Genomic DNA, 72089 nt, shown 5'->3' on the forward strand with positions numbered 1-72089 from the left:
AGTCTGTATGGTTCTGCCTGGGACATCAAGGTTTGTTCATAAGTTAACTACCTCTCTATGTAGTGCACTAAAGTTCATCTTATTTTAATCTAGTTTAGCAAATTGGTATTTTAGGTGCATCAGGCAGAGTCTTTCAGTTTTGGTTCAACTGGGGAACGCACCGCTGCTGGAAGGGGATATGATATCTGATGAGGGCACAGCATGAATAGCATGTAGAAAAACATCTGGTTTTGTGTTTTGTTTTGCTGTTTGTTTTCTTATTGCCTGCCTGTGGCTGCAGCCTATCTCCTGCTAAGCTTCTGGTGCTTTTAGGGAACTCAGCTGAGCTGGATTACCAATCAAGGCCAAGGAAACAAAAGGAGGCAGGTGGAAGCAAGAGTCTGTGCCTTGGTGAGTGGAGTGATGGAGGGAGCAGTTAAAGCCAGTGCTTCAGGAGGGGTGAGTGGTCTTGGGAATTATTTCACAAAGTGGTTATCTGGGGCTGCTGTAAGTATGAAGCTTTGTGTTCCTGTTGGTGGTCTGCAGGTATATTTTTCCTTAAATTGCCTGCTATCTTTCAGGCTTCAGTCTTTCCCAGCTGGCATTAGCAGGTGCTGTTACCTTAATCAGATTTTTCTTTTTTCTCTTCAGTGCAATAAAGCAAGCTTTAAAGTAAAATAACATCAGGTAATTCTTTTCTTCTTAATGCGTTTACCCATTGATGTGGTCATCTGCTAAATAAGATGTATTGGCTAGTTGGCTAGCACTATCAGAGGGCAAATTTGTGGCTTTGCTTTGGACTATGGGGCAGCATGCGATTCCCAAGCCTTTCTTCCTCCATTCTGGAGGCAGTCTGCTAATGATCAGCACTACTAGTGTAGTAGGTCAGCACTACAGCCCACTGTACCTCTAAGATCTGCTGATTAGTAAAGCAAGGGCATGAAGCCAAGAGACATCTAGGAGCACATACTGGAATGGGGAAAACACCTCTAGCACATCCTAACATGAGGAGGATACCAGCCTCTGGACTTTCCCATTGATCTTTCCCATGAGTAAGTTCAAGAATGAAGCCCTGATCTTGATTTGGAACCATGTGTCTTGGGTGTGAGTGAAGAGGATCCCCCTGCCTCTCTAATAATCTGTTTGGGCACACAGAGTAAGTGACCATCTCATGTTTGCATTCCTGTTGGTAGCTCTGTGGGGCTGTCAGGGAGCTTGGTCTTAGGGTCAGGCTGGATATAAGAACCTGAATATCTACTGGGTTGGGAGGGTTGAGATGACTTGTGGTCAGGAAGCTACTGAGACAAGTCAGGAGCTGGGTTGAAGGTCAGGAGAGCCTGGAAATTGGACAGCAGGTACAAGATAAGGAGCAGGAAGGCTCAGGCACCAAGTCCAAGGGCTACCAAGGCTGGTAAAGCTTCCCAGGACAGCCTTGTTGCTGACAGTGGGCATATGTGAGTTTGGTGCAGGAGAGCTTTTTTGCTTGTGCTGTCATCTGGGTTGTGTGTGAGCTGCTCCTAATAAAGAATGGTGCCATTTTTCCACAGCAAGGGAAGAAATGGGGATTTGTGTCCAGATGGTTGAATTTCAGCTCTACCTCACTGCTTACGTAGCTTGATGCTCTGGCCCATCCCCTTTCAGTGCAAGTGCAGTGTTCACAGGCAAGTTACCTCCTCCTGGTTCAGACATTTGCTTTCAAGACTTGGAGTTGATGGGAAAACAAAAATTATTGGTAACTCCTGACTGTTGTTCAACCTTTTCTTCAAAAAAGCTTTTAACCACAGAGTTTGTGTATGTAGAGCCATGGGGTCTATGTAATAAAGCCTGATTTGGGTAGTTTCAGAAGTTAGTTGTTTATTATTTCACTTTCTGAGGTCTTGGGCTCAGGAAGAAAAATGTAAATATTTCTTCTTATCTAAACTGTGCTTTCATATTGAATTCCAGTACATGGCCAACAGTGTTTCATTTCTGTTGTGCTGTGTGTTGGACCAGCCTTACCCCTATAATTGCTAGCATTATGTAAACAAGGACATAATAAGTTCTTAATGGAATATTTTGACATTAATAAGTTATTACATACATCTCATTTCAATAGCTTCAATGAAATCAAGTCCTTTACATCAACTCTTCATTTTCTTTTTTTGGCCATTGAATTGAAATGTCTTTCCTCTATTTTCTTGGAAGTATTTGAATGTTAGTGGAAATTTCACACTGCATTACTACAATCACAAGCCAAGATTGCTTTGGATCTAACAGACTTTTTAATTTGATATTACAAATTAACACTAAGCACTTTTTTTGCATGTTGTACCTTTGCTTTTATTTGATGATACAATCAAGAATTCAGGAGTGGTTACTGTAGTATATCCTGCCATTTCTTCATTGGTTTTGTGCAAGAATTAATAGCTTATCTGCTGATGAAATCTGTGTAGATGTTTATTTTCCCCATTTTTGTCTGTTTGCCTCGCTGAGCAGCAACAATGGTGAGTGTATGTGATAATGTATACAGGTAAATAAATGAAGCATGGTTTTGGGTGAGTAAACATACCAGCTATTTTTTGTTACAATGGTTTACAGCCTTCTGATGTAAAGCCTGAATGCAGCAGGGCTAACTGTAAGTCAGGCCTGATTGCACATTTTCAATCAAGGTAATATTTCTATTGTTAGTCCTAATGGAAAAATGGATTTTTCTTCCTGAAAACATCTATCCATGATTCTGGAAGTCCCACGGGCAACATGTGCTTTGCTTGGCCCCTGTGGTGATGCTGCCTAGGGTCCTCTTCCTGCTCTCACTCTCTTTCCTCCCTCTAAAGATTCATGTGCTGACCCAATTTATTGGTGCTTTGCCTTGTAAACACAAATCACACTGGTAATCTAGCGAGTACTGCATATTAAGCTCCCACACTGTGAAATCACCTTTATTGCTAAGGAATATGCTTGGTACTAAACAGAAGGAAATTCCGTAAGCTTGATTATTTCATAGTAAACTTCTTGTTGGTGCATGAAGGAGCAGTGAGACCTCTTTGAAGTGGTGTGCTAATATATTATGAGGAGGAAAAAAAAAAGGCAAACTAATGTTGCCTGGTTGCCTTCCAGCCCAGGATTTTGTTAGCTATATGATGTTTTTTAATAAGTCTTGACCAAATGACTTCCCTTAGATCAACCAGGCGTTATGGCCAGCATTCCTTCCTGTGATGGTTTGCTAAGGTTGACTGGAGGGGCATTAAGCTGCAGGCTTGAGCTAAATAGTGATGAAAGGAGGGACATGTGATTGGCTTCCCATGTTACCAGCAGAGCTGGCTGGTGCTGTCAGATCATCAGAGCTGGGTAGCTCATCCTGGAAATGCATCACCACTCCCAACTGGTTTCAGAAAGCCAAAGCTTCCAGATTCAGCCTTTTGCTTTGAGTGTCCCCATTCTTTAATTTGGGATCCGGTATTCTAAGTCATCCAAACCCCCACTGATTGCTTGATAAATCTATTGAAAGCAGAGAACTCATTACTACATTAAAGCAATGAAACAGAAGGCTTTTCCCTGCCTGTTTTGCAGGGCCTCAGCTGTTGTTGCTGTAGATCAAGGGTTAGCTCCTCAGCTGGTGTCAGCTGGCCTTGATTTCAATGAAATGCCATCTAATTATATCAGCTGAGGATCTGGTCCACAATGTTTAATTATTCTATTGGCTGGAACAAAAAGCTGCCTGGCAATGCAAGAACAAAACCCGTTATTGTTGTTGCTGAAGCAATGTGATTGGCCTTTGGAGGGATCACATTTGCTCTAGTCATTGAGTAGTAATCTAGCATATAGCTACATTATGGAGAGGCTGATAAATCTCATTCTGAAGTGCTAGGATGTTGTAAAGAAAACCAGCTGTTAAATTGTGTTCTTACCTACATTATTATTTAAATTAAGTCAGAACAAATTATCTTGGTGTGCATGACATAAGAGCATGCACTACTTGACTTACCATAACTTCATCTTTCTAGAACAACTGTTTACTGTATTCAAATAACTGTATTCCTTGTGGACTTTCTGAGTTCAAGTAATAGTGCATGAATCTTCTCAAAGTGTGTAAAACATGGCTTGCTAAATTACACAATTATTTTGAAAATTCATTGAAATTGATGGAGCTGCATGATTTATGCCTGGAGAAAATGTGTCCTGATGTTAAAACAAGATGTAGTTACACATGAACAGAGGCAGCTTCTGCATGCTGCAGTGTGCTGTCACACACAGACCCATTTGAGTGCATGTGGATATATAAATGCATGCACACATGAACAGTTTAATAGGATATTTAGGAAGCTGTTCTGGGGACTATTTTTTTTTGTTGCTGTCTAATTTTGATTTGTATGGATGTTTTGACTTCTTAAATTGAGCTTTTTTCCCCCTCTTTGTTGGCTAAATTTTCAATCAGATAACTTTAAACCTTGAAGTAAGAGAGCAAGCCACAAAGAAATTTTAAGCATGCCACAGCCTGAAATAGAAATTAAAATACTAATAAAATACCCTCATGGGAGAGCCTTACAACTGGGCAGTGTAACCTAACAGGCTGTGAATTCCTCTGTGCCCAGGAGACACCAGGACTATTATTCGGCTTGGATGCTCCTTGGCTGTATGTGATGCTGAAAAGTTGCTTCAGTTCTGTTTCCTCATGTGATAGGAAGGATACCATGAAGCATTTTGAGATCAATTAATAAAAGCCACTATAAGAGAAAGTTATGATATTTGAAGTCTCACTTATTTGGAAAATAATTCATACTACTGACTTTAACCCAGAAGAAACTGAAACTCTTAAGAATATTCTGTATAGGAAGGCCTGAAACACTGGGACTTCTGGTGAGTCCTTGAGTCCTGAAACCCCTTAAATGTACTAGTGTCCTTATGTGCATATAACCAATCATGTATCCCAAAGAACAGTGTGACATGACTGGAATTGCAAAGCACAGTGAGTCTCTCCAGTGATACAGGAGCTTGTGAGAAACCCCTTGCACCTCCTCTTTCCCCCAGTCCCTTCTATTTTCCTGCTATCCCATGTTTTGTTTGCATCCTGTCCTTACAGTGTTTTCCTGAACACTGTTCAAACACAATCACAAATCTGCTTTTGGTGATTTTATATTAAAGACACTGAAAACTTTGACCATAGAAGATTCCTGTGTAATAGTTTTCATTTAAAAAATAAAAAAAATAAGGAATGGTCCATCTTTTCCCACCAGTGGGTGATATTTGTCTGATCAAACCTTGCCACACAACCCACTGTAAGCTTAGAGAAACATGCAAAAGGCAGGTGCTTGCAAGGGGTACTTGAGTTTACAGCAGCCCTTTTTCTTTCCCACCTTATGAATTGTTACTTAGTAGGTTTTGTAGTGGAAGCATAATTTTGTAAATATTAAAATTAAAAAATGTACTTTCTATATTCCTAGTCCCTAACAATTATTAGCTAGGTGCTATATTCCTTTCTAATGAATTGCCCCTTACCCTGTGGCTCAGGCTTCTCCTTGTTCAGTTCTCCAGTTCTGCCAGAGCATCCTGATGCTGCTGGTACCCTGCCAAGGCAGCAGCTCTAATGATGACAATTCCTGCTACACACCCTTGATCTGAACTGAACTGCTCTAGCCTGAGTTAGGTGGGCCCAGAGCTGGCTTTCCATTCCCTTAATGAAGTGGGGAATCTGCTGTTGGCTTGCCAAGGGAGGTGATGAGCATTTCTGGTGTTTCTCTCCCTCACTTTCCATCAGCAGGATGGGGTTTCCTGGAAGAATTTTGTTGTCAGTGATTTACACTTTTTGAGTCCTAAGTTTGTCTGCTTCCCTAAGGGCTTTTTCACTCTGTCTCACTTCCTTGGGTTGTCCTATTGATATGCTGCAATAGTAAACTCTAGTAATGAAATATGGTTATTTTGCATTTGCTGTTGAAGGTGGGAGGATGTGTGTAGACCTCATGGTAAAACAGCTGTGCTGTTACGAGAGAGGGATGATCTATGAGTATGGGAATGTGTCAGGGTGCTAGGAGCAGGTTTGTTTTCTGGCTCTCTTACTTTCTGTCAAGTCTTGGGCTTCTCCAAGGGATGTGTTCAAATACTTGAGACAGTTCAGGTGCCTGAGCTAGAAGCATAATTGCTATATACTCCCTTGTAAGTCAGACCTAATTGCCTTTAGGGTTGTCATTTAGTTGAGTGACACCAACAGTGTTCCATATATAGGTTGGAATAATAAGACTTGATTTATCTGCTCTATTTCTTCAGAATGGAAATGCTTTGAGGCAGGGCCAATCCTTTTTGTCCTGTTTGTACAGTGCCTACAGGAGGAGAAGAGTGTCCTCAGGTGGAATACAGGTTAGAAGAAGGATGGAGATAATATATATGTACAATGCCTGTAATCCAGTAGTGAAAGCAGTCGCTCACTTACCTTCTCTGCTGGAAGATAAAACTTTGGGCAGTTGCCAAGAAATGTGTCAAGGTTATAACTCTCAGGTGGGCTGCAAACAGGAATGTCAGACATGCAAAGTGGAAGTGGTTTTGAGTGCAGCCTTTTTCCTTCTCTGTCTCTTTGAAGATTGAGGTAACTTAAAAAGAAGGTTTCCATGGAAATTTTTGAAGCCAAAGGAGTGAATATTAGTGGGTGCTTTGTTCTGTGTTCTTCACACCTGATAGAAGTCACAGTGTAAATGGACCTAACTGCTGAGTGACCTTTGACAAAACCAGATAGGAAGTCTTTGTTGTTGTTGTCGTCAATGGTGGCGATTTCTTTTCTTCCAGGTAAGAAGTCTCTTTCAGTAAAGCAATTCACTAGTTGTAGCTGAAGCTTTGAGACAGGAACATGGTGACAAGGTAGAGATTGCAGAGAGTAACAAGGCTTAGTCAATTATTGACTAGTCCATCTCAGCACCTTTGTTTTCCTTGCTGACAAAATATCATGACCTTTGTATACAGACTTGAGCCTGCAGGAACCAAGCTTTGACCATTCTGGGTGTCACTGTGGAAAATGAGTATTTTCTTGTTGTAAAGTGAATTGAATTCTCTCCTTGCAAGGCTTTTTCCTATTATCTTTTAGATTAGCATTCTATACATGGCTGTCTGCTCTGATTTCTGCCCTTTCTCATGGAAAAACATGCACAATAAGTACAAGGCAGTATAGTAGCTGTTGTCTCTCAAAATATTTCAGAGACTCAGAGTTAACTAGAGCAGGGCTCATGTGGCCCAGATCTCAGCTGGGACCCTTTAGACATGACTGCTGTACATGCAAATGCTGATATGGTGATGCATATAAATATGAATCCTTCAAATGGCATATCTGATATTTCTAATGGAGCTAATAGTTTCAAGAGCACAAGGGTTTTGTAGTAACAGTGACCACAAAGCTCTGCTATGCTCTCATTTTGCTGTGTGAGGGTGTGTATATATATATATATATAGATATATATGTCCTCTTCAGCTGTCTTCCAACATAGATCATGCCCTTCTGTCAGGTTAGTCAGTGCACAGGAACAGGACATCTCTGTGCCTCTTAGGTGTTACTCCTTTCAGCACCGTTGTAGCCAGAAAAATCTGAAAAAGCACTTATGCTTGAGGTCCCCAAAGGGGTAGTGCCATGGATCCCCATAGCTCCTTGCCTTGATGCAATGGGGAAGAGGCTGTTGCAGTTGAGTCAGTTTTCCTCAGCCTGAGGTGACAGCAAAACCTGGCTGGCCTCTTTGTTTGCTCACTGAAGTCAACAGAAGCTCTGATCATGGATCTCCATCTCAGCAGTTTGATATTCGAAGACTGAACAAACTGAGTTGAAAGGCTATTGAAGCCTTTGCACATAATGCACTCACCAGGAGTAGAGATCCAGCTCAGCTCATGGTGGAGACCTTCTGCATAACACCATTGATGTGAGTAGAAGTTCTAGTCAACTCACAAATGGTCAACACTTTGCTGGACTGAGTTTTGCAAGATGCACATTCATGAGAGTGGAGACCTTCATGGAATTTAAAGCCACAGATATTTTGCTTATTAATAATAAGGTCCACTTTGGAATTCAGGTCTACAAATGGAAATGTGATAGGTTAGTCAAGTGCGAGAGGTAACAACTAAATGCAAATACTAAGTTTAAGTTTAACTTTCACTTTAAGATGTGGAATGATGCCGTAAGGTTCCTGGTATCTGACTGCTTCTGTGCCACAGATAACAAATAAGCCAGCAAGAAAAATAGAAATTGCATGAAGAGCAAAGTAGCAGCAAATCCAAAAAATTGCTTCAAAGGCAGCACACTGAAACTGAGAGGGTTTGGGAAAAAAAAAAAAAAAAAGCTTTTGGAAAGAAACATTAAAAGGATAAACATCAAAAGAAGAACAAAAGGAAATAGGGACAAATAAATTAAAGAACAAAATTATGGAGTAAGAGAACAAAACGTCTTGTTCAGAAGGACTGAAAATGAAGTACATGCAGGAATAATGAAACAAGGGAATATCAAGGGCTATGGGGGCAGTTTGGGTTATGAGGGTGCTTTGAGCTATATTTGTAGGTGATTGCAGTCCCATGTGAAAACTTGCTTTATTTTTCCTATTTTTTTTCATATATCTTATTGTTCCTTAACCCAGAGAAGATAATTATAGGTGATTTCTATTAATAATTACAGGTAAGCTGTGGCCTGTACCTCTAGTTCCTAGGGATAACACAAACAGCACTGTGAGTAGTCAAGAGCTGTTTGGGTTCTTTGCCTTGTACCACTAATAGTGGCAGATGTGGTCAGGGAGCTTAGAGATTGCAAAGGGCACAGCACTAGTATGTATTTAAGTTTGGGCAGGACTTGGGAGCATGCTTAATGGCAGGGTGAAGGTTGCGTGGGGATAGGAAGGAGGTTGCTTTCCCTAGGAAGTCTTTGATGAAGGTCTGACAATGTGTGACTTGTCCCATCTGCCAGATGCAGAGAGATGCAGAAGAACATAGGAGGTACCATTGCCAATAAAGTCCATAGGGCTACTTTATGCACTAAGGAAGATTCTATTTCCTAGACTCTCACCATGTAGCTGTTACTTGAAAACTCATGGAGATCAGCATATAAATTGGGGCCGAAAGGTTCTGCTGTGCAGCTGCTCCAAATGTGCTCCCCCTGCCCTGATGCTCAGAGCAGAGTGACAGCAGCACTGGCGTAAGGGACAAGGCTTGCTGTGGATGTACAGTGTGTAACAGATGCCCAAGCACACTCCAGGGTGAACCTGTTACAGAGGCAGCACAAAAGTTGCAGAGCTTAATCACCGTATTTTTCACCTGTTTCAGTGTTATAAACCTGTGGCAAAATGGGACTGAAATGGACAATGGATCTCATGACTCTATCTAGACCCAAACTGTTTTCCTTGTAAAGGACTGCATAGAAAATAGTTGAACCTCCCTCTCCATACTTTGTTTGGTGTTTTGGTTTATTCTTGGAAGGGTGACATCGGCATTGCTGTAAAACAGGTCAGGAGAGGTAAGGATGCTGAAAGGCACAGAAGTACAAATAACCTGAGATGAATTGACTGTGGCTGGATGCTGGGTGCCCACCAAAGCTGCTTTATCACTTCTTTGCTGAGCTGGATAGGGGAGAGAAAATAGAATGAAAGGCTCATGGGTTGAGGTAAGGATGCAGAGATGACTCACCAGTTACTATCATGGGTGAAACAGACTTGACTTGGGGAAATTAGTTTAACTTTTTGCCAAATCTGCTCTGACCTGGGTCAGAGCAATCCCAGGCCCAGCTACAGGTTGGGCAGAGAAGAGATTCAGAGCAGCCTTGCAGAGAAGAACTTATGGGTGTTGGTTGATGAGAAAATGAACATGAGCTGGCTTCAGTGTGCGCTTGCAGCCCAGAAAGCCAACCGTATCTTGGGCTGCATCAAAAGGAGTGTGACCAGGAGGTCAAAGGAGATGATCCTGCCCCTTTATTCTGCTCTTGTGAGACCTAATCTGGCGTATTGTGTGCAGTTCTGGTGTCCTCAACATAAAAAGGACATGGAACTGTTGGAACAAGTCCAGATGAGGCCATGAGGATAATCAGGGGACTGGAGCACCTCCAGTATGAAGATAGGCTGAGAAAGTTGGGCTGTTCAGCCTGGAGAAGAGAAGGCTGCATGGAGACCTCATAGCAGCCTTCCAGTATCTGAAGGGAGCCTATAGGGATGCTGGGTAAGGACTCGTCATTAGGGATGGCAGTGATAGGACCATGGGTAATGGGTTAAAAGTTAAACAGGGCAAGTTTAGATTGGATATAAGGAAGAAGTCCTTTACTGTAAGGGTGGTGAGGCACTGAAATGGGTTGCCCAGGGAGGTTGTGAATACTCCATCCCTGGCAATGTTTAAGGCCAGGTTGGACGAAGTGTCGGGTGAGATGGTTTAGTGTGAGGTGTCCCTGCCCATGTCAGGGAGGTTGGAACTGGGTGATCTTATGGTCCTTTCCAACCCTAACTGTTCTATGATTCTAAATCAGACTAGTATAATGAGAAATAAACCCAAATCTTAGAAACACCTTCCCCTCACCCCTCTCCTCTTCCCAGGCTCAATTTCACTCCCATTTTTTTTCTACCTCCTCCCTTCCCAGTGGCATGGGAGATAATGAAGGGGGTTTGCAGTCAATTCATCAAATGTTGTCTCTGCTGTTCCTTCCTCTTCATGGGAGGACTTCTCACACAGTTCCCTGTACTAACATGGGGTCCATCCCACAGGAAGCAGTCCTCCATAAACTTCTCCAAAATGAGTCCTTCCCATGGGCTGTAGTTCAAATCCTGCAGCAAACCTGCTCCAGCATGGGGCCCCAGGTCCTGCTAGGAGCCTGCTCCAGCATGGGCTTTCCATGGGGTCACAAATTCCTTTGGGCATCCCCCTGGCCTGGCATGGGGTCCTCCCTGTGCTGTAGGTGGATATCTGCTCCACTGTGATCCTTAATCGGCTGTGGGGCACAGCCAGCCTCACCATTGCCTGCACCTCGGGCTGAGGGGGCATCTCTGCTCCAGCACCTGGAGCACCTCCTCCATCCTCCTTCACCCTCCTTGATGTAAGCAGAGCAGATTCTCACCTATTTTGAGTTCTTTCTCTGACTGTGATTGTGCAGTTCCCTGCCCCCACTTAAATACATTATCCCAGAGGGACTGCCGTTATTGCTGATGGCCTTGGCCAGCAGTGGATCTGTGTTGGAGCCAGCTGGCATCGGCTTTGTTGGACATGGGGGAAGCTTCTAGCAGCTTCTTGCAGAAGTCACCCCTGTAGCACCCTGCTACCAAAACCTTGTCTTGCAAACCCAACACATAGCCTTACCCCAGAGGAAAATACTGGCAGTTTGTATGCCCCTGTGCCTCTCCCTGCCATTAAATTTATAGAGGCTGTGTTCTTATGCAGCAATTCACCTGCTTCTCCATTGCAGTGGCAGCAAGAAATGGGCAAAGACTGCAAATGCATTCTTGTTTATACCCCACAGTAAGTGCCATCTAATGGACTTTAGTTCTTTGCTTACTAGTACCTGACAGCCAGAAGGGCTGAGAAACAGGCAGCACACAAGGAGTGTGTGGAGGGGAAACCCTGAGGCTCAAAGAGGTGAGAGAGACAGCAGTGGCAATTGCTTCTGAAGCCTTCTAGTGGAAGGTCTGTAGAGAATTTTCTCCTTCTCTTTGCTCTCCAGACCCCAGTGTCCAAAGGGCAAGCAGAGACCCCAATCACTGCCAGCCCCATCCTCTGGAAGTGCTACCCTTTTCATTGTCAGGCTAATGCCAGTGATGGGAAAGCTTGTCCTGAGTGCTGAATATGCACATTTGCATTCTTGAAACTCAAGCTGAACTTTTATTTAGTCTGAGTCATGATTAAAAAAAAATAAAAATGCAGGAATCACAGTTGTGGAGAAAAGCAGCAGAAACAGCTTCCTGGCACAAACATATGCAAGCCATATTTCTCCAACAATAATTTCCCATGGAAGTTAAACTTCTGAAGGAAAGTTAAATTGAACTGCAGGTTTTGTAACCTAAGATGGTATTGTCAGCTTGACAGCTGTAGAGTGCTAACACAATATGAAAGAAATGGTACACCCATATTTAGAGCAAAAGAACAAGGAGCTCTTCCCAGAGTCAGTGTTAGTGCTGCCATCCCTGTGTGACTATGGCCGTGTCATTTAATTTTGTTGCATCATCTGAAAAAGGGTGTGAAATTAGTACCATATGCAGCAGGCTTATAAAGGCCAGGGAGATAAATCATAAGGAGAGAAGATCACATTGTCCTTTAAAGAGGGGGGGAAATTTGAAACTGTGCACATCTGGAACAACTGTACTTTCTCATTTGTCCAGTGGATGGGTGGGCATATGGTGAGTGCTCGTCCTGCTTGGGGTGAAGGAACCCAATAGGATCTCTGTATTATGATCTTCCATAGAAGGTAGACAAGCTTTGTAACTCACCCTGCTGAGGACTGTCTTGTAATGGTAATGGGCTGGGACCTGCACGTGCTAAGGACTGGCTGTGGCTGTGATTGGCCTGGCCAGCCACATGTGCCTTTGCTAATAACAGGAATTGCCTTATGAGCAAAGCTCCATCTGGGTTGCTTGCATAAGCCACAGGGTATAGGCTCATCTTCTCCAGGACAGTTATGCAATCACATCAGAAACCAGATACACAATTTGGATTTCACCTTTTTCTGAACATCTGGCTGTTCACGTTTTAGGCCTGCTGATTTCATAAGGGTCGTGTTTAGAAATGGGACTTTGCATGCAGGCATAGGAAGCAAATGCTGAAAGGCTGCCAAGACAATGACCTTGGAATTCATTTTCAAATTAAGTATCTTTATATTTTCTTTCCTCAGCTCAGATTTGCTTTAAGAGCAGTGTTGTGGTGTGTTGACCTCTCTAGCCCCAATTCATCTCTTATTTGAAAGAGTCCTTTTCTCTAATGCTGCACTGCCACCTCTATAATCAGCAGAGAGGATGGTGCTGGAGCCCTGCAACAAGCTAGGATGTGACCTGAAGCTGGTGGCATCTATAGAAAGAGTCAAGCTGACTTCAACAGGCTTTGGAGCAAGCTTGTAAAAGGCTGCTGGCAAGGCACTCTGCAGTGCCCTTGCAGAACCTCCTTTTGCTGGTCTTTGATAGTCTGAACCTACTGACCTCTGGTGCACACTGATTATCTTCTGGTTTTCACCACGGAAGAAAAACTCAGGACAAGTTTTGCTGGAGAATTGTCAGAGAAGTGATTGCAGCTTTTAATTCGCTTGACTTACTGGCTGAGGTCCATGTTGGCAGATATTTTGGTAGCTCATTACTGTTGGAGACTTTTCTTGATGTGTGTTCTTTAAAGCTATGTTCAAGGTATCTGGCACACCCTGATCTGTGTCCCTTTTAGAGCCAGTCTCAGGATCCCCTTTTCAAGTAAGCAGAGTCAATGGGATTGTATGTCACAGCAGCAGCATGTAAACATAAAGAAAGGTTTCATGGTCTTGTTCTTAATGTTTTTAAGCCCAGGGACTTCGAGGAAATGAGAATTTAAGTATGATAGTCTGTTCCTTCAAAGCCCCCCCATCATTTTTAACTGTGTTTCTAATAATTGAAGCAGATAATAAATACAATACATGCACCCATGCACATAAAACAACATTATTTGGGCTTAGTTCATGTGTTTTGTGTAGAAATCTGGATGACAGCCAGATCGGTAAATGACTCTGATTTTTAATGGAAATCAAAACCACAACAGATGTACTGTATACTGAAAAGAGTTAAAAATAACTGTTTGCAATCTCTGTGCTTTAAACAAAATATGTAATATGCAGAGCAGTGGTTGTTTAGCATATGGAGGCTTTAACATTAATTGCCTCCACTATTTCTGAAAGTTTGCCAGCCTTATGCAGGGGGGCCTTGAAGTTAATGACAAATTTCATAGACAGGATTTTTGCTAACATTTTAAGCACTCTCTCCATGTTCAAACCCTCTGACTGCTATGAGCTGAGAAAACCTTTATGACCACTTGCATGTTACAGTAACTTTTGTGAAAAGATGTGCAAATGCTTAATAGAAGTTCTCATCCCCAACCTACTGGAGAGCTGGGTGTTTTATTTTGGTTTTTATCCGGGTAAATTGAGAAGTTAATTCCAGCTCACACAGCAAGCTTTTAACACTGGTGCCTCTTATGACTGGTATCAAGTCTTTCTCATCACAAATCAGAATAAGTAGTTCAGCATTACATAGAGGATTGGTTGCATCTGGAAAAACTGTATTAATTCAGTGTGCTGCATAACTCCAGACACTGCAATCCTTGTGAGTAAAAGGATTTGTCTTTTAGAGTTAATTTAAGTTCTATCCCAATGTGTATGTCTTTCAGTGTGCTTGGCCTCATTGTACCTGTCAAATGACTAGGAAGCTTTTATGTAAATCATTTTGTCTATACACATGTGTAAGCTGTTGTAAATAAAATATTTTCTTCCTTTATGAATGTTATATAGTGGAAGAGCTTCATCTCCACATTGCATTTATGCTTTAATACACAACAGTGTTAAATAGTCTCCATGTAAGATACTCCGTGTAGACTCAGAAGACTTTAGGGAACAGTTAACCAAACTACCTGCAAGGCTGATTTTTTAAGAGGATTTTTACCTATTTCTGTCAACTTTTGTACAGTACATTTTTGATTCAATATGTTGCTCTCATTTAAAAAAGAACTTGTTTTCTTAGAGTGCTAAAAAAAGACCTTTGAAAACACCATGAAACTATAGTGATGAGTTATGCTGGGGAAACCAATATTATATATTTCATCATTTGTCTGGTGTCCTTGCCAGACTTCTAATTTAGCAGTGCACAGTAGTGCACCAAAGTGAGTCATGAATTCTTCAGTGTAATTACCCCGCAGTGCAAAACCCAGGCTATAGGAGTCTGAACCTTTTCCTGTCTGCTGTTTTTCCCTTCTACTTGCTTTTCAAGTACCATATGCTTTGCAGGAAGGCTGTGCAATTGCATCACAGCTTCAACTCTGTTCTGAGCAGATATGATTAAAAGCTAAATTTTCAGTTAATAACTGAAAGTCATTTTCTGGGGGACAGGCACAAAAGAGAAAAATATGTTCAGATTATTTTTGCAGCTAGCATGTGGTTTTTAGGAGAAAAAGCTCTGGTAGAAGCAGCCACTTTAGAGTTGTAAGACTTGATATGAGATCTGAGTAAATGCTGAGAGAGCCTTGTTGACATTTTAAAAATAGTTTTTCCTCGAATTGATTTTTATGCAGTACATTTGTCTTGCACATGTGTTTTAGAAAGTTATTCTTACACATGAGGTAGTTGCAAAGGGCAATTGGAGAGTTCATGCATTCATCCAGGGTCTGGCCCCATGAATAATGTAATCTTAGAAGGGTCCCAATGACTCACTGTATTATCAGTGAAATGTGAAGGTACACTTAGAGCTTCAAAATCGCCACTGTATCCAAATTCACATGCATTTGACTGTGCTCATCTAGGATCACTAATTTTTTACCTGGTTTAGAAGCACATAAAGTGCTCAAACTCCAAAAGGTTATTACAAAAGACATTCTTTATGAGGTTGCTAACAAGTGAGGTCTTTTTTTTCCCCCGAAAAAAAACTGTTTAAAGTTGCCTTTGGAATTTCATGTATTCCAAGTTGCTTCACATGACTTTCAACAGGAGTATGGAGTATCAAAGAACTTTAAAATTCAACACAACTTCTTCAGTACAGAGGAGAGACTGAAGTTTCTTCACACTGTGCAGAAAGGCAAATGTATTTATGTTAAATGTTATGTCCTGCCTCCATCCCTGTGTCACGAGGTGTTTGCAGCACAGGTTCTACCAGAGCACAAAGAGTAGAGATGCTGTAGATCTAAGGGACTTCACTTCCTTCAGCTGCTGCAAGGATGGTCAATGTTCAGTGGCATGTTGTTTCTAGGCGTTGTGAAAAACTGCTTCCTGAGCTTGTAACTGCATAAATCCACTTCCTGCAGAAGGCACAGGAAAATGTGGTTGTGTTTCTGAAGGCATAGTTACATTTCAGAGAGCTACTACAGAAACACTGCTATTGCAAGGTCCAACTACATGATCCTCCCTACCTCCTTCTTGGTATTTTCCTATTTGATAGGGAAATGTGCCTTTCAGTCAGAGGTCTATTCAGCAGCTGTAGATGAAAGATGATTATTTTCTAAGTATGATCATGGAAAAATGCAGTGACAAAAGGTGCTGCAAATACCCATTGTGTTTCAGGAAACCCTCCATTCCCAGTTACTCTTTTGGTTGCTATGTCTTGAATGTTTCTTGTGGCTTAACCTTACACTTGCTTCATGCATGCTTGGGTAAAAGCAATTAAAGCACGGGGCTTGCTTATGTGAGTAGGGTTGTGCATGTGCAGGAGCGCTCACACTTTGCTGTCACCGTGCTCTAGCCACACTACTAACAAAGCTCTCAACCCTCCTTTTTCAGTAATTGCATTAACTGAATTTCATAGCCTGACAAATTCCCAGACATGTTATTCCTTTTTCATAATTGTTTACAAGAATACACTGGGTGAGAAGTTAGTTCTACATCTGTGCTCTATTAGTTGCCTTAGGTTTGGGGTATTTTTTACTGAAATCAACTGTTTCAGAACTGCAATGTTGCTGTTGTAGGAGCTTATATAGAGGTGAGCCTATCTAAGCTTATGGGTCACATGCACACTATTCATTTGCTTGGAAGTTGAATAGTAAGATATCTAGAGAGTTTTGTTCTTCAGGTTTTGGTGATGTTAGGCCTATGTGCCTAACATCTCCATAATTAGATGTTAGTCCGCTATGTGGTGAGCTGCATTCAGTTGCTGCAGCATTAATAGCATTTCTCTCAATTTATCTTTTTTTTTTTTTTTTGTAGTTCCACAGATGCATGAAAAGTTTCAAAGCACAAGTGAAAACTCTTTTGGAAAAGAGTCCACAGCCTAAACATTGAGCATACATCAAGAGCAGATAACAGCAAATGGTAGAACACACTTGGTATGAAAGATGTTATATGAGAAGTTAGTGTAATCATCTCAGGTGGGTGAACAAGTCAATTTTTTTGATGAGAGTGTACTGGATGGAAGGCTTAGACAAGACTTGCTGAGAAAGGACTTATCCCAGAGATGAGGCATGGTGGATCAAGTCCAACAGGACACTTCAGGCACTGGGACAGCACAAACAAACCATGTTCTACTCACTATGATTATAATAGCTGCCTTAGAGAGATGGGCTCAGTCTGAATGCTGCATTACTTTGATTTTTGTCAATTAAAGTCTGATGCACTTAAATGAAGCCCTTGCTTCATGTACTTGACATTGCAAGATGCTGAGGAGGCTGGCCCTCATCCAACAAAGCACTTATGTGATTCCATTAGCTTAAATGGCACTACCTGTATGCTTAAAACGAAGCATGCACTGAAGTGCTTTGCTGGGTTGATGCCAGTGTGTGTGCAATGGGCAGCAAGATTGGATTTGTCGTGATCACCAGAGTCTTGCTTTGGTTTTGCATGCAGGAGATCTGTATGGGTTCATTTATTGACTCTTAAGGTCTGCTCTTCAAGTTGCGATTTTGATAAAATTAAGTGGCAACGCTAAATAAATCACCCCCCAAAAGTGCTTCTCTCACAGGATTTTTACAATGCACAATATCAGACTGTTCAGTTATGAGAAACTGAGCCACGCCGGTTAACAACACTGAAGTATCTGAGGCAGTTAAATACAGAGTCTGATGCCTTGTAACCTGTGAATGTTTGGGAACAGCTGAAGAATATGATCTGAAATGGCTGATGTTCTTGAGTGAATGAAGGCTGCATAGCCAGATGCCTAAAGCCATTCTTAGATTAAGTGGAGCTACCGTCTGTGTATAATTGTGGTAAAACTATCATAAAATAATGTAATTATTACTTGTTTTATATACTGTTCTTAGATAACCCAAAGGCACTGTTAATTCAGAAGTAAGCACATCCACCAAGTCTGGAAAGTTAGAGGTCATTCAGGTGCAAGGGTCTATGGAGAAATTTGAAATTATTCACCTTAAATTAAAGACAGTGGGCTTAGAAGGGGCCTCAGGAGATCATTTAGTTCATCTGTCTCTTTAAACCACCAGCACCATATATTCCCCAGGCTCCCCAAGCTATCTGTTCCAGGGTATAACAGTCTTTACTATTAGAAAGTATTTCCTGATGTCTGAATTGAATTTCTCTAGCTGTAATTTTATCTCTCTGTTTCTCATCTAACCTACCACGCACATGAAGAATAGATTATTCCCTTCCCATCTGCAGCATCGTTTTACAGCAGTCTCAGGGCAGTGCTGAGCTATTGTTACTCCACGTGTGTGTGTCCCTTACTGCAAATTTTCACACTTCTCTCATTTTCATCTCTCTAGGATCTTGCTCAGGACAACCACCTGTAAGGGACTAAGAAAGGAGCTGAGACTATGTTCCTAGAGTTTTAGGCAGCAAGATAGTCTAGTATGTAGAAGAAATTCTTCATCTCTGCCTTGATTTATCTCCTCAGAGTATCAGAATGCCAAGTGTCAGTATGCAAGCCTCTGCGTTTGACTTTGAGATAGTGGTGCTTTTTAACATTTAATTCTCAAGCTTCTAATTTCTTAACAGTGAGAAAGAAGGCAAAGCAGTGGTCAAACACAGCTGCTCCTGAAAGGTCTCTGTTTTCCCAGGAAGCTGGGTGGTAGATTGGCATTCTTGTTCTTTCCGTGTGACCGCTGACTCGCTCCTCACAAAGGAGTCTCAGTTCTGATGCTGAATTTTGGTTCTGTTGGGCAGCGAACAAAAGGCTGAGTCTGGTGCAGTTTACAAGCCATGCTGCAATTTCTACAAGCTTTGGTTGGTTAGCCCTTCAGGAGATGACTAAAAGCTTCAGATAGATATAAAACCAAAAAAAGAGAAAGGAAGCAGCTCCTAAAAGTCCTCTGCATGGCTTTAGCTCAAATCCAAGAAAGCCCATTTCTAGGTTGTGATGTTTCAGTTACATTCCAGTGATTTATCTATTAAAGATCAAGAGTTTTTGACAGCTTGGCACACTTGATAGTCCTATCTGAGCATTTGGGTGTACTTTAGATGCAGAGTTTTCCTCAACTGGCTCTACAGTATAAAAAAAAACCTATTTTTTTTTCCCCCAGGAATACCCTGAGGAAAGCCTGGGAACATCAGGAATTCAGTGGGAAGCTCTTACATTGCACATTTTTACTGAGCAACCTTTTCCTATATATACACGTGCACTGCTCCCTTTATTATTCCCAAAGCACTCAGGAAACTTCTGCAGGCACAGCCCTGCCTTGCAGCTTTGATAATGCTCTCATCTTGACAGATGATACTCACACGGGTGCAAAGCTGGTTATATTTACACTCTCCCAGAAGGCTTGGTGCAGTTGTCACAACTTGTCAGTGGTCAGGACTAAAAAGTTTGTGGTCGGTGTAAAGATATTTTTCTGTTACAGAATTTGGCATGTTTAAAAAGGAACTGAGTGGCTGTGATTATTAAGATATAATCAAATGCATTAAGGCAGCTATTTCCTTCACCATTAATAATGAGAAACCTGGCAATATAATCTTCCCTTCATTCTCATGTTTCACTTTTGTGGTGAGAAATGAAACAAAAGTGATCAGGAGCCTTTTTGCACTGTGTATTTTTGTTGTCATAAAAATCATAAAATAAGCACTTCTGTCACATAATTCTGGTTAAAAATTTTCCTGGAGAAAATCTTTCCTTATTATAGCTCTTAAGTGTTCCTGTAAATGAGAATTAGGTTCTTCATTCATCGAGGTACTTCCCAAAATTCTCCCTTAAATCTTACTTGAAATATGCATGTTTCCTTCTCAGGTAGTCTGTTTTGGTTTTAGTTTCCTATATGATATATTTATTTGTTTACTAAAGTTTATATCATTTAAATCCTCCCTAAGATTTAAGGGATTAGGAAATGATGGGCTAGAGCAATAGTTTTAGGTCATGTTTAATATCTTAAATACTTTTCCACTGATGCAGGTTAAATAGTCACCAGCATTTACCATATAAAGCCTCTCTTAAACCTAATAGTCAAAGATAAACGTTATAGAAATTACCATTTAACACTTTTGTTTGACATGGGCTTACAATGTTTTCTCAACTGAGGAAAATGAGGAAGGCTGAGTTTAAATGGTTGAATTCCATTATCTTTAATTCTGCTCTTTGTAAAAACTGATGATCTTTTCAGAGTTTGTCTAATGACTCCCTTGAGTTTGTTAACCTTTGTAATTATACCATTTAATTTTTCATCTATCTCTTAAATCAATTTATAGAGTACATTCAAGACAATTTCTTCATATTCTAGATTAAGCATTCTGTTCCCACTAGCACCTGGTGTTCTGATTAGCCCTCCAAGGTTGAGGTCTCCTGATGTGCTTTGCCGGTGCTGGTCTTAAACTGATATAACTGTAATAATACAGACTGGCAATTTCCACTGGGAGACCTCAAAGGTAAACTGGGAGATTTTGAAGGTAATTCAGTCAAGTAGAAGAATACTTTTATTCTTACTTTCCAAAGTGATAAAGTGTACAAAAGAGAGGTGAAATAATTTGTGCACGATCAAAGAGGTAATCCGGAAGTCCTCATCGTGAATGGCAAGACCCCATTCATTGCAGTGGTTTTGGTGCTAGTCTTCTGAATCGGGGCAAATGAGACTCAGTGCAAATATGTTCAGAGCCAGTGGAGGATGCACACAAGCCTTGCTCTCTAGCTTAATTTGCTCTTCACAACGCTTATGTGCATGTAAGTGCTCAGCCAGGCTAGGTGAGCTTTCTTAAAGGGGTGACCCAACTTCTATGTTCTGGGTGAATGAGGTCTGAGTCTTACCTTTACTTTCTTAATTTTCTAGTTGGTTAGAACTAGAAAAATGAAAATAAGCCTGGAACTTTGAGGTGTTTTGGGTTTTGACCTCTGAAACTACTCATTCAATGAACCATAGCTGAAAATAAGAGAGTAAGTTTTGAGAAACATGGGAGGAAAATTCAGGTGATCAAGTGATTCAAAAGTCTTCAAAGCAGACTCTTCACTGACATAAGTGAAATCCCGGATTGGGGCTGCAGAATGATGTATTTTCAAAAAATATATAAAAATGGTTGGTCAGGAATAAGACATGTACTGACTGTAATTTGTCTTTCCGCTTCATGTCACAAGGAAAATGTGCAATCCAGTTCTACAAAAAGCCCAAAACAAGATATTTTCTCTGTTGTGTGAAGCCCTACAATCTGTGAAATAAAAATTAAGAATATTTTGTGCTATACCACTAGGTAGTGGAGGAATTTGCTGGCAAATTAAGTCAATGGTGTTTACTATCGCAGTTGCATCTACACTGTTAAGGGAGCTTCACTTCCAGCCAGGAAATATCTTCAGAAACGTGAATGGCACCCAGGAATCATCTTATGGGAATAAAATCTCAGTTCATTAAGTGGGAGAGATGCTAAACCTCCCAGCTTTTGAATCTTGTGTTTCTGAGAGCTTACATGCCCTGACAGAGCAATGTAGCGCAGAGGTGCCCTAATGGGTTAGCCCTGGATCTTCCTGCTGGTGCTGGAATAATTGCCTTCAGCACCTTGTCTGCTTTGTCTCTCACAGCAGAAGTCTTTACTCCTGGCTGCTTGGGTGATGAGGCTTGCAAGCACAGGGTAAAAAGTTTTATAGCACCTGCTTTTTTTTGCTGTTATTTCTCAGTTGCCTTTGAGTAAATGTTGTAGAGACAGTAGAAAGAGCTGAAAAAATATGAATTCTGGAAACGTGTTCTTTCAAAGACTTTTAAAGTGATCTTTGGTTAAGGCTGTTGAACTAGAGTTCAGGGAAAATACATGAAGCAAGTTTGAACTAGAGTAGCTGTAAGATGTTTGCCTTAATGCCATTAGGAAAGATGCTGTAATAGCTGCTTTTAGGATGAATGAGGAAAGTCCTTGAGATACAATCAGGCCTTTCTGTGTCTGTGCTGCTTTAGCTTGCTTTGTGCCCATCCTTGGCAAGAATTACTCATGGCACCTCTGCCAAAGTGAAGGCTTATAACCCTAGGAACATGTTCTGTATTTCAGTGCTTTTATGGGCTCTTAGTTCCTTCTCTTTGGTTTCTCTTTTCATTCTGTGGAGGCAAGAGCATGGTTCTTAGTCCTCCAACAGGAGCACCCTGTGTGTGTGCACAGCAATATGCTTCATTCAAGAATAAGGAAGTGCCTTTCCTGTAGCATGTTGCTTCAGACCTGTGTGCATAGGGTACTCAAAGCTGCCAGTTTATCTTTTCTGGAATTTTGCCTTCCTGTTAGCCTATGAAACAGCCCTGATCACATTAATCCCTCCTAAGGCAATGCCATGCTCAAAAGCAAACATATGGAAATAGGCCTGATCCTAGCAGCTCCCTCACTGATGCCTTTCCACCAATGCCAAGCTCACAGTGGCAGGCAAACCTTGCTTGTCTCCCTGCATGCCACTGTGATCACTTGTTTCTGTGAAGCTGTCAGGATGGCTCCTCCAGCAAATCATCTGTGCTTCCAGTGATAAATCCTGTGATCCAACTTCACCTTCCAGCAACTGGCAGGCCTTAGGAACAAGCTGGCTAGTTCCTGATGACAAAGTCCTTCTCTGCATCATGTCCTGTTCCAGAGCCTCCTGTGCGTCAGCCTGGGATGCATTTGTTTCCAGCTTCCTGATCCACAGTTCACAGGGGTCATATCACTGCAGAGCTGCGGCTCTTCATGAGGTTTTCTGCTCCTCCTGAGTTGAGAGAAGCTCCCCTTGTATTTCCTCTTCAGTACTTCCCAGATCAGTGCTGTTGCATTTTTCCCTGCCAAATGACTGTCGCCCCCAGCTCTCTGCCTGTTTTGCTCCTACCCCCTGCTATGACTGGTTGCTTTCCCATCCACAGGCCTTTGGAGCTGCTCTAGAGGTGAGTGGGAATTGCAAAGGCATCTTATTTTTTGGAAGAGGGTATCCTGACTGTGCTCTACAAGAGAAGGAAAAGTAATGTATGTTCTAGGTCCATATCCCTTGATCACTGCATTTGTTTCCCTGTGTATGGAAGAGCTTTCTTTTGGAAAAGACCATCCTGTGCTCTATTAAACCTTCCATGGACAGTTGTACAGAAGCTGTGTCCTCTTCTCAATGTTGGACTAGATGGATGGACTTTTCTCAGACTTCCTCCTTTATTCTTTTTCCTCTCCCCTCAAAAGGAAACTTCCAGCTCTGCCTCTGATAGAGGGGTAAAAGGAAAGTGCTTTTTATTAACTGTTGCATAGAAAATCAGTGGCAGCAGAGAGGATTAATTTATCTTCCAGCTCTTCGACTTGTACTTTAGTCAATGAGACAATGCTCATCACTTATATGTAAAACCCTTCCAGAGAATATGCAAGGAAGGAGAACACATGTATAATGAAATAACAAGTCTTGGCACTTCCTACAGAAGCAGCCAAACACCCAGCTGTGATCAGTTTTATTAAGAGAAGAAGCTGCTAGAAACAATAGTGGCCCAAATAATTGATGGGAGAATTTGATCTCTGGCTGGTGGCTGTAATAAATTTCTCTTGTCAGCTCAGTTCATTTACTCCAGGTAGGAGCCCTGTGCAGTGATTAAAGAAGCAGAATATTTTAGGCACAAGGGAATGTAACAATTCTCCCAGTGAACTGGACAAAAATAGCTCCACGGGTAGATAAATGGGAGAAGAAGTGCTTGTGTTTGAAGTCCGTATTAAATTAGGGAGCAGTTATTTTTGTTGCTCACTCCTTGCAGGTGACAGTGAAGCAAAATGATATTTCTAGGACTGTTGTTTTATACAGACTGTCCGATTTTTCCATTAGCACCTCAGGAACTGAGGCTGGGTAAAATCCTGTCCTTGGTGTGGTTACCAGGCAGGAATATCTGGGAAAAGTGCCTGGGTGGGAGGAGAGGGAAGGTCTGCTATTGCTTCAGAGGAGGGTAGGAAAAGCTCATCACTCATATTTTGGTTTGCTTTAACCATGGGAGGTGTCTGTGATCTGGATCTCCCTCCCTCCCTATATGTAGGGCTGGTGGGCCACTGAAGAACAGGCAGAGATGCGGAGCAGACAGATCTTGGGAAGGACACTGTCCAGACAAGGCACTGCCTGCTGGGTGCCCACAGAGCCCTGACCTTTCTGTTCATTCCTGCTATATAGGTAAACACATATCATGCTCTTCTCTAAATATGAAACTGCTTTTTGTGAGGATGTTTGGGTAGCCTGCGTTGTGGTCACATAGGTTAAAGAGGCAGAGAAAGCCCCATTGCCTTGTTACAATTGCCCCATTTACTGGGTTGCAGTCACATAGGTTAAAGAGGCAGAGAAAGCCCTGTTGCCTTTCATCAGAACAACATAAGATTAGAAAGCACCGCTGGGGCTGAAGATGGCAACTTATAACTCATAATCTGTGCAAGAAACTGAGTAAGAGGAGCATTGTCCTAAGAAACAGTTATTTTTAATGTTTCATTACTGTTTTGTGAATGTTGATAATTCTTTCTGCATAATTTAGCATGCTGGGTTCTTCCATCCTTGGAGCTCTTTCCAGATGGGAGAGGGAGAAAGAAAGCTGTCATGGCCATCAGCATGTCATTAGAGTTAACGCAGGAGTTGTCAAATGTTTCCTGTTTGCTGCTGAAAAGCTCTGTATTAGCACGAGGCTGCAAAACTGTAACATCTATTACCAGTGAGTATTATTTGAAGAGATCATTTAGTACCTGTCAAGGCTGCTGTAATATTATTTTGGGCCGAAGAACGTAAGTGGGAAGATGTGTGTGTGTGTGCGCGCGCCTGCACTTCTGATTAATTGTAATCTCACATAATGCACTCCTCAGCTTGACATTTTTAAAGTAAGGGTAGGTTGGCTGATTCCTGAAATTAATTATAATTCAGATTTTGGAGTGTGAAAAAATGGATAGAGAGCTTTCCATAAACCCTTTAGACACAGCTAGAATTTGAACTGATTTATTATGCACTTCTATGCTCTGCTGCTCATGTCATGAAATCTTTATGAATTTATTGCAAGAAAATGGTTCCTTTTCACAAATTTGATGCAAGGAGAAGATGGAATTTGTATTTTAATTGCATTTTGATAAAGGAAAACAAAGTCGGACAGGGCTGTGACCCTTGGTACACCTGATGAATTGAGTCTCTAGTGTCCCTAATTCAGAAAGACTAAGAAAAAAACTACATCTGCATGAATTCTTGTGTGAAACTTTTAAAAGCATAAAAGCTAACATATGCTGGGCTAGCTTTTTTGCCTTTCCTTGCAGGAATAAATTAGCAAAGTCAAAATACTTCCTAGCACTTCAGCAGGAATAGTCTTTTGGTGCCTCTCCTTTAGGTGTTAAACTTGTTAATGCATTTCTTTAGAAAGATTAAATTGTCTTCCAGCTTTCCTGAAACTGTGGCAGCAAAGGTATTAACTTCTGAATTCAATGAATGCCCTGAATAAGGGTCTGCTCTGGAGAGGATGTTATGGAATTACAGCTGTCTGCACAAGGAATTCCTGAGAAGCAGCAATGACAGGATAAAGTCTGTCTTACTCTGAAACACCTTCTGTGTGTAAACATAATTAACTTTATCACACTTAATGATCTTTAGCTGGGAAGTTTCTTCATTAATAGTAAGGATTGCAATATAGCAATACCTGCGTGCTCTGAAGGCCAGAACATGGAGTTAAAAAATAAAGTACTGCCTGAGCTCTTGTGGAATGACTCGTGTGATTTGGATCTACAGAAGTGTTTGTAGTGGTGTGATGAGTATCAGTGTATCTCCATTGGATATCGGAGCCTCACTGGGAGCTGCAAGCAGTTGTTACAGAAGAACAATAGGATTTTTTTCATTAAGCTCTTCCCTGTGGGCTAAGAAAGATAAGGCTTCTTCCCCTACTTGACTCATACAGTAGATAAGATAGAGATCTATGCATAAGATAAATTCTAAGTGCAGCAGGAACTTGGAAGAGGCATCTTCTAGGAGACAAAACTTAGCAGGCGTCAGTTTGTAAAAGAAAATAGACATTGATTTATACTGTGTTATAGGGGAATTATGGTTCTGGTAGTAAAAGCAAATCCCACTTGTTGGCTCCAGATCTACTTCCTGTTGGAGACTGGATTGTAACAAAGGCATCATCTGCAGGTTGTAATTCTCCCCTCTCCCGCCTTTGGAGGCTGGGGAAGTTCAGTTGTTTGCTCTGAGATATCCTTCATGCCATGTTAGCGTGCATGGCTATCATTTGCAGAAATTGCTGACCTTAGCAGGCTGCAAGGCTTATGTGGATGAGTATTTCTTGAATTTCTGTTTTGTGGGGAAGTCAAAGACCTTTTACAAGTTTATCATTCATCAGCCTTACCTAATCACTGTAATGACAGCATTGCCAGTCATTAGGATATCTAGAAATGAAGCAGGAGGGTTCTCTTTCCTTGGAATACTACCTCTTCAAAACAGTGACAGAGCAAGAGAAATTGTCCATTTTTCTCTCTTGCAGAACTTATTTTCTGTTTCCTCTTATCTTTGTATGTGCTGGTTTTGGCTGGGATAGTTAATTTTTTTCACAGTAGCTGGTATGGGGCTACATTTTGGATTTGTGCTGAAACACTGTTGATAACACAGATGTTTTTGTCATTCTAGAGCAGTGCTTACACAGAGTCAAGGCCTTTTCTGCTCCTTGTCTCACCAGTGAGGAGGCTGGGGATGCACAAGAAGCTGGGAGGGAAAACAGCCAGGACAGCTGATCTCAACTGATCCTAGGGATATTCCTTACCCTATGATGTCATGCTCAGCATATAAAACTGGAGAAAGAAGGAAGAAGGGGATGTTTTCAATGATGGTGTTTGTCTTTCCCACTAGCTATTACTTGCTCTCATGAATATAGATTATAGGGATTGTGCTAACGCATTTTTTTCCCCCTTGCATTCAGAAATCCAGTCAGTGTTCTATGCAATTCCCTAATAGCATATATGGGTCAGACTGTATTCTGAGTTTGCATGATGAGCTCTGACTGAAGTCCCTAGGGACAAATAACCCAAATACAGGCCTGTATTCCTCTAGTAACTCTGTAATACACTGCTCATTATGTGATTACTTGAGCACCTACACTTTCATGTTAAACGTTATGCAAAATATAATTTACATGTGCTTCTGGTTGCTGTCTCAGGGAATATTTCCTTTGTAGGTGAATAAAGTCTTTTGTCTCTAGCTTGAGTAATGCAGTTGCAGTTTTTACATTGTTGAAACTTAGTGTTTTCTCCTCTACACTCCCCTTTGTATAGGCACTCTGCAGGTTCTCTGGTGAACAAGAATTGCACCCTGAAACCCAGAGTAAATGTCAAATCTTAATGTTAACTAGGTTCGAGCTGAATATTGAAACAAATACTGAGATGTCATTAAAAAATGCCCAAAGATTCTTTAATGGAAAGGAACTGAAAGGGTCTTTTATGCTGTGCAACATTTAACTGAGGTGGAGGCTCGAGCAGAATAGGTTTTTGCTCTTAGGCAGGTTGGATGTGCCATGCTTTAGATGTGTCTGCTGGAATCCCTTGCTGTGAGAAAGCTGGGTTGTCAGCAGCTGGCTGGCAGCCAATGGGGCCTTCTCTTCATGAGAAATGGGACACACATGCTCTGGGTTTGCTGAAACCAGGTAATTAATCAGAGGATGAAAGTGAGAAGGAAATAGAAGGGTATTCAGGTATGATCATCAGGTATCTTCCAAAATGGATTGTAATGGGAAGTGTCAGAATGTGCTGGCAGTAAAATCCAAAGATGAAGTGCATTCATTTAATCAATTAAGGTCAATTAGAGGAGTCAAAGGCACTGTATTGGTTGCAGCTAATGCAGAGTTTAAAGCATTTTATCATTAGCAATTAAAAACCTGGCTTGACTTCCTATTTCAAATCTGTCCTGCATTTGCAGTAAGCATTGTAAATAATACAGTAACAGTATGATGAGTTATTTATCACCCATCTTAGTCACTTGAGTAAAATTGTACCGTACTTAAACAGGAGCTTTTCTCTCTAATTCTAAATAGCCAATTTCCACCACCACTTTGTGAATTCCCTTCAAAACTGTTTCATAACAGTAGCTACCCATGATTTCTTTCAGTGAAGTGGAAAATGATCAGGATTATAAATATTTCCTGCTAAAAAAATTAATATTTTCTCAAATGCTGATCCTCACTTTAATGCTTCACAGAAGTATGGTATTTCTACATGTGTTTTGTTCATAGCTTGAGAAAAGTCTTAATGGAGATAGACTTATACAGCAACAAACTCCTTTTGCTATAATAGCTTGGTTGCTCAGAGAACTAGCTGAAGCTATCCTGACAAATGAATTTTTATGGGTGTGAGCTGTATTTCCCTTAGGGGTGTGTGGGGTCAAGTTGTACCAGCACATCCTTCCTAATGCGAGCCAGTCCTAGGCTTGGAGGAATGAGCTACACTGGGACAGACATTCTTCTGCTAGTTTAAGGGCAACCATACCAGGCAGTGGGTATTGTGAGCAATGTGTAGCTGTTGTGTGGATGGAGGCTCAAAGGATGCCTCAAAGCGAACATCTCTCAAAGGTCCCATTGAAGCATTTCCTATCTTTCTAGCCATATCAAATAAGAAAAGTTTGGCTCAGTCAGAAAGATGTTTTCAAATGACTCTTGGCTTTCAAACCCGGACTCCACCCTGCAAATATAAAATTGTACTGAATGCAGCTGAAAAAATATGGGTGGCTTCTCATCTAGAGTGAAGCTTTTCTTCATCTGCACAGGCAGAGCATTTCATGTAGATTTCTTCCTCTTGCGAGCTCCAAGAGACAAATATTTCTGGTCCTCAGTCCTGTTTGTTCCCAGCTCCCAAGGGGTCAAAGAGCTGGTTTTTTTTCCTGTGTGTTGGCTGGGGAGGACTGTTCAGTACATGGATTCCTGGAAGGATCACTCAGATGGATTCGTATAACCTGCTGCTTGATGTGCCACTTGAGGTGGAGCCATAGGCTCTGCTAGATAGATTGGACAGCAAAGGAAATAATAATTGTATGATCTTTACCCAAGAAGAAGAAAACAGTGATGCACACAAACATTTTTTTCTATGCTCTTTATGTACAGGTTTTTTACTTGCATGTTGTCTTCTTCCATTTGCTTTTTCCTTGAATCCTGATACTCTGAAGGCAGAAATCTGCTTTCCATTTTCACTCCTGAGTAACATAGGAGGAGCTTTATCCTGATTCAGTGAGTACAGTGAAAACAAGCCGTCAGCCACAGATTACTTTGTGACCAGAACTTCAACACTGGTTTCTTTTGTTTCGGTCTAGTGTTCAGATTTGAGCACTTAGTACTGCAGCCTGCTCAGAGGAAAGCTTGTTTCAGTTCAGGACCCAAACTAGAGAAATGTATATTCTGTCTTATACAGAGCAGCCTAGTCCCTGACAAATTGCAGACCATGACTGAGATTGCGAGAAACTATTCTTCAATTTTCTGCAAAAAATCCATAAAACTGAGCTTCCCCCACCCAGCCACACTGATAAAACACAATCCCACAAAAACTTGTAAATAAAACATAAGCCTGAGGCATTTTCAATGGCTTTGGGGGAAGGAAAAAACAATAGCAAACTATGTGGCAACCTACAGCAAAATCCCACATGGACAGCAGTGCATACTTGAGGCACAGTAAAAAATATCTACCCAAACCCCCAAGGTAGTTCAGGAGTACTGTGAAACCCCACTGCAGAACTGGTGTAACAATTGTAGATGGGCCTTTCTTCCGAAAGAGCATCTGAGATTCCTACTCATCTCCAAAAGTAAATGTAAGCTATCTGCTTCATGTTATAGCAAATACTTTTTGGTATCCTTGCTCACAATGAGAATCCTAGCACTTCTAGGATCCTGCTGCGAGCTACAGCTTGACCAAGTCAAGCCTTACACCCCAGTCTGCTGCAGAAAAGTTGCATTGAGAAAGGAAAGGAAGGAGGAAAATAAAGTGGGGCAGAGGCAGTGGTACTACAGCAACCCTGTGCTTGGGCAGTACATGCACATCTGCAAACAAAAAAAGAGCAAAATCTGCTTGTTCAGCTATAGATGTTCAGTTGATCATATCCCTGACAACAAGACAGAACTGCTTACAGGATATTCATTGAGTCAAGGACTGAATTCCACAAGAATCAAAATTGGAAAATTGTGCTGTTTAGTCTTTTATTATTGTTGTTGTTGAGGGAAAAGAGAAAAAGACAGACCAGAAAATTACACAGTATTGGGATGGTCTGTATCTGCAGTAGTAAAACAGAAAACTTCACTTCCCCTTTGGGGAATTTCAAATTATATTTTACAACTGTCAAAAAATGAAACTAATTCGTGCAGAAACCAAATGTCTTTACATCAAAAACAACTATTTTCTTCAGCATTTCTATTGCAAGGAATTTTTGAATGTTGGTTGTTGTGGTTTAAACCCAGACAGCCACACAGTTTCTACTCCCCTCTTTCTTTCCTTCTCCCCATTTCCCCGTTCCTGGACGGATGGGGAGGAGAATCAAAAGAATGTAACTCCCATGGGTTGAGATAAGAACAGTCCAGTAACTAAGGTATAACACAAATCACTACTGCTAGCACCAGTAATAATAATGATAAGAGAAATAACAAGGGAAGAGAAATAGGATACCACCTGCTGAAATGAGCCTGACTGAGAAGAGTGTGCCCTTCCAGGTAACTCCCAGTTACCTCCCCGGGCATGACGTGCTGTGGTATGGAATACCTCTTTGGTCAGTTTGGGTCAGGTGCCCTGTCTCTGCTTCCTTCCAGCCTCCCCTCCTCCATGGCACAGCATGAGACTCAGAAAGTCCTTGGTCAGAGTAAACATTACTCAGCAGCAAACTAAAACCATCGGTGTTATCAGCCTTGTTCCCAGGCTGAAAGTCAAAACCACAGCGCTGCACCAGCTACTAAGAGGGGGGAAAATTGACTGCTACTGCTGAACTCAGGACATTGGTGTTTTCTGATGTGGAGGAGAACTGCATCTGAACATATACTCCATGGAACAAAATGTCCAGTTGTGACCCAGGGCTCCAGTAAAATGCCCTTATAGATAAAGCTCCAGTGGTCTGGGCAGCAGCAAGGCTTTGGTGGATATGGCTTTAAGTCCTTTCCTTAACACAGACTTTCTTATGTTATATTCAAATGGTTCAGTCTTTCTGCACCTCATTTATCTATGTGGAATTGATCAGGCCTATGTAAGATCATAGAGCTCTAAATGAAAATCATGAGAGGATCTAAGGATTTTGGGTCAAGCTGAATTACCAGAGATAGCATTCTATAAAAAGTAGAGTGAATTCTCAGTTATGTGAAACAAGGCTGGACACAGGGGTTTTGGTGTTTTGTTTTTTTTTTCTGGGTGTAGGCATGTTTCAGCATGGAGAGGAAAAAAGACTCAATAGTTGGCTGGGCATCTTCACTGCAAAAAGTGGGGAAAGGGAAAATACAAGGCATTAAGAAAGGCCCATCTAAAACATACAGCAGAAAAGCCTGTCTTGCTGATTGGTATGAACATGTTTTCTCATTTTCCTCTTTCATTTCTATTAATAAAAATATGTAAGCATAGATGTGTCCTTCTACCATTCAAGAAGCATATAGAATAATCAGGATTATGTTTGCATACAAACATGGGAATTAAATGTTTCTGTTTCTGCAAGAGAGGAAAAGCAGACTGTACTGTAATGTCCTTTTCGTAATACCTGTTATGTGCCAATGTCGTGGGGTGTGTATGAGTGGATCTGTGGAACTTCCATCTCCCGGAGAGTTCTCAGAGTTTGTTCTGATTTACAGCTGGGCATTACTGGACCTTCTTATGGTCTCCAGGCCTACAACTACTCTCTGAAACTTTATCCTGCTGAAGTCAATGAGAATGTAGACTGCTGGCTTGCTGGAAATTACCTTTGTCTCTGAAATTGTATTTCTGAGTGTCTCAGGGTTCCTTTCAGGCAGCACCTTGGAAGGGGGAAGATGTGTACAGGAGTTGGCTACATCTGGGGCATCCATTATATCCCCCCAAGTATCACTGACAGTTACTGCAAAAGAGCCCATCATTCTCTCAATTCCTTTATTTCTCTTAAGTATCTTCATCAAAAAGAGTGTGTAAATTTGGGATCATTTAACCTTAAATTGTTTCCTCCAGTGGTGTTTCTTCACAGCAAATAGCTGGACCCAGTAAGATGGAGAAAATATTTAACCACATTATTCCAGATTTGATTACAACATGATCTATTCTGGGAACACAGACCATAATTTTAGTACATATTTATGAGGATGGCGAGGGGCCCAACATGACGTGAATCCCCAAAGCAGGGCAGCCCTCCAAGCTGGTTTATATTAACTCATGTGTAGTATGGAGAGGAATGGGGAGGTAAGAGCAGCTACCCATAGGAGTGAATGGATACACATGGGAAAGAGGTATTTTTCCACTACTGCTGCTGAGTCCGTTCTGGCTCGAGGCTACAGCTCAGTAGCCTTGTTTGTCTGGACACGTCCTCGTTTGGGTGTTTGAGGATGAGCAGCAGCACAGTGAGACCATTAGTGCTGGCAGGGCTGCCTGCCTGCAAAGCTTGCCTGTGGCAGCAGTGCATGCACCAACCCGTGGCTCGGGGGATGCGTGTCTGAGTCACTGCATGGGGATTTGTCTGATGCAGATTGCTTGGGCAGGCTGTGGGTGTGCTCTGTACCTTGGCTTGTTTATGTGCTGTACCTCAGCAGCTTGAGTTTGGTTTTAACGTTTTTTTCCTCTTAAAAATTCTATATAGAAATATAGCTGTTCCAGTTACAAAACCTCTTGTGCTCTCGAGCCTCCGATGTGGTGGCTGTGCCATAAAGCAGTAAGCTTAGCTGCTGGGCTGTGCTGTAATGCCACCACAAGGTCCAGTTCTTACTGTAGTCACACTCTCCTGAGTGCTGAGCACCGTGCACTACCTGGATGATATAATGAATCTCCTGATGTGAATCTGGCTGTTTAGGAGCAGTCTGTTTTTTTTCCAGTAGACTTTCTCCTGTCCTGTGATACTCTTCAAATTGCCAAGAGCCACAATCACTGCTGCATGCTCAGGTAGGGACAGACAAGTTCTCAACTGCCTCATCTCCCCAGCAATTGCTAGAGGGACCGTGGTCCCAGGGATCACCTAAGTGCCTGCAGTGAGAGCGCTCATCTGCATGATGCCTGAAACCAGCCTCTGGATCTTGTTTAGAGAAGCTGTTCTTCATGAGGACTGTGTTTTCTGAACACAATATTTAGAAAATCTGTGGCAAATTTAGGAAGAACATGGAGATGTTTGCCAGTATTTGTGAAATGTCACAATGTTCTAGGGCAGTTTTACAACTCCTTTCAGTGTTTTTATTGTGTTTCATAGTAAAAGCAGGATTACCTTATAAGTAGATGCCTACAACAAACAGAAAAGGACCAGTAAGAGGCACGGATAACACTCAAATCGCAAATAGGAAACAACATTTATTCTCAGAGCAATAACCAAGCAAGCAATAAAACAGGCACAAAGTTGCACCTAGTTTTATCAAATACTTACCCATTCTTTTAAAAGCAGCCTGAAGCAAACACTACCTGGGAATTCCCATGTGCCTGAATTAAGAGGTAACAGAGTTAAGTGTGGTGAAGATGTGGGAAACATCCTAAGGCCCAGTTGAGAAGAATAAACCACACATTACAGTTACCTGTCCTGGGATGTTCTGCTCTTTTCTTTACTACAGTATCCAGATTAAAACCTTTGCTTATAACCTGCAGCGCTGTGCATATATGATTGTGCTTTTGCTGATGTCTGTGGTAAGACTGCATTAATAAACTTTGGCTTCTCTCCATTGATATGATCTTCCAACCATTCACTTCTCTCTGAAAGACAGGGAAAAACAGGGTAACCTCATAGGCTAAAATGAACCTTCTCCAGCAGAAAGCCTAATGTAATTAGTATCTACTTGTGTCGATTATAGTGACGTTTTCCTGCCAATATTATGCTATGAATGGACCTAGGCAGCAGAGACGCTGAGCATGCCCTGGTGTCTTGGAGAGGAGAAAAGGTGTTCAGGATGTCTGTACTGATAGATGCAGCTTGCTATGTAGTCAGAGCAAGCAGAAATGGCTTTAAGGTAATGAAATGAACCACGATAATCACAGGGGTGGCACAAAGTACTTTTCAAGGACTTCGGCAAACAGCATGTCCAACATGGGCCTACTTATTGCTTGAGTCTGATAGCCTTGCCTTGTATGACAGCAAGGTACAATCCAGCCTGGGGCACTGTGTGGTGCTGGGCACCCTTCTCTGCTGTGACTGGGGCCCTCAGGGAAGTGCCCAGACCACTCAGCCATGCACACATTTCTCCATGGCACCTGAATGTCTTTCTGATCCTTCCCAGATCTTCACTCATGCTCCCAAACCCCACTGGAACCACTGGAGGAAGACGAGCCTCTGGGAAAGGCCTCCAACAGCGGCACAAATTATGCGAGGATTCAGACAAGTCCTAACCTGCCATTTTTCAAAGTGAAATGCAAGACCCGCTGCTTGCTGATTGCTTTTGCCCTGTAACAGCAGCTGAAGCGCGAACATCATTTGCCATGGATGACGACAAGGAGAGAAAAGAGAGGGATGGAAAAGGAGTGAGAAAAATGAAGTATTGAATTAAATTATGGAGGCAAACAAGCTTCTCCATAGACAATTTTGATGAACCTATTAATTTTGTGTGTAGTACTTAGAAATTATCATGATATATCCACTGTCTGTGCCAGAGCTAGAGAACTAATGATATTGGATACAGAGGAAGATGTAATTATCTCCCCTTTCTCAGCAGGGCTTGTGGCTACCACCAGAGCAGGACAACGTGAGGGCTTCCTGAATCTCATGGCAGTGGAGGAGGCCAAAAGGAGTCTGCAGTGGAATGCTTCAGGTTGGGATGCTCAGGGCTGCCTTCTGCAGGGAGGCTTGGAAAAATGGGGTTCTTTTTATGCAGCCCATCATGGACATTTCTCCTCTTTCCTTCAACTGAGCTAACCAACCAACCAATAGGCTCTTTAAGGCTATTCCTCATGAGGCTGAACCTGTAATTAGGTGGGGGTTTCCCACAGAGGTGACATATCTCCAAGCATTACCCAAACCTTGTGAAATTAACTTCTTCAGAAAACCTACAGAAGTAGGGAGAAGGGAAAAAATAATAACAAAACAAAGCATTCCAATGGATCCAAAGACCATGCCCTCTTTAAATGTTATGAAGTCAATAATTAAGCGAATTTGGAGTGTGAACTGTGTATCCACTTTAAATGGATTAATGATATGAGAACTCATACAAAATTGCTGTGTTGATTTTATGTTAATGGCTGTTTGAATATAAGCTGAACTATTAACCAAGGATAAGTGGAACTAATGTGCCAGCATTACTATAGAAGTATAATTGAAAGGATGGCCTGCAATTTGCAAAGGGCCTTGTTTCTCTGGAGTGGGTTGGGGAAACAAAGGCTCCTTTGGACAGATTGGAAGGATGTCAGTTAGGGCGGGAGGGCTGTAAATGGAGGGATGCTTAAAAGAAGCCTGAATGGCTTAAATAAAAGCTGAAAGAAGGGGAGTAATTCAGCTGTCATAGTGACATTAGAGTCACCCAACAGGGCAGGGTCTAGTTTGTCAGGATCACCAGCTTGCACTTTAAAACCTCTCAAGACATTCCTAAGATTGCTGTGCTTTATGTCAGTGACCAAGGTGTAAATATTCCCAAGGGCTTGAATATAAATTTGTGCTTAAAGCTGCATTTCACATGAGTAAACCTTTCCTTTTACTCCACCCTGTCCCAGTGGAACATGACCCCATGGCAGGGATGGGGAAGCTGCCTTAGAAGCACGGGGAAAGTTGTGCTGGTAGGAAGAGGCACAGTGAGTAGGAATGGCATGAAAATAAGCGGAAGGAAATGTAAGCTGTCTGTGTGTTTTTCCAAACAGCAAAGTTTGGCTGATCGTGGAATCCCCATTACTTGAATCATTTAAATATAAACAGATAAAAGCTCTAAAGAAAATACTACACAGTGCATTCCTGCTTTGGCAGGCAGTTGACTTAGGATGACCTAATAAATCTTTCCAGCTCTTGGGGACTATGGTTAAAATAAAGATAGGATTGAAACAACTGCCGAATGACCTTCTTTGTTCTCAGCCTTTGATTTTTTTCCCCCTTCCTTTCAGAGGCAGCATCCAAGGTGATGAGTGGGCAGCCAGTGTGCAGCCCACAAAGGCAGGAGCAGTTTGGGATACTCAGGGATTTTGAAACCTTGAGTTTCCCCTCACTTACGGCTCTTTTATGTGCTAGTGTAGTTCCTCTTGGTTTTTGTGAGTGGGGGTAAAGTCAGGGTCAAGGCTTTTGGTTCTGCTAATTTTACATAATGTTGTGATAATATCATGGCAGTTCTCCGGTAAATTGGCCTTGCAACTGCGTAAGTGTGGGTTTAAGGGAAGTGCTAGGTGGAAAAAGTGGATAGTTTTCTGCCAGATTAGTGGTCTGAGCTGACTCAGTGTCTCACAAGGGACAGGCTGTACAAAGTAGGGGCTGGAGCTTTGCTGGCAGGAGCAAGTGGTGAGGGAAGGAAGGGGAAGGAGCAGCCCTTGCAAAGGAAGTGGAATGCCCACATTTAGCAGTGTTAAACTGATGGGTCTGCTCAGGTGTGCCAGTAACTTCATGCTTCATCTGAGCTTTAGGGGTAAAGATGCTTCTTCTGTACACTGATTTTAGAGCTACTGCTAAAAACCACTCAAAGAAGAAGGTCTGCTCCTTGTAAAAGGGTGCATTCACCTCTGCCTCTCAAGGTCTGGCTTTAAAACAGTAGATTTAGCATGACCTGAAATTTTGAAATGAAGCTGCAAGTTCTCTGTTGCTCTTGTGTGATTGCTACTGATTTAAAAAGATACCAATGGGACCTGGTTGAGTGCCCAGATGTCTGTAAAAGCCGTTGATTCTACACTCTAATGAGGGTTAGATCAGGCTCTGTAGGTTTGCACATAAAACCAGCAATGCTTTGTCAAAAAATAAATCAGTGCTCAGAATTTATAGGCAGCATTATAAGCACAGAATTGGGTAGGTGGTTAAAAACGTCGTTGGTAATATAATGCTGCTGGTATTTAAAGAAAATGTAAATAAATCCTTAATGGTGCTTTTCATCCTTTTGAGGCTTGTCTGCCAGAACTACAAACAAACAAATAATAGCACCGTATAGATGTTTGGAAAATAAACTGCATGATTAACTAATTTCATCTAACTGATGGATAATGATAAACCGGTTTGTCTGTATTTTGTAGTTTATTACTATTGGTATGACTGTGTTTGAAGGTCAGAATTTTTATTCCTTTAACTTCATAAAAACTTCATACTTGGCAGAAATTAAAGGTTTTTTTTTATTACAGATTGCAGGAAATACCATTACTTATTGCTTAGAGTCATGAAAAATACAACATATCTTACAGTTTTGGGTGAAATTCTTTCATTATTAGTTGCGTCTGGCTATTAATACACCAAATCTTGCTGATTTTTTTTTTTTCACTCAGAGGTGCATTGCACATTCCCAGAATATTCAGTACACTTAGAAATCTCTATCTCTGTGTGCAAGTTTACATTTGCAAATTTACAAATGCAAATCTGCATACTTACATGTTCCATTTGCCAAAAACCTTCTTCCAATAATATTGTATATAATATCAAGCTATAGGACTTAGCTCTCCAGGTCTCTTTTTCCTCTGTGGGGCAAAGCTCAGTACAGCTGAGCATAATTCTCCATTTGTAGTGGGCTGAATCCTTCCTGAGTGCTGCATTTTGATACATTTACTTATCCTCTTTGAATATCACTTTGTTTCACTGTGACTCCAATCTAGTAATGGACATACCAGTAATCCATTTTGCACTTACAGAGTAATATACCACTTGACAGATGGAAAGATATGTGAGTAGCTATTCATAAAGGAGAAGAGGAATGACTGCAGGTCAGTAGCTGAAGTGGGAGCCTTCACCTGGGTGAGGAGCTTGGCAGGGTGAGATTGCCAGTAGAAAAGGTTGGGAAAAGCTTACCCTTGCAAGTCACAGAACTATATATCTTTTCACTGCCAGACATATGAGCAGCCCCTAATGAGGCTTACATTATTGCTGTTTAATATGCAAGTTGTTTTAAAGCAAGTGAAACTTGCAATGGTAATGAACACTTTAGCAAAACACATTTTTCTTCACTGGCCCATTACTATCCAGAGATAGTTAATATCTACTAAATGGTTTTTCTCTCAAATATACTGCCCAGATAAGTTGTTAATGCCTCCTGCTGTGCAAAAATCAAGTCAGGTCCTCTAAAAGTATGAGGTTGACTTTATAACCACAGTATCTGAAAGCAAAACACAAAACCTGGCAAAACCACTTGCTTTTATTGCCTACAAGGGATGCCCTGGTTGTGGTTTTGAGGTTTTCTCCAAAGTCATCAGAGCTAAACAGTTGTGTTGTGTTTTGTTTGTTCTGAAGGTTTTAAATTATCAGTTAATTAAATGCTTTCAGTAGGTAACACAAGCATGACAGGACTCATGTTGTGGCCACCAGCTCATGACCGTGCTACGGCTCAGCAAGGAAACATACACCCAGAGAATATTTTGCCACAGTGCTTTTGGGCAGAAACACTTCCTTTATGAGCAACGGTTCCCATTGCCTAACTGATGTTAAAGCAGCTCTTCTTAGAGAGAAAAAGCATCTTGTGCACAGCCTCCTGCCAACCCCTGAGAAACAGAAGCTTTGATGATCATATGTCTCTTCAGGGTCAAAACTGGTTGTCCATAGCAAAGCTGCCCTTTATAAGAGCTTGGCTGCTATATTAACAACATAGGGATTTTGGCCTATGAGTAGCATGGTTTGGTCACAGTAGACTTCAGCAAAACCCTTTCTGAATGCCTGAGAAGAGAATTAAAACCCTGCTGTTTATTTGCAAGCCTTTATGTTTTTGAAGAGCAGTGACACTGGCTATTGTGTGCACAGCCCCTGGCACCTGGAAAAGCAAAGGAGAATCCCAGCTTGGAAGCTGGGTAACTGCATTAATATGCAGTTAATTAATAACTGGGAACTGCTGCTCTGGGTTCAAAGCAGGCTAAATACAGACTCCTCTTTGCCCCAAGAGCAGTATTTCCTTGGTTCTGGTTCTAGTTGCAGTCCTGTGAAAACCGAAGGAAAAGCAGACTCAGCCATATGTATGGGAATCTGCTTTGCAGAAGGTGCCTTTGCTTTTTGCCAGCCCATCTCTTCTCATCGTGTAGGAAAAAGCTCAAAGAGGCTATCCTTCCTCCAGGAAGCTCTATGGAGGGGCATTTCCTTAAGGAGAACAAGTTTATATTCTCTTTCTCTTCTTTGTCTTTCCAGTTAGGACATAGCTCCTTCTCTTCTCCTTTCCAGCATCCAGTGATGGCCCTATTCCTCATCCAGTACCAACAAGCCCTTTACAGGCACCTCAAAAAAATGACCCAGGTTACTGTTCTGCCTCCAGTTACAGAGAGTTTGTACTCCGCATTTCCTTAATAACCTAGATGGAATAATATTAAGGGGCAGTTTAGTGAGAATGAAAAACAAATAGTGCTGCCAACTTCAATAGAAAAATATCTTGAGCCAGGGTTTCATGAATTACCAAGTAATCTTAAACATCACAGTTAAAATTACTAAATTGGCTTCTTTTTCTTTTGCGTTTTGATTTCTGGGTCTTTAGGGTACAGCCGTAAAGACTAGAAAATTGCTATTAATGAAAATTAAAAGAGAAGGTAGCTGGGTTTCTCATGTCATTGCACGCTTCTGGCAGCCAAAGCAGAAGAAAGCTGAAAAATCATAAGACTCGAGATAAAAATCATGTGAGTTGGCAACACTGTTCCAAGACTCCCTGAGAGATCCTGCACCTCCTTCAGAGAGCATAACTGCTGTTAAAATTACACCATTGCAAAATTAATCAGGGGAGAGGATCAGATGGAACAAATGGAAGGGAGTTTTGCAATGACTTAGATTTATGGCCAGAGGAGGCTGACTCATGCCTCGCTGCAGCTCTGTTGCACGTCCTGTCATGCTGCTTTGTTCAGGGCTCTGGACATGTCTGAGATAAAGGCATGTTGCATGTTATGACTTCCTTTGGAAAATCAGGAAAATCAGTGTTCCCTGGGTCAGGGAGATTAAAGAGTTTCTTATCAGGAGAGTGGCACAGCAGCACAGAGGTGAAACCTCTACATGATCACAGTGCAGGAAATCACTTTCTTCACTCAGTAAAGGCCAATTTTCATCTTCATCCAGCCTAGGTAATATTTCTGAAGTTAGTTAAACTCATATTTGTGACCTCTGAGTTATACTTAGTCTGTCAGACCTATTGATTTCCAACTAGAAATGCTTTATTGCAATATTTTAAGTATATTATAGCTGTTCAAATAGTACTTTCCTAGGCTCTGTTCTCCGTTTGATCTGTGAATGATTTACAAACTGCTTCTAGTTTCAGAGCTTACTGTTAGGTGCTGGACCATGTAGTTATTTGGAAATGTGTATGATTCAAGCAAATCATTGACAGCGCATGAAGTGTTCATGTACAAAGGGAGATATTCAAAAGCACAAAGGATATGTGAGTGGCAAATGAGCGTTGAAAGACCAGAAAAGCACAGTTTCCATGTCCTGTGTGTACTGTCTTCTAGGTGATTTGGTTATTTATTATTTGTGGAGTGTAACCAGCCACGTTATTTTTTTAGTTTGTAATTTGATGGTTGCAGTTGTCCCCCAACAGGAAAATAATGTAAAGGGAAGAACAGATGGCGAGTCAGACCCTTGCCTGCTGGGCAAAACCTACAGCTTGCTCCATGGGGTCCCAGGTTGATCTTTCTCATAATTACAACTGATGGTTTGACCATAAATGTGGAATGAGTTTTGACTGTCATCAGAAAAACTAAGGGGCTGTGAGCACCCTGTTCAAGGAGGAGGTAGTGTTTCCAAGCATTATAAGCATGTCAGTAGTAAAGGAGTTGAAATACAAACTAGGCTATTTGACAAATTGTCTTCTTAAAGTTGGTAGATGGGGGAAAATCTAGTGACTGTGCCTAAGGTTACTCCAGACTGATACCTCTATGTAATTTGCCAATCCTGAGACCTTCGTTTCATTTGGAGGAAGGTTGCTATGAAGTGTGCAGCTCTGACTGCGACTCTGCCTTGTGCTTGTTTAAATATACCTTAAGCAAATGTGTGGGGCAGAATGTTTCCTTTTTAAATTCTGAATATACTGCTAGAAAGATAAAGAAACTAAATGCCCAGAGTAGGAAGAAGGTAGACGGAGGACAACATGTTGGTACTTGTTAAGGAAGAGTTTGGAAACAGAGAGCAGCTAATTCTCCTTTCATTGATAGTGAACAATTCAGAAATAATTCCATTACAATCAGTAGAGCACTGAGAGGAAAACCGAGAAAAAAAATCTCTTAATACAAGGGAAAAAAAAAAAAAAAAAGGCATTTCTTGGCAGACTCATACCGGCTGTGGCCTGTAGGTTGCAGCAGAGTGTATGCTTTTCATTAGGAAACACCACTTCATCCTTTGTTTTCCCAAAGTGGAATTCCCCAGTGAGATAAATCAACCGGTATTTGGCTATATCACTAAGAAAGAAAAAAAAACCAGCCTTGATCTTGCTGGTGAAACAAAAGGATGTTGTTTCTTTCAGTTTTCACTACGTGGGTGTGAACTGTGTCAAGCAGTGCAGACCACGTGAGTCAGTGCCGCGTGGTCCAGCTGCACAGCGCCTTCCCATTATGATGGGAAAATGACGGGAAGGACTAAGATGTGCCGTAAGCAATGCTGGGAAAAACTGGTCCTCGAGGTCCCATCCTATTAGATTTCTTCATTTATCTTTTTTTCTAATATGCTTGGGATCCAAAATTTGCACAAATCCACATAGTTTTCTTTCAAGCTGATGTATCATGTAGCAATGAAAGTATGCAGAAAATGTGACACCACATATGGTGCTGCAGTGAGAAACTGCTCCACATTCATGTGATCCCATCATGTGCTACAGAAACGAAAAGCTTTAGCAGATGGCACTGATGTAGCTCTTTTTGGCTTCAAAGATAGGAATAAACGATGACTTTGTATGTCAAGTTCATTCACTTCATTGATTACTCACAAATTATTAAATTCAGGTAAGAAAAAAACACAAAACAGGATTTTATGGACATTTCAATGACAAAGTGTTCTGGTTCTCACCAGGAAATGCAGAGAGGAGTCCAGCTCTTTGTAAAGCTAGTCATAAACATACAAAAATATATGAATGGCAATGGAGACTATTGACTGAACAATCTCCTTTTTGGTGAGAAATATGTTTTATCAATATTTATGCTGATCTGCTTGAAATACTCAAGGCAGAATGGAAAGAACAGTCAAAACTCTGGAAAATTTAAAGCATGTTTTCAACTGGCTGAAAACCAAAAGTCATCATGCAATTTTTTAAAGAAAAAGCAGTGTCTGTTCCTTCAGAGATTCATTTCGGTTATGACCAGGAAGGACCATTAGATCATTTACTCTGACATTTTATTTAATGAAGGCCAGTTACCCCTGCATTTATCCTGAAAACTTATACTTAGTTAATTTTTTTCCAGAAAAGCAACTAGCATCTAGTTTCATTTGTAAACTGCCATTTCCTCAGTAATTTCTACAATTTTCTACTTTCCTTATTAAAGTGTGCTCTTAATTGTTTACTTGAAATAGTATGGCTTCACATCTCAGACCTTGCTTCTTGTTATGCTGTTCTCCTTAAATGAAAGGATCCTTTGATACCCACTATTTTCTTCTTTTGTATGTATAAACCCACTGCAATCAAGTCACCTTTCCATTGTCTTGCTGGTTAATTAAACTGATTGAATTCCATACATAATATGTAAAACATTTTGCTAAAGTATTTTAGCCTTTTCTACTCCAAAATTTAACACCCTTAAAAATTAAGTGCTAAACCATGATGGTTTTGCTGGTGCTGCATGCAGAGGTAAAAACCCACCCTGCAATTCTCTTCTTTTAGTGTAATCAAAGGTCATATTTGTTTGTGTGTTTTGTTTTCTTTTATTTTCCTAGAACAAGGCCTTGTATTCAACTGATTAACTCTTTCCCTTCTCACTGATTTCCGTATAGTCTTCCTTGCTGCAAGTACAGCCTACACTCTTCATTGATAGGAGTGAAAATTTGCATTTGGCTGGATTAAAATGATCTTAAGTGCCCAGAATTGCTAACTAATGCACATTGATCTCCACAATTAACCTCTTATTTTCTGGTGTTAATTCCTGCATGTCAGATTACTGAAGCTTTGCAACCATTGACTGTGGTTGGCATGCAACCATAACTTGCTACAAACAACCTCTCTTCTACAGATGTTTCACAATGTTTTTACAGCCAGCATGTTGTATTCTGCGGAGTTCTCTGACTCACTGAACTCTGTGTTGCATCTATGCAGTTATCTTTATCAATCAAACTTGTAATCTCATCAAAGAATAACATCAGATATATATGATGAGGCCTGTTTTCCATGAAACCAGGATTGCCAGTTTAAATTATATTGTTATGCTTTATTATTTCAATTAATTATCTTTTTTTATCAGTTTTTCATTGCCTTGCCTCACCTCCCATTGTTGCTGGCCAGCTGGCTCACACTTCAGCTCCATTTTTTACTTTTGGCACCACATTTGCTGTTGTCCAGTGTTCAGGAATTTCCTTTGTTTTAGCGTATTTATTAAAAACTAATTTCAACGGGCTAGGTCTTTGTGGCCCAGACACTTAACATCACTGGTATTCTCTGTGCCCTTCCTCTTCATTGGCAATAGCTTTCCTATTAAGTGTTGGGAAGGGGAGCTGCCATCACAGCATTGTGACACCCAGAAATTCCTCTGTCATGGCAACTTTTACATTAAATTGGCAGATATTATAAGCTTCGGGCTTTTCTGTTATGATTGAACAAATTCTATTTCTTATCATATGGATAATATCAGATGGTAGAAAGATTTCACATAAGACTTCAGGACAGATACGTGATGTGTGTATGCATTAGAAACACTAGACTCCAAAAGTCATCTCTTGTGAATAGATTTCTGTAGCTCTGTTGCAGTGAAAGAGACAGTGAATTACTTGAATCTGTCCTATATGCAACTTCAGGCTAGCATTACTTGAGAGAGCTAAAACTTCAGGAATCTCCCAATTATCCATGAAGAGTGACACACATTACTTCACCAGCACAGGCCATGAGACTGCATTCCTGGGGAGCAATATCAGTTTTGTGTGGGTTACAATGGAGACATGCATGGTGTGACGTTTCCATATGAGCAGTACTAAAAACAGCCTTAGGCACACTCAAAGTCTTCCAAATGGAACTCATGTTTAATTTGGTGTGTTATGGAAAACTCTGGCCAAGTTTTCTACTCAGATACATTTTCTTTCACTAGGGTGCTCTGCAAAATACAGCACTCTGTATTTCTTATCATTTATCTTTAGGAGAAAAAAAAGACAAGTTCCTATTAATTAAATACCTGTCTGTTATTCCCAGGGAGTCAGGGTTATATGCCATAAAATGTCTTTCTCGATTGTTGGATATTCAGATTCAGTGATCAAGCAGCCAGTTTAATGCAACACATACTCTAGTTTATATGGCTAAAGGAGAAGGAAAATCTCATGGTGAAAGAACACCATCGGGGTCCAACTTCCAGACACAGAATCCATCTATCTGCAGATTAATACATCTCTTTTTCCCTCTTGTAAGTGTAGATGACATTATGTTAAACTTGCGAATGGATCTTGCACACACCGTGTGATCAAAATCAGTTCTGTGAGTAAGAGTGAAGTATTTTGCCCAAGAGGCAGGTCATTTGGTACAGGTCTGAAAGATTCTGTTTCAGGAATAAGTAGCAGTCCCATTAGCAACACCTCCAGCCATATATATCACTGCTGACCATTGTTCTTGGAAGGCCTTTATAGAAAAACCTTATGTATAAGCAACAGATGCTCTCATTTGCAGTGTATTCATAGACTAGTTTTAAATCTGGCTAGCAAATACCAAAATCTTGGTTGAAAATTGGTGTAAGAAGCACTTACCAGAGATGCCTGCAAACACATCTCTCATCATCCACATTTGCATACCCAGAGGTTAGTTTAAATAATTAACAATAACGTCAAGTATGTCTTATTTATGCTACGGTTATTTTACTCATATGTCACTGAACCTAATTGTTTTCTCAGTGTTTAAAGATTCCTTCTACATATAGGGAGCCATAGAAATGTCTAACATTAGCTCAGGAGTAGCTGGAAGAAGCTACAGCTAAAGAGTGGCTGGGATGTACACAGCTGTTCTTATTTCCAGCTGTTTTTTGTATGTTCTCTGGGTGGAGCAAATATTGATAGCTGTTCCCTTATAAAATATGTAATAGTGTACTTCATGATCTAATGTATTTTCCAGTCCTAGGGCCTAGAGTCCGCTCAGCTCTCTGAATAGGCTTTCAGTGGCACCAGTACAGCTTTATCAAATTCTTAATGAACCAACGCAAGTGAGAGGTAACTTAGGGCCATTATCTTTGTAGGGTTGCATATGGTTCGGTGATGCTCTAACATTTGCCTCCTGAGTTCTCTCCCTGCTGCTTCACTTGCTTTCACTAGCTGTTTTCACCAGTCTTTGGAGATTTGTATGTGACAGCTCTGAGCCTCTTACACTGTCTGAGACTACTTGCCATTGAGTCACAGTCATTGTACTCACTTGCCTCCTTGGCAGGCTTCCCCAGGAAAGCTCCAGGCCCAAGGGCAGTTGATAATGCCTGATGACATTTTGTGGCACTCCTTCAGTCTTCTCAGTCTTGTCATATTTTCTGTGTTATGCATCATCAGTCACAGCCTCCTAATTGCAACTGGGTATTTAAGTTCATTGGCAAAGGTTGTTTGCTCATGGGTTAGTATATCCACTTCACGAGCCTCAGAGTGACAAGCAGAGCACAGTGGAGCTTTTTGTTATGGGAGAGTGCTGCAAATCTTTTCACAAGAGGCTGGTTTCCACACACAGGGTATAGGATGAATTTGCAACATGGGTAATGTGAGTGAACGCAGGAGCCAGGCTGCTGAAAATGCACCAAAAGTAAACCCAGAGGGAACTCAAGACCCATCTCTACCTTCTTAGGTTTGCATCTTTAGGTTGTGAAAAATATGGCTTCAAAAATAGGATCCAGCCATTCTGTCAGTAAGTTCTGTGTGCATTGCTCGTTTGTGTGTGTCAGCCACTTGAACAAACAAATACTGCTTTGCCTTTTCTGCAGAAAAGGAGATTGTACTGGCTTTTTCCTACTTTGGATATACTCCAAAAGGGCTAAAGCAATTTCAAAACCAGCACGGATGTGCCAAGTACTTATATATCTCACTAGTTTGATGTGGTTATGCTGGGGACTCCGGATACTTCACACCTACTGGATGTTTCTGGGAAATGTTGTTTCTACTCCCTCAGTTCCCTGTTTTTGCTCTTGTTTATGCTTGTGCTATTAGATCAAATGAGCCTAATGACTGAGGGATAGCCATGCTTCCCAGGGATTTGAGGACTTAAACGCTTGATAGCTATTAGCAGACATGCTTTGCTGTTGAATACATTGAAGCCTTTTGCTGCAGGGGATCATCCTAAAGGCTGTAAGAAAACAACAGCTCAGTATTTTGACAACATCAGCTCACAACTTTGTTTTAGCTAAAACAGTCTTTTTCTAATCCTAATGTAGGTCATGGCTGCAAGTTAATTTGTTCCATGTGCCATTATGATGTAGGATGCATTCAGAAAAGCAGGGTTCTCCCAGGGTGAGAAAAAATTATGTTTACTAAGCAGTTACAGTCTGTTTTATTTTTTTTTTTAACTCTCAGATTTCCCATGTGCTTTCCCATGCTTTGCTTTGACCTCCTCTCTCCTTCTCGTTTTCCTGCGTTAGCAGCTTGATTCCACATCGCTGGCGTAACCAGTTTAGTTCCCTGTGCTCTCCAGACCTCTGGGTGTGCAGGCAGAGAGCAGCCCCATCCCAGTCCCCATTAGGGCATGTGGCTTCTCTGCAGCTCCCTCTGACTGTACTTGAATTTGCAAGCTGGAGCAGGGACTGCACAATCACCCCCTGCCAGGCATTTTGAGGCTGGTGGATCTCAGCCTACATGGCAGGCTAATTTCCTGCTCTTCTGGATCCCCATGTCCTCTTTCACTTCAGTGGGAGCAAGGAGAAGTGGATGTCTCCTGTGGCTTCTGGGTTTGCCTGAACTTCACCCCACACACTGATGAGAAAAGAGCTTGTGTTCACTTTGTCTTGGCTGCATAGACACCAGATTTATCTCCTGTCTGCTCTGCAGCTGGAAGTGTAGCTGCAGGGTGGACTGGCATACCTTGGCACAGCTTTACCATAGGTGATTGGTAAACCTATATTCCTAAACCCAACTGGCAAACTGTCCTGAGCAGAGGGCATGGGATTTAAACACTGCATAAACTGAGACAGTGCCTTATTTCAATAAACCATCTATTTGGTAGTTTTTAAGGCTGTTTGCTTGGGGATGATAAACAGAGGGGTTTGCATACATCTTCCCCAGTGCTATCACAATGAATTTGCTCTGATATAATGTATGTGTGCAGAAGAATGAAAAACCTAATTAGTGTCACCTGAGATGAAAGCTCTGTAATCATGACTGCAATCTCAGAACAATTAATCATCCACCGACAATAAGTCACCAGATTCATTTTTCTATTTGTTTCCAAGTTCTTCTGCAGATTTAAAAGAACCATTAGAGCAAAGGAGATGATGCGGGCTTTAGGATCCCAGCTCAATACAGCTGACTTGTTAATCACAGTGGGAGCACAAGCACAGAAAACACCCAAGGTGGCTTAGCAGCTTTTGTCCCAGTCCCCTGCTGCCATCACTCAAAACTTCACCTATCATTTTACAAGCTGTCTGTGTGCCTGAAAAGGCTATTTCTGGCAACCTGAACTAAACTAGTTCAGCCGCTTTGAAGAATGCAAAGACTGGAGAAAGAATAACTTTCCCATACATACATATATATATATGTGTGTGTGTGTGTGTTGAACTTCTCACTATATAGGTTTTTCAATTTTATTTTAGAGTGGTTGTGCTAAAATGCCATGAGACAAAAGCATTCTAGTCTGAGTCCTCACTTTGGATAAAAACCCCTGAAAATGTAGAGAAACTGGTTGGGATATGACAAGCTGAAAGTTAAAAGCCTACTGCTTGGAGTGTCTTTTTCCTCTTCCAAACCAGCTCCATCGAGGTTGTGGATTGTCATAATGCTGGGTGCCTTATGAATGGCCAGTGCAGTAAAAAAAGCAGTGGAGGATCACATTTTCTTTATTCAGCTTGTAAGTTCATTGCACTGCATTTCTAGGAAAACTTCATTTTCACAGCACATTAACGACTAGATCTTCAGCAGTTAGAGTGATCTAGCTCTGTCTAAATCAATAGATCTCCAGCGGTTTGTGGTGATTAGGGTTGGCACTGAGCCTCTGACACTGTCAGAGAAAGTAAAATGTTTAGTTTCTCCAAAGAAAGTAACAATTTATTAACTGTTAAAATCTGAAAAAAACCCCAAGGAGAATCTTGAAGTAAATTAATTTGATATGCTCATGACACCAGCAAAAGGGGAATTTTATCACTTTCACCATGTATGAAAGTGTTATACAGTTTTATAAGCAATGGAAGTGTGTGACCAGCAGTGAGACAGAGACTGTGACTTAGATGAAAGAAACAGCACTATGAGAAAATGTAAATATTTATAAAAAAGACAAAATAGAGTCTGTAAAATTATCTTGCATTTGAGACACGGATACTATCACCAAGAATTATGTAAAGAGAGAGAGGGGAAAAGGAAATTTTGCTTATAGGGATTTAGGAATAATCTAATAAAATGTATGTGGCTACACAGTACTATGGTTCTGGAGTTTTAAATTCAGGAAAATATGTCTCAGGATTATATCAGTGACAAAATGTCATACCTGTGCCTAGCACGAGGCTGCTTCTCCCCCCTCAGATCTGTGTCTCATGTTGGACCCAAACCTTCATTACTTATTAAGATAAACTGCCATCAAACTCATTAGGCTAAATTCTCATTTACATGGAACTGGGAGGACTGAAGGATATTGTAACACAGGTTGCAATGTCAGGTTTCAAATCAGATCATCAAGATTATATAGCAGCTCGATAAACCAAATTTCAAGCTGAAAATGCAGTATTTCTGATAGCTGTAATCTTTAAGTGATTTCTGACCCAGTTTTCATATAAAAATGTCCTTGCAGCACAGGCATTTTTTTCTTTCTTTCTCTTTTCAGTGCCTATTTGCAGATCCTCTCTGAGACATAAAACATTATCATGTAAATGATAGTTTTCTTAGAAAGCAAATCCACTGGGATTTTAATTAGAATATCTTTGTGAACATCTGAACCAAACTGTAACACTCTGAAGTCTTGAAGTGATGCTGAACAGTACAGCTCACATTTTTATTTCATATTTGCTGTTAGAGCCATTTGTCAAAGGTAATATTTCAAAACACACAGCTCAGTCACATAAAAGTTCTTGCAACTGTGAGAAAGTGAGGGAGCTTGAAATATACACAAAAACCTTCTTTGGTAGAAGGAGCAGGGCAAAACGTACAATGAGAATTTATATTAAAAATCTTTAATTTATTATGAGGGCAATTTTCAGATTGCAGTGTCAAGGTCCCTCATGTTTATGAACATTTTCTGCCCTCACCTAATAGTTGAGAGTCAAGGACAATCTATCAAATTAATTTTAGTTTTGGCTGGAGAGTTAGACTTTTTAAAGAATACTAATGATTTTGCCCAGACATTAATAAATCTGCAGTAAAACCCATGATGCAAAGACAAATAAAAGGACATTTTTGTCCTTCATTCCCTTTCTCTTCTTGGTGGGCTGGAGGTATTACTTATCTGTGCTGCTGGTGCTAGGGACAGATTTTTGAGTGCATGGGACAAGGTTCAAATGTGCAGTGCAGGTTAGAGAGACAAGTCAAAATGGAGAATGTTGTTCTTTGTTTGCAGAGAGATGCCATTGTCCCATGAACAGGGAACAATCCGGAAACATTAAGGAATAGCATCATCTTCACAAAGTAGAAATAAAGCTCCGATGACAACTGGCTGTACCTGGGAAAGGTAGGTTTACACAGATCCTCATTTCTAGCCACTTTTCCTGAGCATCTTCTGATGAGCACACCTCGAAACAGGTAGTCCTGGGATGTTGTTCTGCTGCAGCCTGGCTGCTTTCAGGAGCTCTTCCTTAACTGCAAAGCAACCATAGACACCGGCATTCCCATAGGAGCAGACATTGCAGTCCAGTGGCTGGGTCCAAACAGAAATCCATTTAACTAAAATGAGCATTTTTAAACTAAAACTAAACTCAACTGAGCATCTTTAACTCCCATTTGCCTCACTGGCAGTTGAAGACATTAATCATCTTGCACAGGTTCCTGAACATCTCTTGCAATCCTAAGTGAGGAAAAACAATGAAGTTGACTTTGTTTTTTGCAGAAAAGTGGATGCTACTGAAAGTGAAGCCCCAAATACAGTTTAGTCTCTTGTTACCACCTCTCCAGGGAAAAATGTAATAATATTGAGCTCTAAGTAACTTACTTTTGGGCAACTTATTTAGCCTCTCTGAAGTATCAGTCCATTCCCCAGGGAATTAAAAAGTGAATGCTGGCTTCCAGCCTATTGCCATAGCAGCCCTATGAAGGTTTATGTGATTTAACCAAAATTACATCCAGTAATTCCTCTGTAGGTTAATAATGAAAACAGAGCCATGTAAGTCTAGGGCTAATACAATATGCAGAGATACAGCAAAGTCTAGGCAAACATTTAAAGTGAAGAAAAGTAGTGGAGAGAAACCCAAAGCCCAGTTCTTGTCCATTATCTTTTCCTTATAAATACACATTCTTGACATCCATCGCTCTTTCCTGCAGTGTTGCATGTTTGGATTGAATGCCAAGTATCTATTTCTACTATCAGTGATGGATAAATTCCAGTGCATGAACTTTTCTAGGTGGTATCATTCAAGAAGCTTCTTCAAACTCTATTTCAGTTTAAGTGGCTAAAGGAATAACAGAGTGAGACATAGAAAAGAAAGCAAGCCCTAGGATTTAGAAGCAACCAAAGCAAAAGTCTTCTGGAAAATGAACCTGAGGATCTTTGATACCTTTCAGTAGTTTAGTGGGCTGCTAATTCTCTTAAGATGTGTTATGGGTGGGGCTTAGGGATCTTTTCCTGCACTCCAGCTTTCTTTATAACACATTTTCTCTCCATAGATGCAGCAGATATTCTCTCCTGTGAGCATAACGAGTGAGGAGTACAGTCTCAGGGAAGAAATATTTCCAGCACTATCTGATTTAAATACACAGCTGGATTGAATCCCAGGTTCATTCTCAGCTCTTTTGACTTCCAAAGCCATGTCAAGACTCCAGGAAAGGGATGAAACACCCTGTAAAAATGCATATTGGTCACTAAACCCAAACAGTGTAAAGTCTGAAGGTATTGCCTAATGAGTTTGCTGTGTGAAGTGATTATAGTATAGAAGGCAACAAAAAGACAAATTTAAGCTGATGGACAGATACTTTTATAAAGAATAGCTCCTTTCTGTCTTGGTGTTAATTCTGTCTCTGTTCCCCTTTCCTCAGCTGAGATTATGGGCCTAAATAGAGCAAAATACTTAGAGCATGTTTCTTCACAGATGATTCACATAAATGAACATTCAAAAATACCAGGTAAGACCTTGGTTCTGCAAGGACACATGTCTGACACATGTCTGTGCACAGTCCTTGGAGGCTGATGATGCTCTGTACAAGAAATGTTGCAAAGAGATTCTGCCCTCAAGGGATGTTATCGCCCACTGAGGAGCATGGGAGAATTCACACTACCCTTTCTACTCCTACAAGAATTTATGCAAAGAAGAGCTGAATAGGAATTTTCAATCAAAATGCTTTTCAAAAGAAAATACAATTTCTGAAGGTGGAAGAATTGATGCCTTTTCGCAGTTTTGAATTGGAAAAAAAGATTGCCTTGAGAATTATAGACTCATGCTGCCTTGACAAACACACACACGTTCTGGCAAATGGTACAACACTAACATGTCATCTCATTGTCTTGTGAATAAGTAGCAGATCTCTGAGTATCAGCAAGAAACAGATTATTCTTTTTTTTGGCTTCTTTATGCTAGTGAAAATTTCCCTACTTGAGCATCTTTAATAGGCACTTAAATGCTTTCACATGAATTGTTTAGCGTTTATAAGGCTTCCTCAATGCTTTGAAAAAACGTGGAGGAAAGGAACCCCTATTTGATACTAGTTGATAATGTCAGAATTTTGCCCTATTAGATAACATAGATCAGGCCTGAAACTATCTTGTGGGTCTTTATATGAGAGAACCAGCATTAAGTCAGCGTGCCAAGCTACACATCTGGCTAGCAGGTTAATGCGTTTGTGGGAAAAAGCAAATTCCATTCTGATTTATAATGCACAACAAATGCTTGTTGGTTAAAAACCAAAACAAAACCAAAAACAGCACAGGGAAAAATCAAAGCAAAACAAAAAACCCCACAAAATTTTCTACTCTGAAAATAAACTGTGGAAGGAAAGGAGAAAAAAAAAAAAAGGAAAATAAAGGAAAACCTTGTTTTATTTTTTCTATGGAAACCATAACCCTACATAATGGAAACAGTAAAAAATCAAGCTCATAAGGATTTCTGATGATGGGATAACCCTAGGTTCTTTGTTCTGAATATAAATTGATACATTAAAATGTGCTCATAAGAGCTGCAGCTTTAGTGTGAGTAGCCAAGAATGAGAAACTCAGCTTCATAAAATGACACCTAATGTGAAAGCTATACAAAAGACATCGTTCTATATGTTATCCAAAAAAAGACCAGTTTGCTTTTGAAGCAAAAGTTTGGGTAAAAAATATAGACTGCATCAGAAGCTTGTCATTCAAAACCGGACATGTATACATGTTTCAAAGTTGGTGCTTCTTTATTACAAGTCTTTATCAACTCAGTCAAGAGCCAGTTCCAAAGAAAATTAGCTTTTGCCACTTCAATTTTCCTTTATGGAACAATATGGGACATGAAAACACCCTTCTAAGCTGCTGAAATTACTCCTCCTTGCTCCCAAGAAAACTCAGGGTGAAATTACTGCCCTATACATCCAACTACAAAGCTGAAAGCAGGATTTTGCAGGGGAAAGTGGGTAACATCAGGCTTGCTAAAAATGAGCCACGGGGTAGCATGCTGCTGTTGGAGTCCAGATCCACAGGCAACTTACATGCATTTATGTCGATGTCTACAGCATGGGCAGCAAACAGGAGGAGCTTAATATGAGCTCAGTGTTAGGGCCACTGTTGTTAGGATCTGTGGATGTTTGTCAACAGCAGCTGAACATGAGCCAACTTGTGCCCAGGTGGCCAAGGCCAGTGGCATCCTGGCTTGTATCAGTAATAGTGTGGCCAAGCAGGACCAGGGCAATGATTATCCCCTGTAGTCAGCACTGGTGAGGCTGCACCTCAAATCCTCTGTTCAGTTGTGGTCCCTTCATTACAAGAGAGACACTGAAATGCTGGAGTGAGTCAAGAAAAGGACAATGAATCTGCTGAAGGGTCTGGAGCAAAAGTGTGATGGGGAGCAGCTGAGGGAACTGGGGGGGTTTACTGTGGAGAAGGCTCAGAGGAGACATTATCCATCCTTATGCCGTCCAGAGGGACCTTGAAACGTTTGTGATGTGGGCTGATGCCAACCTTATGAAGCTTAACCAAGCCAACTGCAAGGTCCTACATTTGGGTCGGGGCAATCCTAGTCACAGCTACAGGATGGGCAGAAAAGAGATTCAGAGAAGCCCTGCAGAGAAGGACTTGGAGTTGCTGGTTGATGAGAAAATGAACATGAGCTGGCTTCAGTGTGCATTCACAGCCCAGAAAGCCAACCGTATCCTGGGCTGCATCAAAAGGAGTGTGACCAGGAGGTCAAAGGAGGTGATCCTGCCCCTCTACTCTGCTCTTGTGAGGTCTCACTTGGAGTATTGTATGCAGTTCTGGTGTCCTCAACATAAAAAGGACATGGAACTGTCGGAACAAGTCCAGAGGAAGGCCACGAGGATGATCAGGGGACTGGAGCACCTCCCATATAAAGACAGGCTGAGAAAATTGGGGCTGTTCAGCCTGGAGAAGAGAAGGCTGCATGGAGACCTCATAGCAGCCTTCCAGTATCTGAAGGGGGTATATAGGGATGCTGGGGAGGGACTCTTCATTAGGTGCTGCAGTGATAGGACAAGGGGTAATGGATTAAAACTTAAACAGGTTAAGTTTAGATTGGATATAAGGAAGAAATTCTTTCCTGTTAGGGTGGTGAGGCACTGGAATAGGTTGCCCAGGGAAGTTGTGAATGCTCCATCCCTGGCAGTGTTCAAGGCCAGATTAGACAGAGCCTTGGGTGACATGGTTTAATGTGAGTTGTCCCTGCCCACGGCAGGGGGGTTGGAACTTGATGATTTTAAGGTCCTTTCCAACCCTAAGTATTCTATGATTCTGTGATTCTATGATTATCACTCTCTGTAACTGCCTGAAAGGAGGTTGTAATGAGGTAGGGGTCAGTCTCTTTTCCCAAGTAGCAAGTGATAGGACAAGAGGTAACAGCCTCAAGATGTGCCTGGGGAGGTTTAGATTGGACATTGGGAACACTTTCTTCACAGACAGGGTCATCAGGGCAGTGGTGGAGTCACTGTCCCTGCAAGTTTTCAAAACCTGTATAGATGAGGCCCTCAGTGATATTGTTTAGTGGTGGTCTTGGCAGTCCTAGGGTAATGGTTGGACTTGATGATCTTAAAGGTCTTTTCCAACCTAGTTGATTCTATCATTCTAATCTATGATTTTACCCGCTTTCCCTAGATACAGATATATTTGCAGATTTGTTTTTAGTTATAGTAGCACACTGGGAGTAGTTCTACCAGCTATATATAGTGAGAATACTCTGTACCTACCTCTTGCACTGTATAATGAAGCCAAGATCTTGCTAAACAAAATTTTAAGTGATATAGATTAAATTTCCATTAACTGATTCTCACTTAACTTATGCTGATTTGATGTCAGTGTAGTTCCAGGGATATACGAACCGAATTTGAAATGCTGGCAGTCTCTTGGGAGATCATCACTGAAAGCATAGTTTTTTTTCAGTGTAAATAAATCTGGTTTGAAACTAATTGTATTAGGCTTTATATCTTTTCTGCTACAGCAGCTGAGGTATGAATGTTTTAAATTAGTGAAGGCAAGTTCTTAGTGGAAACAAGCCTTGGTGGCCAGTTAGACAGGTAGGGAGAATAATCTCAACACATTTCATGGATGTAGGCGGCTGCCTAAAGAGGAGAAATCCTATTAGTGCCCAGTTAAAAGAATGGCTTTGTCATGAATTCAGTGCTTATTAGAGGATCCAGAGGGACTCCTAGCATAGAGATGCAAATCCACAGGAAATTAGGATCCTGAATTCTAGTGCTCAAGGAATCACTGCTTTTGTGGAGGTGTTCTCACATAGGAATGGTGAGAAATTGGTCTCATTCATATTTCTGTAAATCAGGAATAACCCAAGAGCAGGGGAGATGGAGTATCATTTGTAGATATTTCAACAGCTCCCATGGCATCAGAATCTGAGTGCTTTCTGTCTCTACATGGATCAATTATTGCCTGTGAGCTGGGAGATGCTAATATCCCCATTTCACACATTGCATCTGAGACAGAGACCGGAGTCTTGCTTCCTAACAAGATTTAGATCTATAATTTCTATTGGTTTCATTACAAATCAAGGGACTTTAGTTGCTCTGTAATAGGTAGTTTGCTCCAGAAAATGTGTTGGAGGATGGAATTGAGCTGACATGTTTTGCATCCACATTTACCTCTTTAATCACAAAGCCTACTTCCCTGGCTGGAGAAGACTGTGTTTCTTCCTCACTATGTAATAGCCTACAGAGCTGATGCAGCAAGGAAATGGGGGGGGGGGGGGGAAGGAGAAGAAAGATGCTTTTATTTCCACTTTATCATTTTAAGAGGTGATCAAATACTGCAGTATTCTTCAAGAAGTGGGTAAATAACAGAATCCATCGTCTGATGGCAGTTGCTCATTTGCAGTGTCTCACTTCAGGGCGTTGTTTCTTTCCTATGTTTCCAGAGAAAATTCCTCCTGGGTTAATAATGAAAAACTAGCCACAAATCAACACAACTCAGAATATATGAGAATCATAAAATATTGCAAACAGCACAAAAGACCTATGCTTTCATCATGCAGGGAAAGACCTCCAGAACACCAAGGAATTTTGGAGCTGTTTCAGTCTCTGAAATCATGGAACTTGGATATTTTTCCTCTTAAAGCTTTTCCTTCTCCCCTCTCTCCTCCCCAGTGAATCACTCAGTAAAATAATACATTACCTGGAAACACAGCAGGAGTCTTGGTCTTAGTATAAGAGAGCAGATTATGATGAGTATCATACTAAGGAATAGAGGGAATAAAAAGCATCAGCAGCCAAAAAAGATAGGCAACTTGTGGGATATGATGTAACTCAGACAAGATGTCAGTGATGGGGTGGAAATATAGCAATGTCAGTCACTGCGAATTATTCTACAAAACCAAATCAGTGGAGCAATGAGCCACAGAGTTGTATTGAGTCATGAGGTTTGGCTGTCACACAAGAAAGTGGTCATTTCGCACTGTGCAAGGGCATGTGCAGTAGTCTGGTAGGGCTCTGAATGTCACACTGCAGGGTAGGCAGGCTCTCAGAGTTGAGGCAAAATTACAATTTCCATTATAATACCTTTATATTAAAAGGCTTATAAACCCAGCCAGAAAAATTTGCTTTGGGCTGAAACTGAGCTGACAAAGTCTCAGCACAGGAGCAAGTGTATCTAGTGGCGAATGCTCATCATTGTGCTGGGAGCAAGGTTTGATTTAATGAATGAGAGGAGTTAAGACCATAATTACTCTCCTAGAAGGAAGGAAAACAAACAAAACATTAAAATGCACACAACACCAATTCATGTGGCTTTTTGGAAATACAGATATGTGTTACATCAGAAACATACACCTGTAAGGCAGCAGAGCTGCTGCTCTGCCTCATGGAGTTTGGCTTCATACACTGATTGGCACTCTGAAATGTCTGATAAACAGTACTTACTATGCTCAGGTCTGGACTCATTCAACCTTCTGGTGCACCCTCAACTGCATAAAATTCACAGCAGTGATAATTTTACTTTCCTTAGATGGTGAAAGGTAGAGGCAAAGAATTCCACTGTGAGTTCACAGAGCAAAATTTGTCATCACATCTTGCTGTCACTACCATTGTTTAGGTAGCTGTAGCAAAACAGTTTATAAATGGTGTTGGAGGTTGAATCGCCAAAAGCCTTTTCAGGTTTATACTGATGTTCCAGTATTTTTTACAGATAATTTGGAAACAAATCTGTGTTCTTAATCACAACTTTTACTCCATGCTGACAGTGCTTCTCATCCTAACAGTCAGCATTCATTACAAAGCAACCATTAACTGCAGAAGAGTTGAAATAGGGACAGGAGCTGATATTCAGCTGGGTGGGCAGAATGGGTGTGAAGTTTCTATCTGCATCTTTTCTCAGCTATCGCATTTTTTCCCTCTTTGCGAAGATTCAGCCTAAAGAGGTGGGTTCAGTGTCACGCTGTCAGTCCCCTTGCTGCTCGTACTGTTAGCGAACACTTGGGGCTTCTGGGGGCTTGCCAAATGTCACAACTCTGAAATTAACTACAGCAGGCACAGATGTACTATTTTGCAGGGGGAAAAAAAGATCCCAAAAAGCAAGAGAAAGGAAAAAAAAAACAAACACCAAACCTAAAAACTGTAGTAGAATGACTTTTCTTAGTGTTTCCATTTTATGGGCTTACACTGTAAGTCCGTGAGATAGTTGATGGCTAAAGGAGATGACAGTTTTGGCTAGGGTTTTCAAAGAAGCTCAGGGGAGTTATCAGTGACTATAAATTGCTGTTGGGGCTGTAACTTTCTTACAGAACAAGGAGCTTAACAAATCACTACAGTGAAAATGAGGTGTTGAAGTTGCAGCTTTTTGACTACCCCGAAGAGCTGCGACCAGCTACCCAGTAGATGATCAGTACCTCAGTTAAGAAGGGAACTTTCTTATATGCAGAAAATGCTATAGCAGCAAGAAACAGGCAATTACTATAAAATAACCAAGTGCCCACAGGTTCATACTGAGGGTAATGCTGCAGCAGTCCCTGCCTGTACCCTTTGAAGTTCACATCCTATGACTTGCTGCACGGTACCACGGGCTTGGAGGTATGCTGAGATCTCAGGGACTGTAGTCAGCACACCACCTTATTCTTTCAACAAAAGCTTCCTTTGAAATTTTAAGCAGAGGCAGATTGTTACAGGAAGGTGTGCTTCGCTGTTTTGTAGCATTCATAGGGTTTATTATGTTCACAAGCGTAAGACTATACGACTGACTCACACCTTCCTTGGATGAGTGGTCAAACACAAGTTCAAACTGTGGAGGTGAAAACCAGTTTCACTAATCCCCTGTCCTGCTTGGACTTGAAGGAAGAGCTTTCTGTAACTTGTTAACTTGCAGGCATAAGGGGATCCTCTTTTGCTGGTGCATAGCAAGTTAATGCGTATAACTATGATTTTACAACCTGCTCTTTTACTGAATGGTGCCACAGTAATTCTGTCTGAACTCAGAAGAGCATGCATTTACCTACTATGTGTGTTTTTACAGGCATCTTCTAGTCCTGTGTGAAATATGTTTTGGTATTTGCCAGTTAGTAATCTAAAACCATTTTGGAACTTTTTAAAAGGATCACTAGTAAAAAAAAGCTTATTTTATGTATGTACATATTTCAGTCTAAGATTTGGAAACACCTACTATATGGAACCGGTACACCTATATATCCTTCAGCAGCTTTTCTCTCCAGGGGTCCCTAAAGGCTGCCACCAGCTCTGTCACAGTGGGATTTAACCCATGGAATGTTATAGCCCAGGGTTAGGTAGTCTGATGCTAACAGCACTCAAAAGTGCACCTGCCATCATAATGCACTTACACAAAATGGATGGGGTAATGGGGCTGCTCACTTAAAGATACATCCCCATGGGTGACATTTGGACCAGACTACATGGTAGGGATGTTAGGCTAGTGCTAAAACCATGGGGAATAAGCATCAGATGTCTCCAATGCTGTGCCCTACATGAAAATACTGGTTTTAAATGGAGCATCAGTTACTCTATCTTAAGTAAGGATAGAGGATAAGTATTTTTGTGAATAATGATTGACCTAAAGCACTATCAAAGGTTCTGTTCAGGCAGATGTGCAAAATCCCTCTGTCCTCTCCTCCCTTGAACATGGTTATTTCAATGTTATAAATGGGGAGAAAATCTCTGGAGATCAGATATTGCAAATAATATTTAATCTATAAACATCTCTCTTTAAAGGCAGAGTCTGAGTTCTCAGTTTTATCTTCTTGCCAAAGCAAAACAACTCAATTTTGAGCTTGCTCACATTGATTTTGCATCAGGGAATTCCATCAATTTCTGGGAAATTATTGATCTAAGTGAGATCAAAATCCATCCTTTTTTTTTTTCTCTCCTTTTCCTTCAAAATCTCTTTCATTTATTAATAACGGTTGTGCAGTGTGGCTTATTGACTCTGACCTAATAATGACCAAGTGCTCTGGGGCAAACCAAAGTAGTTTAATGGGCCACAACACCAGCATTGATCCCTATAATGACCCAGAAATTAATTAAACTAATCATTCCCATGTAGCCATGTACCAGGAAGCCTCTAGTATTGTTGTCCATCTGATTACAGTATTGAAGCCCACACAAGTTCCAGCTACTGGAAAATACAAAGGGATTATCTACCTCTGACATCTATAAGAGGGGTCAACATGCAGTGACATTAGATGTAATCCTAACGGCGTCAGGTCGATGTACTGCAGTTAGGATTAAGCCAACTGTAAGCAATAGCAGATTCTTGCCCTCATTTGTTCTTTTTTTTTTTATCTTCACTGGGGTCAGATGGTTCACATTTGTGAAAGGGCATATTTCTCCTCAATCCCTTAGAGACAGTAATAATTTCTTGCAGCGTTTACAAGTCTTGGTGTTTTTTCAATATATTTACAGTGCTTGGTTTCCTTAGTGAGCAGATCCAGATGCAGGATAAAAAGCTGCAGCCCACTGAGGGTGTGTGCTGAGTACAGTTGTAGCTTGTTCTTCCCAATCCAAAGAGAGAAGGCCACAGATTAATTGCGTGTAATGACGTAAACCCTTGCCAAATGGCATGCAGGAGCTTACAGGGCAAACCAGAATCTGAAATAAGATCTGAAATGTGCTAACAGCAGATGCAACTCTCTCTTGATGGGAAAATGAAGGTGTCTTGAGGCCGTATGATTGGTATGATGTGAAAAGTGAGAGTGTGTGGCAGCTGCTGGCACTAGTGGGAACTAAACTCTCTTCTTAATGCCTTTGGATAAATACACGTACACATACTGGTTTTTACAAGGTGAAAAGGTCTGTTTTCTTCGTTTGCTCTGACTTCTGTCCATTTAAATTCATCAGCTTTCAGTGTTACTCCTGATTAACAGAGGTTACAGTAAGCTTCAGGCTGGTTCCTGTGGTTTTGTAAGTTGTTGTTTGGTTGTTTTTTTCTTTACAGAATCTTTTTTCTATAATTCCACATGGGACTTTTTGTCCTTCCAGTAAAACCACTGTAAACCACTAAATGTCCTCCATGTACAGTACTGTAGTGGAGAATGAGATCTGGTCCTTACAGAAGATTGAAGTCCAAAGTCTTAGAATTGAGCATATGTGTGGGAAATATTGAGGCTGAGGGAGCAAAATGCCTTCACAGAACTATGGGAGATTTGCACAATCTCCCTTCCATCTTCAGCTAGCACGTTAACCCGAATGAAGAACACGGTCTATTCCATAACAACCCCTACCCCATCTTTCTCTGACACCTGGTTTTTGCAATTACTGGCAGTACCTTTGCTATCAGGGAGATATTTTCCTCTGGCACATGGAGTAATACTTCTGAAGTTACTTAAGCAATCCACTCCACATGTCCTGCACCTCTCTGCAGGGTGAACTGAATTTGGGGGCCTTTGGAACATTGTCTTTGAAGTGTCTATCTGTCTTGAACTATCACACTAATGCAAACTCACCATCTGTTATCTCTGCTCTGTATGCTGTGGATCTACTGAACTCAGCATCGTTCAGGAACCTCTGGAGACCATGTTTCATTGCCAGGTGCTGAAATCCCAGAAAAGAAGAAAACTGGAATTAAAAGGGGAAACTGGAATAACATGTGGTGTGGTCACTCCACAGGTGGAGAGCAATGTCTGGCATTTGTTTCTGTTTGGAAATCAAATCTGTTTCAGCTGTAAAGTTGATAGCAATCACATGCACAAGGTTTCATAAAAAGTCATTGGTCTCATTCATTTTGTCTCCTCTAGTGTCTGTAGCCTTCATTAGGGATTAGCAGTCTTTCTTCCTAGCAGAAAAGGGACCACAGCTGCATGCCCTAAGTACATGGTGGGGGTGTCAGGGCAGGGGCAGCTGTCCTAAATTGGGGAATTCCCTTGTATATTCCCTTTGCTCCAGCAAGCTTGTTTGACTGAAGCTAAGGTGTGTGGAGGACTTGGTGAGGGTTAGAGGTAAGGAGAAAACTGTGCTTTTTAATTTGTTTTCCTTTTTTTTTTTTCTCTTATGAGTGTAGTTAGGTGAAGTAGCAGAATTGCCTCTTTTGCAATGCTCTAAGCCTAGTTGCTGTGGGTTTTGAGGGAACGATTTGGATACTGGTTCTAGGAACTTCTGTTTGCTTCCTGCTTCTGTGGGTTTTTTTTCCACAAAAGAAAAAATTAAATGGGCAGAAGACCTCTCAGGAGATTCAACCAGAGAGGGGAATGGGAGGAAAAGAAACAAATACTGATGAAAAAGACCAATAGGTCTGAAATAACATAAGGTATCTTAATAGACAGCTTTATACACAAATGTCTGCAGACATCCGATTTCTGTTTTTTAATAAGTGGTCTTTGTTGATGTCTAGGTCTTCATGCAAAGATGTAGTTTCCCCAGAGCAGGACTCAGTCCTGGTAACAAGACCTCACTGCAAGCCTTCTGTGCTTCATGTGTCCTGCATGGGAAGAGGCTGGTGTCCACCTGACTACTCATTTCTGCAAGTAGCAAGCAGACCTTCAGGAGTATTCTGGTATCATGGAGCTTTATAAGGTATGGATAAATCCTCAGAATTGCTGAGAGACTGAGAGAAGGGCTTTATTTTAATTCTTCTAGCCAGATATGGTTTGGGTATGGAAAACAGACTGTACAGTATGAGAAAAGAGTGAGTAATTATGGGTTTTTTGTCTCTTGGAAAGGGCAGTTGACTGTATAGGGCTCATTAATTATCAATGCACACGTGTAAGAGGGAAATAGGGAGATTCTTTGTCTCTTTTCAAACAGCTCTACAGAAGAAAATAGATGCTGAATGTGTCTGTCTAATCCCACCCTGGGGTGAATGCCTGAAGAATGGGCTGAACCTTGTGTCTGTCTGTCTGTTGTGCTGTAGGCACAGGCCAGCTGTGGATTAGCTTTGGCAAAGAAACAGAAGAAAATTACACTTTGGATGGTCTCTTAAATCCTAGGCCACCCTTGTCTTCCATTGCCTTAAACACAGGTCTGCATTTCATCTGATGCTAAAATGGAAAGATACTTCAGTAGCTGAAGAGTTTTAAAACGAGCAGCCTGTCACAGAGTAAGCACTAAGTTGCTGCTGCAGTAAGTGGAGCAGTAGAACTAGTCTTCTTTGTCCTGTTGGGCTGTGTAATGTTCTTGGACAAAGAATAATACACTTGGCCAACCTTGGTTCATAAAGGTCATTGAGAGTTGCTCATTAGGAAGCAAAGATGAAAATGCTGCTACACTGCTTAATTGAAGGGCACTAGACGAAGCCAGAATCGATTGTTTAGTAATGCTGAAGGTAATAAAATTGAGCTATTGTAGCATCTGCCTGGGCTAGCCAGCACACACAGATCAGTACGGAGCTTTAGCTGTGCTTGCAGTGAAAGAAACTCTTCTGTTCACTAAAACCTCTCTTTGGTAAGTCCTCCTGTTGCCTGGATGTTGATCTGTTCCTAGATGGCTGTCTTGATGTAGGCACCTCTTGTGTCCAAAGGGTGTGAAGTTTTAGAGGGGAGTACTGCTTCTTGGAAAGGTCAAGCACTCAGGGTGGGTAGCTCTGGAGGAATTAGAAGCAAAGGTTTCGCAAGTTTCAAGTATATCTTAATTCTTCTGTGATGAGCAAAGACCTGTTTTAATTTTCTTGCTCATAAATATGACTTGCTTTTAAAAACAAAAGGAGAAATTTTATTTCTACTCCTAAATATTAAGCTGCATTTATCAAAGCCAGTTCAGGTTTGCCCACTTCTCACTTCAACCTAATAAGCATTGGCCAATTAAATGCTTTTTGCTTAGAAAATCCCAGTCAAGGTACTGAAACACAGGGAAAAAACTGTTTCTGTTGTCTTTTAGCCCTATTCTAAGAAAGAATTTAGAAAGCATTCAGTTTAATTTGGCACTAGTTCATTTTAAGCCCATTTTATATAAGCCATTTTCAAATTTAAAAATCTCCTTTTTGGAAAAATGTGATCCATCACAGCTGTTGTACTGACCCACTAAAAGGCCAGCTTATGTTCCATTTTTCTGTGCCTGTATGGTACTGTCCATGTGTTGTAGCCATAAATTAATGTATGAAAAGCTTATTTTATTGATGTTGCTGTTTACTGATGTTACTTTTCTCCAGGGTGTATGTGTATGTAAAATCATAGCAATATTATATCCTAAGAGGTGGGCTTGGGTGCAACAGAAAAATTACCCAGGATTTAAGCAAAAGCCAAGAGATGGGGGCTTGTGACTTGTGGAAACCTGGCTTTAATTAAAATGTTATTCATACAGCATTAGCAGCACACAGCGCTTTCTCTGCCAAGTAGTTTTCTTTGTTGCCAGCTTTTCGATGCTGTTTACTGTATTGGTGTCATTGAACTGTGCTTAATTAGCTGGAACATGTATGTATATTCCAACTTTTGTACAGTGATGCTACACAGAAAGCGGACTTGAGTGGTTTACTCCTGATTTATACCCATTTTTAGATGATGTTAGCTATATTCAGATTCCTTATCTGGTAAATGCAAACACTACATGTCCAAGCTCTTGAGTTTCTGAATGACTACTTCAAATGAATGTGAATGAGGTTGTAAGAAGAGTGGCTCTTGGATTCTATAAGCAGAGGTCAATAGGACAACCCTCATCAGTAGTGTCTATGTATAGCCAAATAATGTTTCAGAAAATGCTCAAGCATATAATTAATAGTCCCAAGGAGAAGGAACCTCTTGTTTAAATTGATATAATGAGAAGGATAGTTTTTTGCCCTGCTAAAGTGGTGGAAATTCTTCCTTGTCCCATTAAAACAGCCAGGCAGTCCAAAGCAGACTAATCTGATCAGAAACAGAATCATAGAAGTTTGTAGAGATGTCTGTGGCATGTGACTGTGTTTTTCTGGGATTAACTGAAACAATTTCCCTGGGAAAAGATCAAAAGTGTCTTCTGGGTCATCAGGTCCAATCCTGTGTAATTTCACTTGACTTCCTCCAACACTTAATTTCAAACTGTGTTCAGCCAAAAGGAGTAGGTCAGAGGCATGGGAAGAGCAGAGTGGAGGAAAGACATCACTAAGCATATAGTTTATCTTTCCATGTGAAAGAGGGAAAGGCACCCATACAAAAAACAGGGAATGCTGCCACCTTCAAGTTACACTTATTGCTGCCAGTTCTACAGCACAGTTGGTGGAGAGGGGATACTCCTGGTCTCACAGTGCCCTCTCCCAGGCCACAGGCTGGAGAAAGGCTTGTGGACAGCCACAGGAGTGATCTGTCGGGCTTCTCCTGCACAGCCACCGTTTGAGATCCACCACAAAACAGAGCCAGTAAAGAGTTAAACAAAATGCAGCCAATAATGCTTCACTTATTTTCCTCTTTCTTTCCCCTCCTCCTCCCATGTGCTTTTATTTTTGTCTTGAGCTAAGTAGAAATGTTTTGGGGTTTTTTTTGTTTTGTTTTGTTTTTTTTTTTTTGGCTGAGCTTATGTTGTTATATGATTTTTATGCCATCCTCAGGTACCTAATGAAATTGCCACATGCTCAAGGGAAAATAAGTTTCATAACAGAATGTCACTAAGATGTTGCTAAAATCCTTCAGGATAGGGGAAGGATTAGAAGAAGCAAAAAAAATGCAGAATAATGTAGACATTAGCTTAAAGACAACAAAGGTTTCCTAGTCCACTGGCATACCAGAATCCAACAGAAGTATTCATAATTGCTAATAACAAAAGGCTGGTCTATTATAACAACTCCATTCAAACTAAAACACATGTAAAGCTTGTGTGTTAGTGAGTGTATTTTGATGATGGGTCTGGTTTAAACCTAATCTGCTGAAATACAGACAGGATAGGAACAATGCTTTCTCTAGGGATCAACAGCTTTGTCCCTGAACAGACAGCCTTATATAAACACCCATAATTCAGTTAAAATTCATGCAGACAGCTTGGATTAAAAAGAAACAAATATCAAGCAAATAAACAGAGCTCATGAGCAACAGGAACTGGTAAAGCCATTGTGGGGGAAAATATACTCTGAAGCATATGCCAGTGTATACTAAATCAAGAAAATGAATATTAAACACTATAGGTCACAATAATGAACATATGTTCCACCTTCTGAGGAAATAGCTAGAAATTCTCCTTTTAACAGTGGACATCTTTAGTGTGTTTTTAAAACTGTGTTGATAAAAAACCCACTGAACTGTTCACTTAGGTATCCAACATCACCTTGGCCTTCACTTTCTTAAACACTTTACAGAAAAGTATTTTTATCTTGGAGCTTGCAATGTTTTCACTGGTACTAATTTATTCAGCTGAGAACAAAGGTGATATATCCAGAAGACTTAGACAGCTGTAGCTGTATAGGTATATTTTAACTCAGGATAGACATGAAATCATTCAAGTATTTGTTGCCTTCCAGTGTCTCTTAGCTCATCAAAAGAGAAAAAAAACGTTGTCTCTTGGAGTTGATGCAATGGCCTGGGGAAATCCTAGACACTGGTTTACCTGGTGGCATAGGGGCAAAATTCCTTCTCCAACAGGGATACTGCTCAGCTTTGCAGAAGAAATCTCTCTTGTCCTATACTGCCTTTACTGGGCTGTCTTGAGTTGATTTTTTTTCCTCTTTTTGCAGTCTCACAATGAAGTAGATGAAGGAGAGCTTTGGAGAGGTTGACATTCCCCATGTTCCCAGTGAATGTGGGGTGGTTGAATGTGTCTTCAAATTTCTTCTCTTTATGCTTCTGCCATATGCTAGGGGTTTTTATCCTTGTTAAAGGTTCTGGGAAAGGTTATGTGTGAGACATCCTTGAGGCCTAACAGGACTGACTTCAGCCTTCTATTTTTAGGGTAGGCTTTAAGATTGTGGACACCCTATTTGGGAAGCCTCTGCTGCATGACAGGTCAGTTTAAATGTGGGTATTTGAGACATATTTTCTACCTTTACATATAGGAACATGGAGGAAATCTGTAGGATGCTTCCCACATTTGCAGGAGAACATGGGATAAAATAGCCTGTGGGTCTGAAATCCAGCATATGGCCAGGGATATCAGGCTGAGGAACTTGCTGAGGGCAGACTCTAAACTTCCTGAGCTAAGAAGCTGTTAGTGTTTTCCTACTGTGTTCAAAGAAACCAAACCCACTCTGTTTTCAAATAAATGAGATGATATTAAATGTACACCTGACAGGTATTTGGTTCCAGTAACAGAAAAGAAAAATGAAATCTTAAAAGCCTGACTAATTACAACAGTCCAGGTAAAACACTTGAAAGGAGGAAAGTTTAATAAGTGTTTATGCAACTTCCTATTCAAAGTGCTTTCTCTTTCAAAATTCCCTTTCAGTGGATTTTAATGAATATTCCTACTTGGAGCCATTACAATGAGCACAACCATGCAGAAGGATAACTACCCCTCAGCTAACAGCCTTTCAGTAGAGATTTTGCCAGCTTCTCCTAGTTCTTGAACTTATTTTCAGCCCCTATTAGTGACCTTTGGACAAGACTCTACTGTGACTTGAACCATTATTTAAATAAAGTGTGACAGCTCTCTGAAATAAGGCTGAAAATTCAGCTAACCTTGAATTCAAAAAGCATTCTCTAGGGCCTTGGTATTTAGCTCAGTTTTCAGTTTCAGCACTGCTTACTTGTGTTGGAAAAGTTATTTTTGGTTGCTTTCTGTGCTTCATTATAATTCTGAAAATGACTAATTTGATGTGACATTTACTAATGTAGTATGATCAGACATAATTTGATCTTATTAACTTAGATCATACCATATTAGCAAACATCGGATTCTATTTGAGAAATTTACACATGCTGCAAATGTGGATACACCTTGAAATCATACTGTATTAGTATAATTTGTCAGCTTAATGTTATAGTTGGTAAAGAATGTCAGAATACACTGCAATTTATAGCTACCTAGTTACAGATCTGTGAAGGTTCAGATTGGCTGTGCTGTTGTCATATAGTTTTATCACTTTAAAAACAAACGGTGTTTTCCTGATCTTTGGAAATGCTTTCACTGCCTTGTGTAATGGTGTCTGAAATCTAAGTTTAACTAAGTGGACTAAGGAACTTACCGTGCCACCCCATGCATGTGTGATGATGACCAATGTGGTCTGAGAAGTTTGCAGTGACTAGAGAGCAACAGATAATGAAGATGTGCAGCTATATCAGCTCTAAATCATCAGTTATGATACTGCTTTTTTGTTTTCCTTCTAGGTACCAGCCAATTTTTTAAAAGATTAAATATTTGCTGATACTATTTATGAAGGAATAGAAAGGTCAGTTGCCTTTTATAAGGCAACTTGTGTACTTGAGATAAATCTTGTGTTTGCTTCTTTTATTCTCCTCTAGAGATGTGATTTCTCTTTGCCAACCCAGGCTGTAACTAGAAGCTTATCTTCTGTGTTCCTGTGAGAGACCCTGTCTCCTTGTCACTAGAAGGTGTCCCTGCCTGTGGCAGGAGGTTTGGAACTAGATGAGCTTTGAGGTCTTTCTAACCCAAACTACTGTATGATTCTATGAAAAGCTAGGTAGTGGTTTTGAGTCAGCAGTTGTGTTAGGCCTTAGTTGTGTCGTATGAGGAATATGTTGACATTTTAGGTTAATCTCTTCTCATGGCACCACAGGTTCTGCAGCAGGGAGTTAGTATGAAAGTAGGATTTGGGCAATTCTAGATCCTCCAGAACAGATGTGTCCCTTGTAACCAGGCTTGAGAAAAATTAGGATGATGGAAATGTGTGGTAACATTTGAAGGCATGACCACCATTTTGCAAAAATGAGGTCAATGAAGTGTGTGTCAGACCATGAAAAGTACCTTTATATACTTGCAGTCTCCCCTGGGGCCTCAGTAACAGTGTCCGTCTGCTCTCCAAGACAGTCAGGGACTCACGCTTTTTGGTTTTGATGATTCAGGATTTGCATTGCCCATGCCCGCCAAGCTCTCCCCTTAGAGAAGTTAAATGAACAATGTCTAAAGAAGGGCATGATCAATGTCTAAACAACCTTGGAGCTCTTGCTTTTCAAATAGTTTTTCCCCAGTCTTGGTGTGTTATGGTGTCATCATGGTATAAAACAGGGCATGTGGGTGGTAGGGAGAGGAAGACCATGAACACCCGTGTTTCACTGGCCAACAGCCTCTGTGAATGTTAGGCTTGAGTGTATGGCAGGATGGGAGGGATGAGGGCTTAACAACAAGGCTGTTGCTAGTCCAAGATGTCTAATGGAAAGTGCAAACAGTTTCCCAGGTTCAGTAGAATTAAAAAGAATAGTTAAAAACTTGCTGTAAAAACTCTGGTTCTGACTGCCATGATATACTGGCAACTGCTGTGTTAGAATGAGCCAGGATGTACTGTACACAACCCCAGACCATGAGGTTGAGCCTTGCTGAACTCAAAGGGAATTGCTTCTATGCATCTGACTGTATGAGCATCGCAGGATGCGGGCTGAAGTTTAAGCCTTCAACTGCAGACTGCAGGACATGAGCGATATGTGGTATTTTGACTTGGTTTTGTCTGTCAGAATACACAGGAGCTGTAGAAAAAAGCTTTCCTTTTTCCATATTTCAAAGTCTTATTTAGATGTCAGGTTACCACTTTGACGTAACTTTTGCAAAAATCCTCAATAAGATCATTTGAAAACCCTCACTGAAGGAGTAAAATTTTACTGAATAAAAAACTGTGTGGAGCACCTACAGTAAATAGGGTGTAGGAACTCTTTTCATTGACCGTGATTTTGAAATAATACCTTCAGTTTTAACAAGACAATGGTTTTGATCCAAAGCCGATAGTGTTGCATCTTTTCCAATAGATTCTTCTCTTTTGTGTTGGTTCTTTTTATTTCTTCTTTTTCATGCTCTAGTTGGAAAATAACAATCGAAAACAATTCTAAGCTCTAAATTCCTTTTGTTTCCACCAGATTGTTCCAAACACTGAACAAATCCAGCCAGTTGTCAGTCCGAGTTTCTGTTGCTCTGATCCTTTACAACTCTGAAGGCAACACTGCCTCCTGCTCTGCACTTTTAGCTATGTGATGCTGAAACTTTATTTCAATAGGTGGAAATATGTAGGGGTTTTGTCTGATGATTTGTGTTTCCAGGTATGCCCAAAAATAAGAGGTCTTAAATCTAAACTGCCTTCACAATATTGCTCAGTGATGCAGGCATGTTAAGGAGCTGTTGGTACAGAATACCTTTCTCATATTATCACACAATCGCACATGGAATAACTCATGCATTTTTGCCTGTAGTGAATTCCACAAATGAACAGAAATAGGCAAGAACTTGCCCCCGACTTACACCAGTTTTCCAAATTTTCATTTCAGCAGAGCCCTGGTTTTATTATTTCTGTCTTTGCCTTACATATAGCTATTTACAATCTTTACAGGTACTGTATTTGCATGGTACTTCACATTTGGTATTTATTTTAGGTGGAATGACTCTTTCAGTTTGGATCAAAATACCCTGTTTTGATTAGATGCTTTGTTGAGATTTGTATCTACTTCTTGCATTGTTGATTAAGATAACAATTGTGGTGTATGTGTAAGTGTGGATGAACATTATCTCAGCCTCAGTGTACATAATGGTAACTAAGAGGGAGAGAAGTTCAGGAAGAATGACAACTAGGTTTTCAATCTAGACGTTCTTCTAGAGTGGTGGGTTATGATTTCATCTGTCTGCTTACATACATATACAGTAAACATTTATAAACACATAATGTTCATTATGATTTTATAAATTGAGAACATGGTTATTTTCAGTCACCTGGATTCACTGCTTCTCAGACTATCATGTGAGTGAAGGCTGCAACTTATATTGAAGTCTCAAGGTTAGGCTGATTCTTCAGGCTCCAGTTCATGCTAGGGCACCAAATTGTGGTATGATTCCTCCATCTGAAGATGCAGGAAGGAGAAGACATGCATTGTATTTCAGTTTTCCTTTCTAATGAAGTAGGCTTAGATGGAAAAGTAACAATGTACTTTGAGAAATGCAAGCTGTCTAAGGTCATGTTAGTCTCTAGGCATTGGCTATGCCTAGCCATACTAGGCATACTACATTCTTTTTCCCAGATCAACTGGTATGTAGTGGTGCATGTTGCTCTGGAGCAGGCTGGCAGTATCACCAGCTTAGTATTTGGAGCTTTTTCTGGTTTGATGTGTGTCAATCATATGTGTCTGTGTGCTCACATAACTCTCTAGCATGAAATGTGTGGCTTCTCACCACTTGATTACCCTGCACACATCTTTAGTTTAACAGCAGGTCCCATAACAGTGAGATGTAGCCAAGAGCAATGTACACACCATCTGCTTTTCACTTTTGGGCCTTTATTTTTCCCCAGCTTGGGGATCAGGAGTATTGTGTCAGGCAGAACAGTTGCTCCAGATGAGGAACTGATATCAAAGATTATCATGGTTTAAGCCCAGGCACTAACTCAGCCACGCAGTTACTCTCTCACTCCCTCCCTTCTTCCTCCCACCACTCCCGGAGGGATGGGGAGGAGAATCAAAAGAATGTAACTCCCATGGGTTGAGATAAGAACAGTCCAGTAACTAAGGTGTAACACAAACCACTGCTGCTGCCACCAAGAATAATAATGATAAGAGGAACAGCAAGGAAAGAGAATACAACTGCTCACCACCTGCTTACTGAAACCAAGCCTGACCTAAGCAGCAACCTGGGCCTTCTGGGTAACTCCACCCAGTTCATATACTGGGCGTGATGTGCTGTGGTATGGAATACCTCTTTGGTCAGCTTGGGTCAGATGTCTTGTCTCTGCTTCCTTCCAGCTTCCCCTCCTCCCTGGCAGAGCATGAGACTCAAAGTCCTTGGTCAGAATAAACATTACTGAGCAACAACTAAAACCATCGGTGTTATCAGCGCTGTTCCCAGGCGGAAAGTCAAAAAACACAGCACTGCACCAGCTACTAAGAAGGAGAAAAATGACTGCTGCTGCTGAACCTAGGGCAAAGACATAGACTTCCCATTGGCAACGGCAGCATCATTCAGGAGGGCCATGTCTGCTCCTCTTGTCTTCATGTCTCAGCACTGCACATGAGGAGCACTCTCTGTGGAGGGTTACTGCAGTCAAGACTAAATCATTCTCCTGTCTTTGAGTTAATTATCATCTAAACCAGAAACCTAACTGGTTTTAAGCATTTTCACCTTTTTCTGGTGCTAGCTCTCCAAGTTTATAAAGCACTTTCTATGAGATCTATAAAACTCTACTGGAAACCTGTTTCAGAGAAAAACACTTTTTGGAGTCTATTTGATCCAGACATTAAAGAGTTGTTTTGGGGATTGAATAGTATCAGATCTAGCCAAGGTACATACTAAATCTGCACTGTAAATTAAATGTAAAAGAAAGCAAGTTATGAACATAAATGCCATCTTTTTTTCTTAAAGTATTGCAACTGCCTTGTTAATTTCATCATGGGATTAATACTTCATCTGCTA

At 40.9% G+C, this 72089-nt stretch overlaps 1 long non-coding RNA gene across 1 annotated transcript; it reads left to right on the plus strand.

Moving 5' to 3' along the window:
* The first annotated feature begins 365 nt into the window (after positions 1-365).
* LOC133214313 (uncharacterized) lies at positions 366-41868 on the plus strand. Its single transcript, XR_009726092.1, has 3 exons — positions 366-438; positions 34726-34824; positions 41599-41868. It is a non-coding gene; the product is annotated as an uncharacterized LOC133214313 (long non-coding RNA).
* Positions 41869-72089: the final 30221 nt, after the last annotated feature.

This window comes from Neopsephotus bourkii, unplaced genomic scaffold (assembly GCF_033783945.1).
Source record: "Neopsephotus bourkii isolate Nb327-2 ecotype Australia unplaced genomic scaffold, CSIRO-AGI_Nbou_v1 NB_882, whole genome shotgun sequence".
Classification (NCBI taxonomy): domain Eukaryota; kingdom Metazoa; phylum Chordata; class Aves; order Psittaciformes; family Psittacidae; genus Neopsephotus; species Neopsephotus bourkii.